General features: G+C 40.9%; 6 protein-coding genes across 7 annotated transcripts; 4 read left to right on the top strand and 2 right to left on the bottom strand.

Annotated features, from left to right (window-relative positions):
• Positions 1–8,997: 8,997 nt before the first annotated feature.
• On the bottom strand, positions 8,998–9,885 carry LOC106081817 (secreted protein C-like). The gene has a single exon (XM_059361575.1). The coding sequence runs from the start codon at positions 9,883–9,885 to the stop codon at positions 8,998–9,000; it is 888 nt and encodes a 295-aa protein (XP_059217558.1).
• A 6,481-nt stretch (positions 9,886–16,366) lies between these two features.
• Positions 16,367–17,308, top strand: LOC106081818 (uncharacterized). The gene is made up of 2 exons (XM_059361574.1): positions 16,367–16,502; positions 16,719–17,308. The coding sequence occupies exons 1-2, from the start codon at positions 16,367–16,369 to the stop codon at positions 17,306–17,308; spliced, it is 726 nt and encodes a 241-aa protein (XP_059217557.1).
• An 18,422-nt stretch (positions 17,309–35,730) lies between these two features.
• LOC106081816 (uncharacterized) lies at positions 35,731–36,504 on the top strand. Its single transcript, XM_013244030.1, has one exon. It carries the CDS (start codon positions 35,731–35,733, stop codon positions 36,502–36,504), a length of 774 nt encoding a protein of 257 aa, XP_013099484.1.
• Positions 36,505–40,084: 3,580 nt separating this feature from the next.
• LOC106081807 (uncharacterized) lies at positions 40,085–40,840 on the bottom strand. The gene has a single exon (XM_013244019.2). The coding sequence runs from the start codon at positions 40,838–40,840 to the stop codon at positions 40,085–40,087; it is 756 nt and encodes a 251-aa protein (XP_013099473.2).
• A 19,173-nt stretch (positions 40,841–60,013) lies between these two features.
• On the top strand, positions 60,014–60,945 carry LOC106081813 (glycine, alanine and asparagine-rich protein-like). 2 transcript variants are annotated; one of them, XM_013244027.2, is made up of 3 exons: positions 60,014–60,028; positions 60,118–60,277; positions 60,377–60,945. In XM_013244027.2, the coding sequence occupies exons 1-3, from the start codon at positions 60,014–60,016 to the stop codon at positions 60,943–60,945; spliced, it is 744 nt and encodes a 247-aa protein (XP_013099481.1). The 2 variants fall into 2 exon arrangements, with proteins under 2 accessions (XP_013099481.1, XP_013099479.1); XM_013244025.2 differs by having other exon boundaries at positions 60,118–60,945.
• An 8,729-nt stretch (positions 60,946–69,674) lies between these two features.
• On the top strand, positions 69,675–70,484 carry LOC106081808 (uncharacterized). Its single transcript, XM_013244020.2, has 2 exons — positions 69,675–69,689; positions 69,756–70,484. The coding sequence occupies exons 1-2, from the start codon at positions 69,675–69,677 to the stop codon at positions 70,482–70,484; spliced, it is 744 nt and encodes a 247-aa protein (XP_013099474.2).
• The last annotated feature ends 1,605 nt before the right edge of the window (positions 70,485–72,089 follow it).

Below are 72,089 nucleotides of genomic sequence, written 5' to 3'. Positions count from 1 at the left end.
TCTAGAGGCTCAAGAAGTTAAGACCCAAGATCGGTTTATAGGACCGATATGGCCCATTTACAATCCCAACCGATCTACTCTAATAAGAAGTTTTTTTTGCTAAATTTCAAGCGGCTAGCTTTACTCCTTCGAAAATTAGCGTGCTTTCGACAAACAGACGGACGGACATGGCTAGATCGACATGAAATATCACGACGATCAAGGATATATATATTGGGTTGCCCAAAAAGTAATTGCGGATTTTTTAAAGGAAAGTAAATGCATTTTTAATAAAACTTAGAATGAACTTTAATCAAATATGTACTTTTTTTACACTTTTTTTCTAAAGCAAGCTAAAAGTAACAGCTGATAACTGACAGAAGAAAGAATCCAATTACAGAGTCACAAGTTGTGAAAAAATTTGTCAACGCCGACTATATGAAAAATCCGCAATTACTTTTTGGGCAACCCAATACTTTATGGGGTATATATATACTGGAGGCCACCGTAGTGCAGAGATTAGCATGTCTGCCTATGACGCTGAACGCCTGGGTTCGAATCCTGGGATGACCATCAAATAATTTTCAACGGTGGTTTTCCCCTCCTAATGCTGGCGACATTTGTGAGGTACAATGCCATATAAAACTTCTCTCCAAAGAGGTTCCGCACTGCGGCTCGCCGTTCGGACTCAGCTATAAAAAAGAGGCCCCTGATCATTGAGCTTAAACTTGAATCGGACTGCACTCATTGATATGTGAGAAGTTTGCCCCTGTTCCTTAGTAGAATGTTCATGGGCAAAATTTGCATTTGCATGGGGTCTCAAACGAATATTTCGAGTAGTTACAAATAGAATGACGAAATGAGTCTACCCCCATTCTATGCTGGAGGGTATAAAAATGCAAACCATTAACAATATATATTTATGACACTTAGTTCACATTTTTAAATGTGCTTTGGAGATTGCATCTAGGGTAAGCAGGTTTAATATTTAGTTCGCCAAAGGTGATAACTTTAGTGGACATCATAATCTCAAATCACTCATAAGCCATTTAAATTCACTTGATCATCAGCTGAAAATTGCCTTTTGGAGGGTCACATTCTAGTCAAGCCATGCCGAGACGACCATAAAACACATGGCCACCTACGCACTTCTTTGCAAGGATCATAAAATGTGAACTTAATTATTTGCAATAAAACTTTTGAAGTTTGTTGAAATCGGATATCATAAGATATTTCAGGATTTAAATAAATCGCAGCATGAGTGAGCTGATTTGGAGATTTCATAACAATAAATAGTCATTAAAATTAAATCTGATTAAAATCGCTTATTGCTGTTCACAACATCGATTTGCCTGTGCTGCTACACTAACTAGCCGCATGGCTTTGGGGCTTAGCTGGGACGGCAGACCGCAAACCTTTTGTTGTTGTTGTTGTTGTTGAATCCCATTAAAATTCATTCTCTTAACCCGATAGTCAGGCCGATACAGAGATGCCAAAGCCACCACGCTGACTCCGTCGAGCCAGACCTTTCGTGAGGGGTTAGTGTTAGTGTTAAGTTATGCAAATCGCATCAAACGTGTTCTGACAATTTTTATTAAAAATTTAATTTTTTTAATGGTCGTCCATAATGGTTGGAATGGTTGTTTTTTCCAGCCGCAGCTTCATTATGATTTCGCAGCAAACGAAATGAAGAGTATCAAAATAGAAATGAAGCGGGTGGAGTGACCTCTAAATTATAACAGCGGAAGTAGCTGACCTAACGAAGTTGATATTTATGTCGAAATATCGCACTGTGAGCATAGAACAGACACAAAAAATAAGGGGAAACTTAACGAAATAACGAAAGCAAAGTTGGTTCTAAAACACAGAGAGCGTTCTTTTTTCCAGTCGGCTTACTTGGCTGTGGGTTCAGATCGATTATATGTTCTAATAATAACAACCGTAATAAAGTTGTTAGTTCATAGCTTTTATTTAGATATTCTTTCGCCGTTGTCGTCTGCTTCTAACTTTGAATTTTTTTTTTTTCAAATGAACCGAATTTGAAAGTGTTTTTTCTAGTTTGTGTTTTGTTTTTTGGTATTTTGCACAAAAAAATAGAAAAAATCTCGATTGTGTTCAGCCGACAAAAAGATTTGTTCTGATAATTGCGAAGGTGACATATATATCGGCAAAGTGTTTTAAATTTGTTTTTTATTTAATTAGTCCGAAACATTTTTCAAATATTCATGAGCTTTTGTGTGTGTTCATTCTAATTGGATTCATATCACACTATGGGGAAGTCTAGTTCATATTTGACACGAAAACAAAATATGATACGTTCTTAATTGGAAATGTTCTAAATTAGATTACATATTCGATACATTTTGAGTTTCTAAGCACATACGTATTTTATGAAAGTTAAGTTCGGCCGGGCCGAACTTTGGATACCCACAACCTCGGGTGTATATGTACACCCCCTTGCATCACAATCCTATGAAAATTAGATTACTTATGCACCCAAATTCGGCACCGACATTGCGTGTTTTTATAACGGTTGAATATGAGCTTCAGTCCCTTAATCGCCATATCGGTCTATATGACAGCTATATCTAAACACAGTCCTTCTTTTACCATATTTGGGTCGGATGGCGGGTGGCCTAAAACTATTCACTGTTACAAATTTCAATGAAATTGGATAAGAAACAAAGCTTTTATAGGCTTCAGACCCTTTATCGGCAGATCGGTCTATATGGCAGCTATATATAAATATAGTCCGATCTGATCCATATTTGGGTCAGATGCTGGTGGGCCTCAAACTACTCACTGTTTAAAATTTCAGCGAAATCGGGTAATAAATAAAGCTGTTATGGGCCTCAGACCCTTAATCGGGAGATCGGTCTATATGGCAGCTATATCTAAATATAGACCGATCTAAACCATATTTGAGTCAGATGTTGGTAGGCCTAAAACTATTCACCTTTTCAAATTTCAGCGAAATCGGATAAAAAATAAAACTTTTATGGGCTTCAGACCCTTTATCGGCAGATCGGTCTATATGGCAGCTATAACTAAATATAGTCCGATCTAAACCATATTTAGGTTCGAAGTTGAGAGGCTTAAAATAACCCACTGTTTCAAATTTCAGCAAAATTGGTCAATAAGTAAAGCTTTTATTGGCTTCAGACCCTTTATCGGTAGATCGGTCTATATGACAGCTATAGCTAAATATAGTCCGATCTGATCCATATTTGGGTCAGAAGTTGGTGGGCCTTAAACTACTGTTTCAAAATGCAGCGAAATCGGGTAATAAATAAAGCTTTCATGGGCCTCAGACCCTTAATCGGGAGATCGGTCTATATGGCAGCTATATCTAACTATAGTCCGATCTGAACCATATTTGGGCCAGATAATGGTGGCTTTGAAACTACTCAGTGTTTCAAATTTCAGTGAAATTGGATAAAAAATAATGCTTTTAGGGGCTTTAGGCCCTTTATTTGGAGATCGGTCTATATGGCAGCTATATCTAAATATAATCCGATCCAAACCATATTTGGGGCGGATGTCGGGAGACCATAAATAACCCAATGTTGCAAATTTCAGCGAAATCTGGTAATAAGGAGGGCTTTTATGGGCCTTAGACCCTTTATTTGGAGATCGGTCTATATGGCAGCTATATCTAAATATAGTCCGATCCAAACCATATTTGGTGCGGATGTCGGGAAACCTAAAATAAGCCACTGTTGCAAATTTCAGCGAAATCGGGTAATAAAGAGGGCTTTTATGGGCTTCAGACCCTTTATCGGGAGAGTGGTCTATTCGGCAGCTATATCTAAATATAGTTCGATCTGATCCATACTTAGATCAGATGTCGGAAGGCGTAAAATAACCCACTGTTTCAAATTTCAGCGAAATCGGGTAATAAATAAAGCTTTTATGGGCTTCAGACCCTTTATCGGGAGATCGGTCTATATGGCAGCTATATCTAAATATAGGCCAATCTGAACCATATTTGGGTCAGATGTCGGGAGACCTAAAACTACAAACTTTTTTCAAATTTCAGCAAAATCCGAGGAAAAATTAAGTTTTTAATGGCATTAGACCCTTTGTCGGCAGATTGGTCTATATAGCAGCTTTAATCCAAATATGGTCCGATTTGGCCCGTTTAAGAACTTAACCAGCGAGCATCAAAAAGACGTATCTGTGCCACATTTCAGTTCAATATCTCAATTTTTAAGGCTGTAGAATGATTACAACAGACGGACGGACAGACGGATAGGCGGACAGACTCACGGACATCGTTAATTCGTCTTAGAATTTTACGACGATCCGAAAAATGTATACTTTGTAGGGTCGAAAATTGATATTTCGATGTGTTGCAAACGGAATGACTAAATGAATATACCCCCTATCCTACGGTGGTGGATATAAAAATAATTTAAATAGCCACATTCAGAGAAATCATTGGTTGGAATTGGATTTTGATGATAATGGTAAATAATTGACCCATCCTATGGGGGTGGGTATAAAAGGTAATATCAGCAACTTTTTTTTATTTCGCCCCGCAAGAATATTCTGAAACTCGTAATAGGAATTTTTTTCGCAAAAAATTTAAAATCACCTAAGAATAGCTACGGTAATGTTATCCACTAGGCGTGTAATGATCTGCGTTTGGTAACCAATGCAGCTGCATATTTAGAGCCCGGGAGTAGGCTCAGAATGGAATCCAAGGACCTAAGAGTTGCGGTGGTGGTATCAATTCGTAGCATGTTGTCTACTACTGAGACCAGGAATGGTGAAGCGGCTGAGCCAGGCTTCACTAGCCGACAAAAAACTGGTCTGAAGGGGCTTTTGGCGAAGACACCTGGTTTGAGTGTTGAGGACAAACTCAAACCGAACGCCGAACTGGCGATACCAAAGGCCAGTCATCAAAAAGGCTGAGGTCACCAGGAGAGCATCCCATGCTCAAAACAACTAAGGCGAACAATAGTTATATGGGTCCAAGAACCTTTGCTAAAGTCGATAAGGACAGCTTAATGATAGTAGCTGTCGACAAGGGAGAAGCACAGAGCTGGAACAATTGGAATGGGATATTCAATAGGCTGACATCTGTATATTCCTATGTCCGACTCGCCTGCGCCTCCATAAGTTTGTGACAATGCAGGCTGGTGTTGGGGACGATACAAATTAATTGCGCCCAAAAAAAAAGATTAGGAGATCTAGCCAGGCGCACAATAAGAGGGAAGATATTCCTTGTAGACCAATGACACGCACTTGGATACCAAGGATTCACTCAGATCCTGAATCCATACTTGGGAGACTAAGGGTCTGTAATCGCAAACAGCTGACGGCGATCGTAGACATGCAGTATTAGTATTAAGCCCCTCAAGAAGTCTGAGCAAGTTGTATCCTACGAATACAACAAGTCGAGCCGGAAGGTATATGGAAGCGGAGTGGTTGACAAGTGTGTTGTTGCACACTTGTCTGAGGAACTATCGAATACATCTCTAAAGTCAGGCGGATTGCAGGAGATTGAAAATCCTCCTGCCACATTCAAAATAGGAAGAGAAGGCGTCGAAACGGGATCCGACAAGCCCTGTGTGGGATGGTCATCCGGTTGAACTGGGCTCAAGGTGTGCGCCAGCGGGGAAGCACGGAACTCAAAAAGTACTTCGACAGCAGCAGCTAGTGAAGCATCTAAAGAGGAATCGTCGACACCGCAAGTGTACAGTGTCCTGAAGAAGAGTGGTTCCACAGCTGCCTCACATGCCCCTGGATGCGTACGAAAGCTCACCTTGACAAGATCTAACGAATCTTGTGGGAATGAAATCCAGACGAACTCAGAAGTCTAACGCAACTCTGTAGGAAATTCAGAATCCGAACTATGGTCCGCTTATTGCAAATGAATCGCCACCATTGTAAGGCTGCGTCGGCGGGAATAAAGGTCCTTCTGATGGTAGGAGAATTTGACGTGGTTCTTATCCAGGAACCTTGAGTGTGTGGTCGAATGGTTCGAAAACTAAGTATTCCTGGATTTAAACTACTCAAGGGTACGGGAAATATATTCTTGCAAAGAGTAGTCTAAATGTTTTTCTTCTTCCATACTGGTTGGTTCCCTTTACATATCACAGAGATGCCGCCTTCAAGCCTTGAATTGGCGTTTGAAGCCACGGAAAAAGAGCCGCATTGTAGAAATTTATACCAATGCACGTTACCAGATATGGGGAAATGGGTCGGGCCCTCTCCCTTACTCTAATTTTCAGAAACGCCAGATCTCGGAGATGAGTGGTGCGATTTAAGCAAAATTGTGTATGCTTTCATATAGTACTATAAAAATGTCGTATCCAAATTTCGGATGGGGTACCTAGGGGGGCCGCCCCACCCTAACACCTACCAAACATATTTTTAAACCAATCACGACAATATGGGACTCAAATGAAAGGTATTTAAGGTAAGAAAACAAATCCGATATTGTCGGACCAAGTGTTTGGGGGACCACCCCAACCTAAAAAACACCCCTAAATCGGCCATATTTACCAACCATGGCAATATGGGACTCAAATGAAAGGTATTTGCGAGTAAAATTCGAATCTCAAAATAAAAATGTCGTATCCAAACTTCGGATGGTGTACCTAGGGGGGCCGCCCCACCCTAAAACCTACCAAACATATTTTTAGAACAATCACGACAATATGGGACCCAAATGAAAGGTATTTAAGATTAGAAAACAAATCTGATATCCGATTGTCGGACCAAGTGTTTGGGGGATCAACCCAAACCCCAAAACACCCCTAAATCGGACATATTTACCGACCATAGCAATAGGGGACTCAAATGAAAGGTCTTTGGAAGTACAGCACGAATCTGATATCAATCTTCGGGAAATGTGTCTATGGGGCCATCCCACTCCCATAACACCACCGAAATAGGAAGTAATTGCTGACCATTGCAATATGGGGCTCAAAAAGGAGGTATTTTAGAGTAGAACACGAATCTGATATAAATTTTCAAAGCCAAGTCACTGAGTGGCCGTCCCATCTCCCAAAACACCTTCCAAACCGGTCATGTTTGCCTACTATGGAAAAATGGAGCTCCAATAAAGAGTATTTAGGAGTAGACCATGAATCTGACCAACTATCTAGGGGACGTCCCACCACCATAACAACCCCCAAGTAGGACGCATTTGCTCACCAAGATAATTTGGGTCTTCAAAACAGTGGAGCTCGATATTTATAGTTTTTAGGGCCCATACCCCAAACCGAACATATTTGCTGGCTTTTTCAATAAGGGGTTTAGGTGAATGGTATTTGAGATTAGAAAACGAATTTGATATCCAATTTTGAGGCCAAGGGAAAAATTGGGTTGAAATATATGAGAATGGAGCACGTTGCTGATATAATTTCAGGGCTTAGTGTTTGGAGGACCACCCCACTCCCCAAAAAAACACCCACAAATTGGGCATATTTTCCGTTCATGTCAATGTGGGGATTAAATGAAAGGATTTGGAGGGTAGAGCAAGAATTAATACCCTCTTTCGGGACCAATTTCGGGGGGTCTACTCCTTTCCCAAAATACTCCACAAACAGCAAATTTTTAATGACCCTCGCAATATGGGGCTCAAATAAAGGTATTTGGGAGTGGAATACGAATTTGATATCCAAATGTAGGACCATGTATTCTAGGCATGACCCTTTTCCCAAAACACCTTCCGTAGGGGCAAAATTTTACGACCATACCAATATGTGGCTCAAATGAAAGGTATTTGAGATTAGAAAACAAATTTGACTACCTATTTTAGGGCCATGTGTTTGGAGGACGCCTCATCCTGTAAACTCCTCTTAAGCCAATGGCAATATGGGGATTAAATAAATGGTATTTGAGAGAAGAGCACGATGCTGATATTTTTTCAGGGCCAAGTATCTAAGGGACCACCTATCCCTCGAAAACACCACTAACTCAGATAAAGGCACCTATATTGTTAAACTGTGAGTCAAGCGATATACTATTTTCGTAGCATGGTATTTCACTGAAAGCTCTTTAATTCTCAAAAACAAATATTCCAAGGAAAATTTTGTTCCATATAAAGTAAAAGAAGGCGCAGCGGAGCGGGCCCGGTCCAGCAAGGTTTGTATAAATTTGTAGCAGAATCCATGGTTGTGGGTTTCCAAGATCCTGGCCAGTCGATCTTAGAGATACCCACAACCTCGGGTATATTTATTAACCACATTTTGTGAAATCGGGTAATAAATGCGCCTTTTATGGGCCGAAGAACTTAAATCGGTACATGCGACAGCTCTATGCAAAGCAATATCCAGATTATACTCCTTGAGCCTCTAGAAGGCGTAATTTTTATCCGATTTGGTTGATATTTGGACAGTGACTGTTTCTATGACCTGTACTTGCCGAATTTGGTCTGATTCGATTCCTAAGCTGATATAGGTCCAATAGCATAGCAATTCTTATCCATGATAGTTTGTTTACCTATAAAAAGACACCGGGCAAAGAACTTGACAAAAGCGATCCATGGTGGAGGGACATTGAGATGTGATCCTGACTTCTCTGACTCTTTATGAAAATTTGCCCCATTCCATGGGTCAAATTTCTCGCATATCAATGAATGCTGTCTGATTCAATTTTAAACTCAACGATTTGGGACCTCCGGCGTGCCGCAGAGCGACACCTCTTTGGGGAGAAGTTTTTAGATGGCAAAATACCTCAGAAAGTCCGAACGGCGTGCCTTTGAGCTGAATTCCTTACAAATGTTCACAGATTAAGAGAGGTGTTAGTCACCGTTAGAAAAAATGTCATTCTCGGGAAATATTTTTTGAATATGGTGTATTTGAATCGTCTTCATTATCCATCCGAATATATTTTAAGCCATTTTTGAATATAGCCGCCATATAAACCAATTCCCCCACAATGCTATCCCTTTGTCCACTATATTAAAAAAATTGCAATGTAAATTTATAATAAAATATAGTATAACAACTTTATTAGCCTATCAATATTTCAACAACAAATAACAATTAAAACAATCCCGTCTTAATGGCGGAAAATGGAAGCAGGCAAATAGCTTGCACCAGGAGCAGAAGCCGATTGGCGAGCAATTGGAGCTTGGGAGGCAAAGTTGAGAACGGGAGCCACACCGCCATTGACGTTTTGGGATTGGCCACCCAAAGCGTCGTATTGGCCTTGAATAGCCTTTTGGGCATTGGCGGCATCTTCTGGGGTACGATATTTGACAAAGTGCACATCGGGTCTGTTTTGAGTGTTGCTACTGCTGCTGATTTGGTTCAACTTTTCGGCCAATGTGGCGAGATCAGGTTGCTTGTTGAGGACATAAACGTCGGTCTTCTGGCTGGCGGAATTCTTGGCCAAGGCTAAGGCGGCATCTTCTAGGCCACTGCTTTCGGGGCCCTTGATGAAGACGACACGAAGAGCTTGTTTAACAGAGTTGGCGAACTGGTTGGTGGCCTGAGGATCATGGAACTCTTCATCATCGGCGGTATAAGTGAAGAATTGTTTCTCCAACTCGCCTTGTGGGGCTACCGATGGTGAGCTACTGGAACCTTGGCCATCGAAGGATGAGGGACCATGACCTGAACCGCCACCAACTGAACCCTGTTGGCCCCCGAAGGAAGAGGGTCCACTGCCGGAGCTAGGACCAAAGGAACCTTGATGTTCTCCTTGAGATGAGGGGGCGAAAGAGCCTCCATGCGATGAAGGGGATCCACCGCCGAATGAACCTTGTTGGCCGCCATAGGATGCTGAGGGTGCTGAGTGGGAGCCACCGCCGAAAGAACTGCCACCACCACTACCACCAGGGGTAAACGATAATCCAGAGCTCGAATGACCCACTGGTTGGTAGTTGTAGCCCAATTTATCGGCGGAGGCAACAGCCACTAAACACAGTACAATGAAGGCACGCATTGCGTTTTATTTTTCTCAGTTGTTATAGATTCGATGAGTTTGTAGTTGACTACAGATATGTTCGCTTAAATATGACCTCTGGTCCACCATGTTGGGGCTTTTATATGAACAAAAAAAATTTGTCAGTCTAATATAAACGTTAAATGAGCAAAATATGAATTTATTCATTTTTGTCTGCAATATTTTTGCAGCTGCTAATAGAATTCATAACCGAATCGCATTTGGCATATTGACACCTTAAAATCAAGAATCACGAAATGCCATAAAAAATAAAATTCCAAAAATATTTCTAATTTAAAAATAAATATTCTTGAAATTTGCGATGAGCTTAAGATTTACATATTTAGATTAAATGGCAGTAAAGATCTCACTTAAATAAAATAAATGAATAATACTCGTATATTCTAGGCGAGACTTTATTTCGCCATATTCACCAAAGGAAATACTGTGAACAAAAATTGTTGCTAAGGCTTATGAAGAATAAAAAATATCAAATTTAATCACATACTCCGTTATGGGACGGACCATAACGGAGTAAGGGGGAATAAAAGGGCAGACGATTTGGCAGGGAAGGCCAGAGGACAAACTTTGTAAACCCGACGCCTTTTGGATCGACGCAGTCCGAGTTAAGGGTGTGGGCGACGCCGTACGCGCATGTAACACTGTGGAACACCGCAAATCCTGGATCGTGAGAGGACGAGGCTATTACTGAAAGGAAGTAAGTAGGAGGTCAGTATAGCTTTTGGTATCATAACGGGACATATAGGACTACGAGCTCACTTATGCAAAATCGGTGCGGCAAGCGATGGCATGTGTAGGGCATGTGGGGAAGATGATGAGACGTTGGAGCATTTCCTCTGCCATTGCCCTGATTTCACTGTTAAAAGACACCGGTACTTAGGAGGGGACATAATACCAGACATGAACCAACTTAGGGGAGTGGTATGGAAAACAATTAAGGATTCTGCACGGAATTCTTAACATTTTTTTTTTTTTTGACATTACTTTTTAGTTTTTAGAGCGCACATCAAGCCAATTACTGGCTTAGGTGTAGCTCCATAGTGTCATGGGGCGTATTAATATCCACACCCTCCTATCAACCTAACCTAACCTAAACAAATGTCTAATCACACATTTCTTTGAGGGAAGTTTTAACATGTCAATGTAAATGCCATATGTCCCCATTTACCTGGTACAGTCACATCCTCCTGCAGAGTCTGAAAAAGAAATATGGAAACAAATACAGATAATGTGCAAGCAAGTATCCGGCAAGGGTGTTACCGAGGATACCACAGAAGCAATCTCTTATTATGTTATAAAATATAAACTGTGTAATTAGAATGAAGTCAAAGTAGGAGTGACATGAGTGGAGATCTACAAGGCATCAGAAGGAACCGATGGGTTGCTAGCTTCACTATTTCAGAACAGAAGCACCACGCTGGCTGGAAGAATGATGATGATTGGAAGCTTAGCATGAAATGTGCTGTACACAAGAATGGGGACAAAGCGATATGTGCCAACTTTAGAAAAATAAGCATAAAATAAGCATACTTACATTACATACCGCATACAAAATACTTTCGAGCAAATTATGTGAGAAATTAAAATCAAAAGCCAAGGATCTTATCATAACATGACCTTATCAATTCGGGTTTAGACCTGGTAAATCCACAATAGTACAGATAATATCACCTCACTAAATCCTAGATAATACCTTACTTAAATTGGCTATGACAGAAAATTTGTCCAATTAGCGGAACATAGAATTGTATTCCAAGCGATCTTCTGCGCTTTTTCCTAAATCTCTGGCACTAAGTTTTGAGGTGACTGCCACCACTCTCTTTTATCCTATTGAGCTCTTGGACGTCCCGGTTTGAGTGTACAACAGTGATCGCCTTCAAAAGACTTCTTTGCTGAGGCTTCTTCAGCCATTCTGATAACATGACCTAACCAACGCAACCGTCGTATTTTAATGCGTTTTACTATGCTGTCGTCGTCATACAGCTCGTGATGCATAGTCTCCATTAAGGCAAACTGGTCCAAATATTTTGCAAAGGATTTTTCTCTCAAACACTCCAAGTACTGCTTCATCTGCTTTCGCAAGTATCCATGCTTTTGAGCCATACAGCAGCAGCGTGCTTAATCCAAAGCATCTGTTAGCCAATATTATCCTTTCAAGACTGTTGTCATATGTTTCGGTTACCACGGTGCCGAGCTATAGAAAGTTGCTAAACATATCAAAGTTGTAGTTTCCAACTTTCGCCATTTTTTCATCTGCCAGGGTTTAGCTTTATGGGAGTTGATATCATCCACTTTGTCCTATCTTCATTTATTGCCAAACCCATTTTCGTTAATTCTCTTTCGATACATTCAAAGGCTGCAATTGATTCTTCCGGTGACCGACCCATAATATCTATAACGTCGGCATAGGCAAGTAGCTTATGTTCTCTTGTGAGTAGTGTGGCATGTTATCCACATCTGCATCTCGTATAATCTTCTCCAGCAGAATATTAAAGAGATCACACGACAGGCTGTCTACCTGTCTGAAACCTCGTTTGGTATTCAACGGTTCAGAGAGGTTCTTTTCGATTCTTACTGAGAAGCGTAAATAAACAAGCGTCATCTTGCAAAGTCGTATCAGTTTTGCAGGGATACCAGACTTAGACATGGCTCGAAATGCTTTTGAAATGGTTAGAGTTGATTTGTCCTTCTCGGATCTATTCTGGGATTTGGCGCAATGTAAATATCTGGTATATGGTTGATTTACCAGGTTTAAAGCGACACTAATAGGACCCAATTATTTCGTAGACTTTGCACTTTAATCTCGCAAACAGTACGCTCGAGAGTATGTTGTATGCGATGGGAAGGAGACTTATTCCACTGTTGTTGGCACATTCCGTCTTTTCCCCTTTCTAATGTACGGGACTTAGTATGCTGAGGTCCCAACCATTGGGTATGCGTTCTTCTAGCCAAATAAATTGCGCAGACGAGCTGCATACGCCTTATCAGCGTGTTGCCTCCGGTCTTAAACAGTTCAGCGGCAACTGATCGGCTCCTGCTGCCTTTTTCAACCGGATTACTTCTACATGGATCTCGTTTTGACATACACATCCATTACTATCATCAGGGTTTGGTTCTGCGAGATACTCTTGACCACCATCATCGGATACCAGCAGCTTGGAAAAGTGCTCCTTCCATATCCTCAGCACACTATCTGTATCAGTTACCAGATTACCTTCTTTGTCTCTAAAGAATGATGTGTCTGTACCAAAGCCGTCCGTTTGATGTTTACTTCTTGGGCAGAAATTTCGGACTTCATTCTGACTCCTGAACATCTCAATTTGCTCACACTCACGTTTTTCCCTTTGTTTCCCTTCAACTTTGCTCCTGATACCTCTCCATCGCCTGGCGCGTGGCTACTGACTGTAATGTTGCCCTGTATGCCGCATTCTGGACTTCAGTACCTTTCTGGCACTCTTGGTCGTACCATGGGTTCCTTGGGGAAGGCTTTTGGTAGCCAAGTACGGATGTTGCGACTCTTTCCAAACAGTGGACAATGGTTTGCCATTGCGCTGCTATACTATCGGGACAGGCAGTGCTTGTAAGGCATAGGTGTAACCGGTGCATGGAGTGGGTACATTTCTGATCTTGCGCTGGCCTCACTTCACTACGGGAGTATAGTCATACTGGCTATGTCGCAAGGTGCTGTGTCAACATAGTGGGAGATTGTCCTTCGTTTTACACCATTCCATGGTGTGACCTATCTCGCCTGCGCATGGCGCTAGTGACCCCTACATGGAATGCATGGGGATAGCAGTCAGGTACTGCCGAAATAGAGCTATATAACGTGTATATACGGCCGATTGATGGTTGTGTCCCGACTAATGGCCAGGCTTACAACCCCGACATAAGTGGGTTGCTATCTGGCCATAATCGTCTGATTCTAGGGGACTTTAATGCGCATCACACCTAATGGCATTCTCCCCTAGGTAACGACCAGCGTGGCATACGTGGCATAGCTTTGGCAGAGCAGATTGAAAGCTTCACGTTTTGCACGGTGAATGAGGATGCCCCCCAGACCACCTCTCCATAATTCTCACCATCGACCGACGACCCGACTTCATAACCTCTGAGCGCCGGACGTTTATCTATCATAAAAAGACTGATTGGACTGGCTTCAGAGAGTATACCAATCGCCGCTTCAGTGAACTACAACCCTCCTCTGATGTGCTTGTGGCCGAAAGGAAATTCCGAGACATCATTAACGCAGCAGCCGCTCGCTTTATACCAGCCGGTCGAATACCCCAAGTGCGGCCCAATTTCCCGTCGCAAGCAGTGGTACTCGCAGACGAGCGTAATGGGATTCGTGGTATGAACCCCGCTAACCCCAGAATCAGCGAGCTGAATCTGGAAATAAACAGGGTAGTCAACGAACATAAGCGGAATTTGTGGCTGGAACACTTGGAGCAATGTATCTTAGGCACCGGTGTAGGCAAACTGTGGTCTACTGTTAAGTCACTCTCGAACCCCGGTAGACGGGATAACAGGACCTCAGCCACTTTTGGCGAAATAACCGTGACTGAGCCGAAGAGATGCGCCATGTTGTTCAAAAGTCAATTTATTGTGCATCCCGATGCCTGGAAAATGGGGAGAGTGATCCCGCTACTGAAGCCTGGAAAAGACCCGAGTTGGGGGAGTCGTACAGACCGATCTCCCTTCTCTCACCAGTGGCAAGGATGCTTGAGGCATTACTCCTCCCGAGTCTCATAGGAGAATTCCCATTCGCCGGGTATCAACATGGATTTCGAAGACTGCACAGCACAACAACAGTTTTGCATGCCATCACCGCACACATTTGCCGTGGCTTCAATCAGCCCAGGCCATGTGATAGGACGGTTCTCGTGGCACTGAACCTACCGAAGGCATTCGACACGGTCAGCCATGCCAAACTATTTGAGGACATCGCCAACACGTCCCTCCAGACAGGCCTGAAACGCTGGGTTGCGAATTATCTGTGTGGTCGCCAGTCATTTGTGGAATTTAGGGATAAGAAGTCGAAACACCGTAGAGTGAAACAGGGAGTTCCCCAAGGTGGTGTGATATCTCCGGCACTGTTCAACCTCTACCTATCCTCCATTCCACCCCGTCTAGACGGCATAGAGATCGTATCATATGGGGACGATTGTACGATCATGGCATCTGCGATAGGTTGTTGACCACGTACAAAGCAATTGGCCGGTCTGTGGTAAGCTATGCAGCGCCATTGTGGTCTCGTCAACTTTATGACACGCAGTGGAATAATATTCAGATCTGTCAGAATGCCGCCCTCCGAACTGCGACGGGTTGTCTACTCAGTTCTCATGTGGACAACCTCCATCAGGAGACAAAGATCCTACCAGAGCGAAGACATAACCACATGTTCTTTCAACGAGATGGCTGAACAGTTCCAAATTCACCTGTGCAGAGTGCTGGGCCACAGAGATATCCCAGGGAATTGTACAGCAGTCGAGCTGGCAAAGCTGAAACTACCTTTACAGGCTTAAGTGTACGTTCATAGTGGCATGAGGCGGATTAGAATCCACACCCTCTCAGTGTGTCCATAGCCAGTGTTTATCCAAAGAGAAAGCTTGCTTAAGAACATGGTCACATTTGTTAAGCCAGAATGTCAAGACGCATTAAGTCAAGCATCAAATTCAGTGCATCAGTGTGGCTGAGTGTAACACAGCAGTTGGATTTTTAGAGTCCTGGCTGCAAGATTACAACACCATATAGCATTAATGGGCTGACAAACAGCATTATACAGCCAGTAATTATTGGTAATACTTGATAATAAGACCACGAGCTCAATTATTACTAAGAAATAGAGAAATTGTATAAATAGGTCCATGGCTAGGATGTTGAAATCTCAATAATGTTCTGACAATTCTTTTAAACATTAAATCTAATCGGCACCAACAAAACTTTCCCCGCCAATAGCTGGTTTTTATACAGTTGGTAGGCACAATGCAAAATATTTCACAAGGCTATTTTTATGCGCTAAAATTCATTGACCCCTCGATGGTGCCTGGTGGTGTTGTCAACGTAATGCAGAGCCATTAAAAATATTCCAAAATTTATATAAATATTAATTTTTAAATTCATATTTGCTTAAAGTTGGCCTGAACTGATTGATACCTGTACTTCAAAATATTCAAATTCCTCAAAGGCTTATAGATTTAGAATATTAAAAAATTCTGCAAACTTCCGATTTCCTATTTCCGTTTTGCTTTGATCTTTTGCAGTAGATTTTATAATTCAGTGGATGAAATGTTTAATATTTTCATAAAAATTCATAATTTTCTAGAGGGAGGTCTTGGAAGCGCCTGCGATGATAGAGATGTTTGTATAAAAACTATCACAGTAGCTAAATATCAGCTCATAGTCAAACGAGAATATCTTTATCGACAACTCGGCAACGAAAATTGCTAACGAAAACTGCAAAATGAGAGCCTTCATAGTCCTTTGTGTTGTGGCTGTGGCTTATGCCGATAAACTTGGCTACAACTACCATCCAGTGGGTCATTCGAGCTCTGGATTATCGTTTGCCCCTGGCAGTGGCTCCCAAAGTGGAGGCGTTGGTTCATCCTATGGCCCTTCGTCGAATGGTGGTCGGCAGTCTTCTTTCGGGGGAGGATCCAACTTTGGTCCCTCGTCTCATGGGGGTCAACAAAGTTCTGGTTCCAGTTTTGCACCTTCATCGTTTGGTGGTCAACAAAGTGGAATTGGCCCTTCATCCTTTGGCGGTCAACAAAGCAGTGGCTCGAATTTTGCTCCCTCCTCATTTGGCGGTTCAGCTGCTGGTAACGGTCCATCATCGTTCGGTGCTGGTTCTAGCAATGGCCCCTCCTCCTTCGACAGCCAAGGGTCCAGCGAGTCACCTTCTTTTGAACCTCAAGGTGAGATCGAGAAACAATTCATTACCTACACAGCTGATGATGAGGAATTCATGGATCCTGAGGCCACCAACCAATTTGCCAATTCTGTGAAGCAAGGTCTGCGTGTTGTATTCGTCAAGGGTCCCGATAATCGTGCCTTGGAAGAAGCTGCTCTGGCTTTGGCCAAATCCGCCGCTGAACAGCACACCGACATCTATGTCCTCAACAAACAGGCCGACCTTGCCGCCTTGGCCAACAAATTGAACTCGGAAAACAGCAGTGCCAACAACAAGCCCGATGTGCACTTTGTCAAGTATCGCACGCCTGAGGATGCTGTCAATGCCCAAAAGGCCATCCAAGGCCAATACGATGCTTTGGGAGGCAAATCAGAGAACATTGATGGTGGTGTGGCTTCTTCTCTCAACTTTGCTTCTCAAGCTCCATTCGCCCGCCAATCGGCTTCGGCACCTGGCGCCAGCTATTTGCCCGCTTCCGTTTTCCGGCACTAAAATTGACTTGTTAGAATCTAACATAGTTGAGTATTGTTATTCTTATTGTTGTTGCTAGTTATTTAGTTATTTAGTGTATAATAAAAATTCTAAATTTGTTTAAATTTGTTAAAAAACCGAAAATGTTTGTGTTTTGCACACCGCAATGCTTATGCAAAATTCATGAATGATATGAAACAACAGACAAACAAAAATTTATAACCGGAACAGGCCAGTTTATGGTTTTGATAAACAGCAACATTTTTTTTAAGAAGTTGACTACCCTTTTGGGTTTTAGAAATGTTGATAGCACCACAATGTCAAGGAAAGAGTATGCATGCCTCTATTATGTGACAAAAGTCTTTAGCCAGGAAACCCTGTTTGCAGGCAATTGTTGTTTTACGTTTTTCGTGTTTTGGTGTAGGCTGTTAAACGGAGTAACCTTACCCGAGTGGTGCACAAGTTAGCATATCCACTTATGACTGTGAAAACCGTTTTCGTCTGAATCCTGGTGAAAGCATAAAAAACATGAAAAACAAGTACAAGTGTGCTAAGTTCGGCAGAGCCGAATCTTACATACCCTCCACCATGGATCTCATTTGTCAAGTTCTTTGAATGACTTTTTCAATATGTATGTGAGCTACATCAAGTTATTGGTAAATATGGACCGTTAGAAGCTGTTAGAAGTCATAGAAAAATACCACATCCAAAATTTCAGGCAAATCGAGTAAAAATTGCGCCCTCCAGTGGCTCAGAGTGTCGAATTGGGAGATCGGTTTATAAGGCAGCCATGTCAGGTTATAAACCGATTTATACCAGACTTAGCATAGTTGTAGGAAGTCATTTCTCAACGATATGCAAAATTTTAGCCAATTCGAATAAGAATCGCTCACTCTAGAAGCTCAAGAAGTCTAATCGGCAGATCGATTTATGTGGCGGCTATATCAGGTTATGGACTGATCCAAATCGGATAAGAATTGTGCCCTCTAGAAGCTCAAAAAGTCAAGACCAAAGATTGGTTTATACGGCAGTTATGTCAGTTTATGAACCGATTTGAACAATACTTAGCACAGTTGTTGAAAGTGATAAAAAAATATAGCGCTCTTTAGAGGCTCAAGAAATCAAGACCCAAGATCGGTTTATATGGCAGCTATATCAAAATATGGACCGATTTGGCCCATTTATTGGGTTGCCCAAAAAGTAATTGCGGATTTTTTAAAAGAAAGTAAATGCATTTTTAATAAAACTTAGAATGAACTTTAATCAAATATACTTTTTTTACACTTTTTTCCTAAAGCAAGCTAAAAGTAACAGCTGATAACTGACAGAAGAAAGAATGCAATTACAGAGTCACAAGCTGTGAAAAAATTTGTCAACACCGACTATATGAAAAATCCGCAATTACTTTTTGGGCAACCCAATACAATCCCAACCGACCTACACTAATAAGAAGTACTTGTGCAAAATTTCAAGCGCCTAGCTTTACTCCTTCGAAAGTTAGCGTGCTTTCGACAGACAGACAGACGGACGGACGGACATGGCTAGATCGACATAAACTGTCATGACGATCAAGACTTTGGGCTCTATGACGAATATTTCGATGTGTTACAATTGGAATGACGAAATTAATAGACCTCCATCCTATGGTGAGGGGTATAAAAATACATTTAAAACTTTGAATGCTCAACACCCTGGACACATATTTTATTGTATAAACAATTTGTCAAAAACGAATAAAAAATGCGCTTTTAAGGAAGTTAGGACGATAATTGGGGAGACTAGTCTATACATAGTTATATTCCAAACAACTTACTGTTCCAAATTTCGTCGATATGGTATCTGTGTGATCGGCTCAAAACCAAAATATGGCCCAATCTAGATCATATTGGATGACGAGAGGTTTAGTGAAATCACAACTGTTTTGAGCTCAAGGCCTTTAACATGATAATAGAGCTTTACATGGGCCCAAGAGATTGGTAAATCGACAGTAGAGGGACACCTCAAAGAGCCACCATAACTTTGGACCATATATAGCCCGGACCATATTAGCTGCAACAGCAGACGAGTCGATGGAATGGACATCCCTCTGAATTGTTTGTCTCTTACTAATGTTAGTTAGAGCACAGGAAAAGCATTACTCTCTACTATGTAGGCCCTAAGGCATCCATACCTACGGGGGATTATTCTGAGAATGCCACCGTTTAGGTAATATCTCTCGGCTTGAAAATAGTTGATTGGATTTTCATGGGTTCTGTGTCGAATGCAGGGCAGTTATTGGGGATGCTAATGTTTAACTTTGAGGGATACGAGATAAGTTTGGTTCACCACCTGGATCTTACACTGGTATAATAGAGTACCTCTGGTTTTCCAGGTAGATTTTTCGCTTCATCTGCAATGGGTGGTGGGCGTCCACCAAGGACTATATTCCGCTCTATACCGCTACGATGCCAATGCGCTCCATTTGTAATGGGAAATTACAAATAAATAAATTAAATAGATCGAATTTGTCGAGTTATTTTCTCGGTATCTCTTTTTAGGCCAAAAAAAGGGTTAAAGAAAATAATTGCTATGCTAGTGGAGCTATATCAAGTTATGGTGCGATTCGGACTATAATCAAAGTGAATATTGGAGGCCATAGCAGAAGTCATTGTGTATAATTTCAGCCAATTCGAATAAGAATTGCGTCCTTTAAGGGCTCAAGAAGTTATATAGGCAGATCGGTTTATAGGGGAGCGGTATAAGGCTATGGAGCGATTCTGACCATATTCGACACGTATGTTAAAGGTCATGAGAGAAGCCGTTGTACAAAATTTCAGCCAAATCAGATAATAATTGCGCTGCTTTTGCAGCAGCACCATGCATATAGTAAAGGCAAATCCACTGAGACAGCCCTTCACACCCTAGTCGGCTACATAGAGGGTTCTTTCGCTGTCAAAGAACATACAACTGAAGCATTTCTTGACATTGAAGGTACTTTCAAAAATCTAAAATTGACGGCAAACATAAAGGTGCTACAGTATCTAGGCATCAACACCACCATAAGATAAAAGATGCATTGCGGCAAGCTTGAGATCTGTAGATTTGCAAAGAAGTTTTAACAGAGGCACACCTCAAGGTAGAGTACTGTCTTTTCTACTTTGGAATATAGCCATTAGTAATTTATTATCGTCTGTGGAAGAAAAAGGCGTAAAAGTGATCGCGTATGCTGATGACGTGGCTATTGCGGTTAGGGGAAACTTACCAGCACTCCAGGAAGCTCGACGTGCCACATCAAAGTGGGCTCTCAATAGTGGTCTCGGCGTAAATCCGTCCAAGACAGACGTAGTTATTTTCAGCAGGAGATACAAGTTACCTACAGTGGCGCCTATCTCCTTGGGAAGAGAGAATATTATATTTACTGAAAGCGCAAAATACCTGGATGTTATGCTGGACTGGAAATTGAACTTAAAGGGTAGGAAAGGCAACTAGTACCCTATACACCAAGAGAGTCATAGGCATAAGTTAGGGGTTTAAACCGCGTGCTCTGCACTAGGTCTATACTGCAGTTGTCAGACCTATAATGCGATATGGTGTTGTGGTCTGGTGGACGGCGCTTCAAAAGTCCACCCTCTGTTCAATACTCAACCGAATCCAAAGTATGGCGTGTTTGTGCATCAAAGCCGCACTAAGGACTACACCATCTGATGCAATGAATTTAATGCTACAATTAATTCCTCTGGACGTTGGGGTTAGACAAATTGCAGCGACTACTGCCGTTAGGCTAAGGTCATGTGGTCATGTGGCGGCTACGGACACTGCTCAAGTTCAATATTGAACTGTTCTGGGTACCGGGACCCACAGATTTCCCCGGGAATTGTAAAGCGGACGGGCTTGCGACTAGGAACTACCTTACACGTTCCAGGGATACTGGACTCTGTGGGTATACCTATAGCGACATGTAAGCTAAGTTTTCTGCAACGAATGATAGATGGTCACAAAGAGGGGGCTGTGAACATTCCAAAACTATGAGGCCTCATCTAGACTTGAGGAGGTCTACTGCTTTGCTGTCATTGGCAAGAACAGATGTCTCAGTCATTGTGTCCGTCATGACAGGTCACTGTCTAATCGGAAAACATGCTGACAGACTGAAGGTTGCCAGCAACGACTTTTGCAGAAGCTGTGAGGACATCCTAGAAAAAGAGACTGTAGAACAACTTCCGTGTGTGTCCCGTACTAGCAGTTAGAAGGAGTTCCACTTTAGGTTCTCATTTCTTTAAGAACATGTCTGATTTAATGGATGTGAACATTCGCAAGTTATTGGGCTTTTTAGAGCGATCTGGATGGTTCAACGGTAAAACTAGAAGGCTTCTTCCTTCTTCTGTTCCTGTGGTATCACAATGGACGAAAACGTCCAAGTGAGTCTAATGCCAGACTGCCACTTAAACCTAACCTAACCTACTTACGCCTCAGTAGATTGGTAGACTGCTGTGGAGAATAAGTGCAACATTAGGACCGTATAACAAGTTCAGAGAACATGTTGTCTTGGCATAGACGAGGCGAAGAGGACCGCGCTCACTTGGGCACTGAAGACTATTCCAGATATCTGACCCACTGACATGCAGATTAAGTGGGAGGCAGCCACTGCGGCTATGAGACTTAAGGGGATGGGAGAATGGAGTGAAGATGGGAGCAGCTCATACAATTGCTGTATAATCGAAGCGACGATAGGAAATCTGGAAGAAAGGGAAGAAGTTTCCGATCGGATACCTGGGACGGCACTTGGCATCGAGTGCGAGGCACTGCTGCCAGCGGCACTGTCTTGGACTAATGGAACCCTAGTCTGGAAGATCATGTTACACGCATGGATTAAAGCTAGGGGACATGGTGGGTCTTGGGGTCTACATTAAGATCCCAGGGACTGAGATCTGCTTTAGACTGCCTAACCATAATACGGTCCTGCAGGCGGAGATCCAAGCGAACGTAGTGCGTGAGGTGGTGTCATACTAACACGAGGACGACGAGTGTGGACATCTTTATGGGTAAGGGTAAGGTCACGAACAGACTTGCAGTGTAAGAAGGAGTCTAGCGCCTTCTCTGAGGATGGCAAAATCCGCATTGTTTGGGTGCCGGGCCATAACAGAGTAAGGAGAAATGAAAGGGCAGACGATTTGGCGGTATAGGCCAGAGGACTGTCGTCAATAAACTTGGTTAACCCGAAGCCTTTCGGGTCGACATAGTTCGAGTTAAGGGAGTAGGCGACCAATGCGCATGCAACTCTGTGGAACAGCGAAACTGTCGGTAGAACGGCGAAAATCCTATTAGGTGATCCGGATTGTGTGAGGACGAGGCTATTACTGAAAGAAAGTAAGAAGGAGGTCAGTACAGTTTGTGATGTCATAACGAGACACATATGATTACAAGCTCACTTATGCAAAATCAACGCGACAAATGAGAGCATGTGTAGGGCATGTGGGGAAGATGATGAGGCGTTGGAGCGTTTCCTATGTCATTGCCTGGCTTTCGTCAACGGACACCAGTACTTAAGTGGGGACACTATACCAGACATAAACCAACTTAGGGGAGTGGTATGGAAAACAATTAGGGATTTTGTAAGTAGCACTGAATTTTTTACTTGAAATTTTCCTTTTAGAGATTACTTTTTAATGTTCAAGCGCACAATAAACCGATTACTGGCTTAGGTGTAGTGGCATGGGCTAATATCTGCACTCTGTTTTCAAACCTAACTAACTTAAAGCAATCTGGATAGTTTAACGGTAGGACCTAGAAGGCATCTTCCTTCCCCAGTTCCTGTGGTAAATCAATAGACGAAAACGTCCGAGTGAGTCTGATGGCAGACTGCCACTTTAACCATTCCTAACCTAACCTTGTATTTTCTTAGATCAGTCTAATAGACGTTCCAAACGTGTTGTGCCCTTGTCGTTTATGCCCTGTTGGAGAGTTTTCAGCAACCCTTTCCTAGACCAACCATTTCTGGGGTCCACCATGGCGGTCGTTTTTTGCCCCTTGGCTTGGCTCCGGCACATGCTGGCATGAGCGAGTCATTAAGAGACTTTGTGATCCGCTTGACCATATATCCTCCGCAGTTTCCACTTCCTTCTGGAGGGGTTAGTCGTGCATAATATGTGCTGAAATTTATCCCAATCCACATTTCTTTTGCTTAGCCGAGAGACCACTTCTGCAGTATTTTCTCCAAGGCTGAAACTAATATAACGATGATCACAGAAACTGTGGTCATCCAACACTTCACAGTCACATATTTTTCCATTGATATTCTCTAATACAAAGGTAGTATCTAGTATCTCCTGCCTATTCTTGTTAATAAAGGTCGTTAAATTTCCTTTATTACAAATCACCAGATTGCAACTTATAAAATATTCGATAGGCAGCTCACCCCTTTCGTTGATATCCGAACTTCCCCATATCTTGCCATATACGCCAGCATCACTTGAGACTCATTTGCAGAAGCGGCTTCAACCAGCAACTGAAGGCATGATGGTGGCACCTGTGAGTCGTGTGCCAAACAACAAACCAGTAATGAGACTTATTTACTTGTGGAGGGTATAAACACGCCAATACACTAAACAAGTTATGGAAAACAGAAAACTATAGGAAAGTACCAGTGTACCTGTCCCACGGTGGCAAGGAGAAGACGTTTTACTTCAAGTTTTTATTTCGTTGGCCCCAGCCCCAAAACCCGCTGAAATAGGTTTATTTGACGATCATAACAATATGGGACCCATATTCGTAGGTATTAAAAATTGGGTCCAAGTACCCAGGAATTCGCCCTAGCACCGAAATGTCTAAAAACAGAAAAATTCGTCGTCCATATCAATATCGGGCTTAAATGAAAGATATTCGGGAGTAGATTACGAATCTGGCATATAAAATCAGACCGAAGTGTAGGGGGTCACCCCACCCCCTAAAAACTCCCCAAATGGGCATATGACCCATCTTGACTACATGAGACTCGATGTGTTTGTTTGTTCCGTAAAATCAAAAAAAGGAAACATCTTATATAAAAAATTCAAGTTGTGTTTGTTTGTTTGTCTGTCGGTTTGTTTGTATGTTCCGTATAGACTCAAAAACGGCTGAACCGATTACATTGAAATTTTCACAGATTGTGTAGGTTGGTCTGGAAGGAAACAGAGGCTATATAATTTTTTGATATCGGGTGGGGGGTGGACCCTCCCCCTTATCCCAAAAGTACTACCCAAAAATAAAAGTGGAGCGATCGGGACAATATGGGATTCAAATAAAAGGTATTCAAGAGTAGAGTACGAGGGGGCCGCCCCAGCCCCAAAAAATAGGTTTATTTGACGATCATGACAATATGGGACTCAAATGAAAGGTTTCCGGCAGTATATTACAAATATGACATAAAAAATTAGGTTCAAGTAATGGGAGGTCGCCTAACCGCAAATACCCCCAAATGGGTGTATCAGCCGACCATGGTTATATATTTAGGATTCAAATGAAAGATATTTGGTAGTAGATTAGAAATATTACATTAAAATTTGCGTTCAAGTCAAGGTGGCTCTTTTCCTCCTACAAATACGTCGAATAGATTAATTGGCCCATTATGGCAATATAGGACTCAAATGAAAGGTATTTGAGAGTAGAAAACGAATTTGATATCCAATTTTGGTGGTACGCCCTAAATCATTCCTTATGGAGCTCAAATCAACGGTATTTGGGAGTAAAGAACGAATTTGATATCTATTTTCACTTACCGGTGGCCTCCCCAGCCCCAAAAAAACACCCTCCAAACGGTTCTTACTTACCCACCACGACAAAATGAGGTTCAAAGTGAACGGATTTGGGAGTGGACATGAATTTGATATCCATATTTGAGTCGAAATGTGTCTACTAAAAACCAGTCCTAATTTCAAAAATACCAGATCTCGGAGATTGGTAATGCGATTAGTTCGAAATTTTTTGCACTCTAACAGTCACCTAAAAAAAAACATGGTTTCTATTGTTGGGAACGGGTGCCGCGGGGACAGCCCAAAACCAGCCAAATAGATATATAGACCAATCACGACGATAAAGAGCTATGTGTTTGGGAAGCCGTCCCACCCTAAAATACCTCCCAATTATATTAAAGCTATTTGGGGTGCAAATTTATTGATTTACGGAAAATTTATATTTATTTTCGGGACTAAGACCCTGGGGTCCACCCCACCTTCAAACACAGCTTATTTATCGATCATACCTTTATGGGACTCATACGAAATGTTTCTGAAAGTAGAGCACGAACCTTATATCTACTTTGATGGCCAAGTAGCCACCCCCGAAATATCCCCTAAACCCGAAATATTTGCCAGTGATATGGGGCTTAAAGAGAGGTATTTGGGAGTAGAGTAAAAATTTGTTCAGCGTCATAGGCGGACATAGGCAACAGTAGCACGATATCCACATTCAGGGCGAAGTGTCCCCACCCTAAATAGATATAAGAGAGTTAAAGAAGGCGCAGCGGAGCGGGCCCTGTCCAGCTAGTTAGTTTATACAAAAAAGCTCATTACCTGCAGTCTTAGGTAAATCGGAAAAAATCTGATGTTGTAGAACAATATTTTGATGTATCGCAAATAAAGTGTTGGAGGATATACATACCTATGTTATCTATTTGGAATGCATTTCATATAATTTTTTCCTCAAAACCCGTATAACTTAATACTATTTTAAACATCTGAATGAGTTTTCTAAAACTCTTTGCCATGTCTTATTGATTAAGACGTTCCGTATAGCTTTTAGTTTTTTTTTTTACAAATAAAATGGTAAATTTATCACTTCTTGTTTTCTGAAGTGACAACTGTAATTATATTGCAATGTTATTGTTGTCGATGTATCCTAATGTCCAATTATTGTCAGAATGTGATAAAATACCTGAAAATTGCTTTTTAACGGAATTCTTTCGGAGATAATCACGACGAGATGATTCATTTCTACTTTGTAGATATTTTGGCAGTGTCTTTTTTGTCTAAGGTCAGGCAGCTATTGTTATGGAATGGAGAATGAGAAAGAATTTGATTGAATTAATGACATCGTCGGGCAAATCTTTCATTCTGAATACAATGAAGAAAACTCAAGACAAAAGAACACCAGTAACATGAAAAGAACATTTGTTAGCTTAGGTCAGTTTGAATGAACAATTGCCCCATTGATGATTTGCAGAAGAAAAATGAAGAGCAAATAGAAGTAAGGACAAAAAAAAAACGATTGTTCTAATCAATGAACTCAAACAAAACTCAAAATATGCAACAAAATCTCCAGCATAGACGGTGTGTCATTTCATTGTACGAAAATATATATTGGCGTCATACAATTTTTGAATTTATGGAATAGTTTTCTTAAACATCAATAATGGACTCATATTACCAGTTTCCGCAACATATGAAGGTGTATCATTGTGTGTCGATATTGACGATATGTCTGAAGGAATTTTATCGCTTTAAATTCTAATTATGAATCATCTTTTAATGGAAACTAGTTGTGTCAGTTAAGCCAGTTATTCTTTAGAACTCAAACATCGATGACGTTTATAAAGAAAAATATAAAGATTTTTAGCTTAACCTAACCAAACCATAATGGATGAATTATAAATTTAACAAAATTTTTATGCCGAACTTTGTGGGATGGGTGGTTTACTAAATTCATGGATTCCTTTGAAATTCATAGAAATACTTATTTCTGATAGTTGCACAAATCGTTTGATCGTTGTTCAAATCGATTTAGTGATGAACATACATATGAATGCATGTTCGTCTATTTAGCAATCCAGTTCCTTACTCTATCTTAGAGTCCTCATTGAAGAACGAGGTCAAATCGTCCTCAATCTAGCCATTTAGCAATTCCGTTCCTGACTCTATCTTAGAGTCATCATTGTAGAACGAGGTCTCATCGTCCTCAATCACACCTTCCGTTCCGAAAGCGAATCCTGAGGGTACAGTCTGGAATCGGTCTGGGTTCCAAGCTGTCTGAGACTTTCCTCAGTCCACCCTCCACATCTGTGGTATCCATAGTGGGACATTGGCCGAAGCCGCCATCTTTCGGTTACCGAACTCCCTCAGCACAAATTTGGCGGCAAAGACCTAAAGTGACTGCATAGTAAGTTTCGCTTTCAAACCTGCGCGCGGTGTGGATCTCGGTGCTCCCGATATCCAACGTAATTCAGTCCTATCTAGTACGAGCCCCTATGAACAATCTTTCACTATACCAATACCCCAGTGATCTTTTCCATTTTTTGCCCACGACAATTCCTTTGGGTTATGTTAAGAGGGTGCGGATATATTGGGTTGCCCAAAAAGTAATTGCGGATTTTTCATATAGTCGGCGTTGACAAATTTTTTTACAGCTTGTGACTCTGTAATTGCATTCTTTCTTCTGTCTGTTATCAGCTGTTACTTTTAGCTTGCTTTAGAAAAAAAGTGTAAAAAAAGTATATTTGATTAAAGTTCATTCAAAGTTTTATTAAAAATGCATTTATTTTCTTTTAAAAAATCCGCAATTACTTTTTGGGCAACCCAATAAATCCACCCCATGCTACTATGGGCATACATCTAAGTCAGTAAGCGGCTTGTTGTGCGCTCTAAATACGAAAAATGTAACCTTGAAAAAGAAAATTTAAGTTGGGACTTCCGTGCTACTTACAAAATCTTTAAAGTTTTCCATGTCATGCCCCTAAGTTGGTTCATCTCTGGCATTGTGTCACCACCTAAGTGCCGGTATCTGTTAGCCCCGAAAGCCGGGCAATGACATAGGAAATTCGGGCTGGTAAACAACATTCGATATTTTTAATAACGAATTAAGTGTGAGGCAGCCACTGCGGCTATGAGACTTAAGGCGATGGGAGAATGGATTGAGGATGGGAGCACCTCATACCATCGCGGTATAAGCGAGGCGACGATAAGAAATCTAGAAGGAAGGGAAGAGGTTTCCGATCGGATACCTGAGATGAACCTTGGGGTCGAGTGCGAGACACTGCTGATAGCGGCTTGGATTGACGGAACCCTAGCATTGCCATCTGGAAGATTATATTACGCGAATGGATCAAAGCTAGAGGACAAAGTGGGCCTGGGGGTCTATATTGAGAACTCAGGAACTGAGATATCTTTCCGAATATCTGACCATAATACACAACCGTACAGGACAGGCGGAAATCCACGCGATCACGGATTGTGTGAGGTGGTATGGTGTTGACGCGAGGACGTCGAGTGTGAACATCTTTACGGACAGTTAACTAGCCATCAGGGCAATAACAATCAGGATGAATTGGTCACGAACAGTCTTGCAGTGTAAGAAAGAGATTAACGTCTTTTCTGAGGTAGCACGTTTGGTTGCCGGACCATAGCACAGTAACTGGGAATGAGAAAACAAACGATTTGGCATTGAAGGGCAGAGAACTGCAGTCAATAAACTTGCTTAACCCGAAGCGTTTCGGGTTGACGCAGTCCAAGTTTAGGGTGTGGGCGACGAATGTGCATGTAACCATGTGGAACAATGAAACGGTAGGGCGGCGAAAATGCAATGGGGAGATCCAGATCGTGCGGAGACGAGTCTATTACTGAAAGGAAGGAAGTCAGTACAGCTTTCGTTATCATAACAGGATACATAAGACTACGACCTCAATTATATAAATTTGGTGCGGCAAGTGATAGCATCTGTAGGGAATACGGGGAAGATGATGAGACGTTGTTGCATTTCCTATTTTGTTGTCCGGCTTTCGTGGCTTACAGATACAGTCATTTAGTTGGGGTCACAAAAACAGACATTAGCCAACTTAGGGGCGTAATATGGAGAACAAATAAGGATTTTGTAAGAAGCACAGAATTCTTTACTTATATTTTCTTTTTCGAGGCTACTTTTAGAGCGCACGACAACCCGATTACTGGCTTAGGTGTATGTCCATGGTGGTATGGGGCGGATTAAGATCCGCACCCTCTTTTTAACCTTACCTAACCTAATAATAATCATCATGTAAACTGTGCTAATAACACTGTGGAACAGTTTCGGGGTTTTGCCCTTAGGTGTGGGATATTCAAACTGTGTGTCAGAAAGGCAAAGCCCAAAAAGGGATTAAAAATCTCAGACCAAGCATTTGAAAGACGCTTTATTTATTTTTAAGCAATCTCTCAAATATAGTTCGGGTTAAGCTAATTGACATTTTTTAACAGGTATCCGGGTAGGTAGTGGATATACATAGCTCGGTCCGGTCGTTTTTACTCGTTTTTCATGTTTTCTTTGAAAATATGCATATTTTTTATACCCACCACCAAAGCATATGGGGTATATTTATTTAGTTATTCGGTTTCTAACACATCGAAATATCCATTTCCAATCCTACAAAGTACATATATTTCGGATCGTTGTAAAATTCTAATGCGATTTAATGCTGTCGGTGTGTCTGTGCATATATTGGGTTGCCCAAAAAGTAATTGCGGATTTTTTAAAAGAAAGTAAATGCATTTTTAATAAAACTTAGAATGAACTTTAATCAAATATACTTTTTTACACTTTTTTTCTAAAGCAAGCTAAAAGTAACAGCTGATAACTGACAGAAGAAAGAATGCAATTACAGAGTCACAAGCTGTGAAAAAAATCCGCAATTACTATTTGGGCAACCCAATATATACCGCTCGATTTTTACTTAAATTGTTGCAGTTGCCAAAATTCTTAACTGATTTGCACGAAATTTGCTATGGAGTAGTCTTTTACCCATCTGAGAACCTCTGTAAAATGTTATCCAAAATCGGATCAGATTTAGATATAGCTCCCATATTAAAAAAAAAAAACAATATTAACCGCCTCAGAGCACCTCATACCATCGCTTATACCGCGATGGTATGAGGTGCTCTCATCCTCAATCCATTCTCCCATCGTCTTAAGTCTCATAGCCGTAGTGGCTGCCTCACACTTAATCTGCCTCACACTTAATTCGTTATTAAAAATATCGAATGTTGCGATATTTTCGATTGTTTACCAGCCCGAATTTCCTATATCATTGCCCGGCTTTCGGGGCTAACAGATACCGGCACTTAGGTGGTGACACAATGCCAGAGATGAACCAACTTAGGGGCATGACATGGAAAACTTTAAAGATTTTGTAAGTAGCACGGAATTCCCAGCTTAAATTTTCTTTTTCAAGGTTATATTTTTAGTATTTAGAGCGCACAACAAGCCGCTTACTGACTTAGGTGGTTGCCCATAGTAACATGGGGTGGATTTATTGGGTTGCCCAAAAAGTAATTGCGGATTTTTTAAAAGAAAGTAAATGCATTTTTAATAAAACTTAGAATGAACTTTAATCAAATATACTTTTTTACACTTTTTTTTCTAAAGCAAGCTAAAAGTAACAGCTGATAACTGACAGAAGAAAGAATGCAATTACAGAGACACAAGCTGTGAAAAAATTTGTCAACGCCGACTATATGAAAAATCCGCAATTACTTTTTGGGCAATATATCTAAACCGAGTTAGATGAAATATACCAGAGGTGGTTGGGTAATAGACCACTCCAAATTTCGTGCAAATCGTTTAAAAATTGGAGCAACTACGACAATTTAATTGAAAATTGGTTATATATTGTATATGGGAACTTTATCTAAATCTGAACCGATTTTCAAAATTCTTAGCTTTTGTCCCTAGGCTAAAAAAATGATGTGTCTAAAAATAGAGAAAGAATGCAAGAAATCCACCACCAACGACTGACTCAATGTCTTAGGCTGCAGTGTTGTTGTTGTTATTTTCGTAGGGACAGTCAATACGAGCCAGTGATGATTACAACAACAACACTATGCAGCAGAAACAGGTGTTGAAAATGGGAGCGAGAATTATGATATGTTGATGCATTGGTAGGCTGATTGAAGTAAGTATTCGTATTAGGGTGGAACTAAGTAATTGTTTATTAGCGTGGACCGGCAAAATAGTAGTAAATATATGATGGTTTTTGTAGATTAAAAAATTTAATCTACAAAAACCATCATATATTTACTATATTACTATAACCATCATATATTTGTATAAAAATACAAAGTAATAAAGAATGATTAACTAAAATTGAAAAGAAAAGATACAAAGTGGGAACAATATCTAATTCTGAACCAATTTCGGTGGACCTCGGCAATGTTTTCAGATGAGTTATCAGAACTGATTTCGACCAAGCATCTCAGATATTGTGGAAGTCGTCGAGGAAAGCGTTGTACAAAGTTTTGGGAATATTTGTCAATGAATGCGCTTGATTCGATTGAAAATCGGGCGTTATATATATACGAGAGCCATATCTAAATATAAACTGATTTCTATGAAATCAGTAAAATCGAGAGTCAAAAGAAAATCCTTCCTGCCAAATTTCGAGAGAAACGGTTAAAAAATGACAATTTTATTGCATTATTACTGCAAATCGGACGAACATATATATGGGAGCTATATCTTAATCTGAACAGATTTTTTCCAATTTCAAGAGGTTTCGTTTCTAGGCCGAAAAACATGCCTAAAGACGATCGGATAAAAACTGCGACCTGTAGTTTGTACACAAATAAACATAGACAGACGAATGGACAGACGGACATAGTTAAATCGAAAGTGATTCTAAGTCGATCCGTATACTTATCAATGGGTCCATCTCTCTTCCTTCTGGGTGTTACAAACAAATTAACTAAGTAACTTAGTTTCCTCTGTACGCAGGTTAAGTTCTTGAATGGGCCACATCGGACTATATTTTGATATAGCTGCCATAAAGACCGGTCTGTCTATTTAGAGTCTTAAGCCTGTAACAGGCGCATTTATTTCCCTGACAGACGGACATATTTAAATCGAATCAGAAAGTGATTCTTAGTCGATCCGTATACTTATCAATGAATCTATCTCTCTTCCTTCTGGGTGTTACAAACAAATTCACTAAGTTATAATACCCGGTACCACAGTAGTGGTGTAGGGTAAACAAATTGAGATATTGAATTGAAGTTTTGCACAGACTGGTATTTCTTCTATACGCAGGTTAAGTTCTTGAATGGGCACATCGGACTATATTTTGATATAGCTGCCATAAGGACCGATCTGTCTATTTATGATCTTAACCCTATAACAGGCGCATTTATTTCCCAAATTCTCTGAAATTTGGCATAGTAAGTTGTTTTAGGCCCGCCGATACCCAAACCAAAAATGGTCCAGATCGGAACATATTTGGATATAGCTGCCATATGGATCGATCTGCTGATTTTGGTTCTTAGAACTATAACAGGCACATTTATTACCAGACTTCGCTAAAATTTGGAACAGTGAGTTGTATTAAGACTCCCAACATCTGCCCCAAATATAGTCCAGATCGGGCTATATTTAGATGTAGCTGCCATAGGGACCGATCTTCAGCTTTAGGGTATAAATACCATAAAATGCGCATTTATTCTCCGATTTTGCTGAAATTCCGAACTGTGATTTTCAATAGGGGCCTTGACATCAGATCCGAATATGGTGTATATCGGACAATACTTACATATAGCTGCCGTATAGATCGATATGCCGATTTAGGGGTTTAAGCCTATAACAGGCTCATTTATTACCCGATTTTGCTGAAACTCAGATCAGTAAGTTTTTTTCGGCTCGTAGACGTCCGAACCAAAAATGGTTCAGATCGCAAAATATTTGGATATAGATCTGATATATACCGATCTGCCGATTTAAGGTTTTAGGCCTATAGTAGGTTTAGTTTATTACCCAACCTCGCTGAAATTTGGAACAGTGAGTTGTATTAAGACACCCACCATCTGTCAAGTAAATGGTCCAGACCGGGATATATTTAGATATAGCTGTCATAGAGACCAATCTTAGGCTTTAGGGCCTAAAGACCATAAAGCCGCATTTATTCTACGACTTTGCAGAAATTTAAAATAGTGAGATGTTTTAAGGCTCCCGTCATCTAACCCAAGTATGGTCCAGATCGGACCATATTTAGATATAGCTGTCAAATGGATCGATTATCCGAACTAAGGCTTAATCACAAGAACAGTGCAGTTATTACCCGATATCGCTGAAATTTCGAACAATTTCTTGTATAGAGCTTCTCGGCACCTAAAACAAATATGATTATGATCGGACTATATTTAGATTTTAATATGGATATAGTTTTGATTTTTATACTCACCACCATAGGATGGGGGTATACTAATTTCGTCATTCTGTTTTTAACTACTCGAAATATTCGTCTGAGACCCCATAAAGTATATATATTCTTGATCGTTGTGACATTTTATGTCGATCTAGCCATGTCCGTCCGTCCGTCTGTTTGTCGAAAGCACGCTAACTTTCGAAGGAGTAAAGCTAGCCGCTTGAAATTTTGCACAAATTCTTCATATTAGTGTAGGTCGGTTGGTATTGTAAATGGGCCATATCGGTCCATGTTTTGATATAGCTGCCATATAAACCGATCTTGGGTCTTGACTTCTTGAGCCTCTAGAGTGCGCAATTCTTATCTGATAGGAAGGAAATTTTGCGCGACGTGTTTTCTTATGATATTCACTAACTGTGCCAAGTATGGTTCAAATCGGTCAATAACCTGATATAGCTGTCATATAAACCGATCTTGGGTCTTGACTTCTTGAGCCTCTAGAGTGCGCAATTCTTATCCGATTAGGTTCAAATCGGTCAATAACCTTATTTAGCTGTCTTATAAACCGGTCTTGGGTCTTTGATTTGAAATATCTTATCCGATATGAAATTTTGCGCAAAGTATTTTGTTATGATATCCAACTACTGTGCCAGGTATGGTTCAAATCGGTCCCTAACCTGATATTGCTGCCATATAAACCGATCTGGGGACTTGACTTCTTGAGCTTCTAGAGGGCGCAATTCCTATAGGATTTGGCTGAAATTTTGCATGGGATTTGGCTGAAATTTTTCATGACGTGTATTATTATGACTTTCAACAACTATGCCAAACAAGGTTCAAATCTGTTCATAACCTGTTATAGCTGCCATATAAACCGATCTGGGATCTTGACTTCTTGAGCCTCAAGAGGTCGCAATTACTATCCGATTTGCCTGAAATTTTATACAACGGATCCTCTTATGATCATCAACATAGGTGTTTATTATGGTCTGAATCGGTCTATAGCCTCATACAGCTCCCATATAAATCGAACTCTCTATTTTACTTCTATTCTACACAGGTCTATTTTACACAGGTCTCCAACATATAATTTATTTGTGGTCCGAACCGGACCAAATCTTGATATCGCTCTAATAGCAGAGCAAATCTTTTCTTTTATCCCTTTTTTGCCTAGGAAGAGTTGCCGGGAACAGAATTCGACAAATGCAATCAATGGTGGAGGGTATATAAGATTCGGCCCGGCCGAACTTAGCACGCTTTTACTTGTTCATAATAAATATATCCATGGTGGTGAATAGCAAAATTTCGGCCTGGCCGTATTAATTTGTTAATTTTTAACTATTAAAACTTAAATTTCGACACTTCAAAGCCTTTGTTATAGTTTTTACGGTTTAGCATAGAAGAAATGAATGATTTTTTAATTAATCGCTACCCATATGAAATGTTGAAATTGTAATTTGATTAGGAAATACAAACATTGCAGTTTTTATTAACTCTAATGATAGGGGTTGACGTTAAACATATTTAGTTAATTTTTTTGGTTATGTTTAATTGTGGCTATTTAGCACTTCTACTCTTCAAGATATGAACGCCTAGAATGACACTGTGTATGGGGTAGAAAACGTTATATGCTCGTCGGTGCTTTGTGATGTTTCTTCCCAATTACCCGCATTTGCATGAACTTCCTCATGTCTACAAATACGAAAAATTCTCACAATTTGGCAATTTCCGAACAAAGTTAATAAAAGCCATAAAAACAAAAAAAATCATCACTCTGTATATCCATTCATTGCTCAGGCCGTTTTTGGCTAAATGCATTATTATACATATATGCAAAGCTCTCAGTTGTCCAAATACACCCAACGTATAGAGGTAGGTATCTCTAATCCAATTTTGCATAATTCTATTTTGCCATGATTCAGTGGATTCTAATTAAGACACCAAATGGCACTTAGCCAACCACACACAACACCTCACCACCAGAAAGGTGCAGATTTATTTGAATTTGTACAAACGTTGGCACAACAATTAATAAATGAATAAAAATATGCTGCCTATTCACCTCTTGGCACTCACAACAGCGAAATATGAATTTACAATCGGCAAAAACTATTTGCGACTGCGAATGAACAGCGATTTTTGTGACAGCTCTCTGACAGTATTTTGAACTTTAATTGGGGGGCTTAGGAGATTTTCCTTATTTGAAATTCGAACCTCATCAATTTTAAAATATTCGTATAAAAACTGTCGAACACCCCCGTCATCAGAACAGAACAGTAGCATACATTCCCTCACGCACATAGCAGAGTAAAATCTAAGTCTTAACTTAGAACGAAACCAAAGAATGCGTGCTTTTTTAGTCCTGTGCTTAGTGGCCGTGGCAAGTGCCGATAAATTGGGCTACAACTACCAGCCAGTGGCTCATTCGGATTCTGGATTATCGTTTGCCCCTGGCAGTGATGCTTCGCATGGCGGTGGTGGTGTTGCTTCTCACGGCAGTGTTGGCGCTCCCTCTCTAAACAGTGCTCCTTCATATGACTCCGGCCGTAACTCGTACGATTCTGGCATCAGCTCATATGATGCCCAAGGTTCGAATGGTTCACCCTCCCTTGGAGCCCAAGGCGAACTTCAAAAGGAATTCATTACTTTCTCTGCCGACGAAGAAGAGTTCAATGATCCCGAAGCCACCAATCAATTCGCTAATGCTGTCAAGCAAGGTTTACGCGTTGTTTTTATCAAGGGTCCCGACAACAACGGTCTCGAAGATGCTGCCTTGGCTTTGGCCAAACAGGCTGCCAATCAACAGACTGCCATCTATGTCCTTAACAAGCAAACTGATCTTTCCGATTTGGCCAACAAATTGAATGCCGTCAGTGATAACAGCAACAACAAGCCCGAAGTTCACTTTGTCAAATATCGCAGCGCCGAAGATGCCGACAATGCCCAAAGAGCTATCCAGGGTCAATATGATGCTTTGGGAGGTCAATCGCAAAATATCAATGGCGGTGTTGCCCCCGTACTAAACTTTGCCTCCCAGGCTCCACTTGCTGCTCGCTCGGCTTCTGCTCCTGGTGCAAGCTACCTGCCCTCATCTGTTTTCCGTCGTTTCCGTGCGTAAGGAATTTTATCACAGAATAATGTTATGTTGTTGTTATTTATGAACCATAGGCTAATAAAATTGTTGACTATTTCTTAAAGTAGCATTTATTAATCGGTGGGTTTTAAAAAATGGGTCATATTGGTCCATGTTTTGATACTGCTTCTATACACACCAATATCCCGATTTGACTTTTTGATCCTCCAGAGGGCGCAATTATTATCCGATTTGGCGGAAAATTTGTACTGTGACGTGACACAGAAATGAATAGAAGTCCAGCACAACTCACTGTGCCAAATTTAATGGAAATCGTACGAAAAATTGCCAATTATTGCCTCAAGACTTTATCGGTCTATATAGCGCCTATATATAAAACTAAAATTCGATTTTATGAGATCAGAAGATCAGGTTTGTATACAAAGAATACCAAAACATCAAAATTTTTTTAAATATGATTTTGTACCCAAGATATCTGCAAAATTATAAATACCCAACTTTTGGGTATAAAGACTCTCTACTCAACAACAACATGTTCGTTATAGTCCACCTTCAGTGTCTCGCTCTTCAGCAGTCTTGAAATACAACCTCATGTAAGTTCAGTGCTCATGAGTTCAGTAAAAACAGTCACCAATGAATGGTTTTGTGCAGGACTTTGTTGCCCATATATCTATCCATTTTTCATATGAAAATTTCCGTACGCATTCCACGAAGTGTAGTGCAGAAACCTTACTATAGTCAGGTATAAGATTTTCCACCACTGTTGCGCGTTAGCATCGAAGTCGAATTGGGAGGTCAGTTGATATGGGAGCTATATCTAAATCTGAGCCGATATGGCCCATTTGCAATCCCCAACAACCTACATCAATAATAAGTATCTGGTTCACTTTTATTTTTGAGTGGTGCATTTGAGGTAAGGGGAAGGTTCCGCCCCTTTTCAACAACAACAAATTACATAGTCTATTGCTCCTTCCAGGCCGTATTCGTAATCTACTTCCAAATACTTTTCATTTGAGTCCCATATTCTCATTATCGTCCAATAATGCTATTAGATTTTAATACTTAATTCAAATTTGTATACCCTCCATCATAGGATGGGAGTATACTAATTTCGTCATTCTGTTGATAACTCCTCGAAATATTCGTCTAAGACCCGATAAAGTATATATATTCTTGATCGACATGACATTTTAGGTCGAACTAGGCATGTCCGTCCGTCTGTCCGCCTGTATTTCGAAAGCACGCTAACTTCCGAAGGAATAAAGATAGCCACTTGGAATTTTGCACAAATACTTCCTATTAATGTAGGTCGGTTGAGATTGTAAATGGGCTATATCGGTCCACGTTTTGATATAGCTACCATATAAACCGATCTGGGGTCTTGACTTCTTGAGCCGCTAGAGGGCACAATTCTTATCCGATTTGGCTGAAATTTGACCTCCTACAACTGTGCTGAGTATGGTTGAAATCTGTCTATAACCTGATATAGCTTCCATATAAACCGATCTGGGGTCTTGACTTCTTGAGCCTTTACTGGGAGCAATTCCTATCCGATTTGGCTGAAATATTGCATGACGTATTTTGTTATGACTTCCAACAACTGTATTAAGAATGGTTCAAATCGGTCCATAACTTGATAGAGCTGCCATATAAACCGATCTGGGGTCTTGACTTCTTCGATTTTTCGATTTAGCTGATTTGCATAAGGTGTTTTGTTATAACTTTCAACAACTGTACGAAGAATAGTTAAAATCGGTCCATAACCTGATAGAGCTGCCATATAAACCGATATGGGATCTGACTTCTTGAGCCTCTAGAGGGCGCAAGTATTATCGGATTTGTCTGAAATTTTGTGCAACCGCTTCTCTCATGACCTTTAACATACGTGTCGAATATGGCATGAATCGGTTTATAGCCTAATATAGCTCCTCTATAAACCGATCTCCCTATTTTACTTCTTCAGTGCGTAATTCTTACTAGATTTGGCTGAAATTTTACACAATGACTTCTACTGTGGTCTCCAATATTCAGTTCAATTATGGTCCGGAATGAACCATAACTTGATATTGTTCCAATAACATAGAAATTCTTTTCTTTAATTCTTTGTTTGCCTAAAAAGAGATACCGTGGCAAGAGCTCGACAAATGCGATCCATGATGGAGGGCATATAAGTTCGGCACGGCCAAACTTAGCACGCTTTTACTTGTTGATTTCAAATTCGTATTCTACTTCCGAACACCTTCCATTTAAGTTCCATACTGTCCCAATAGATTCAGTTTAATTTTTGGGTGGACCTTTTGTTATAAGGGTCCAAATAAGAGTCCACCCCTTTACATACAAACAAATTATGTAGCCTATTGCTACTTCTAGACTATATACGTAGTCTACTCCTGAGTAACTTTCATTTGAGCCCCATATTCTCATTATCGTCCAATATGCCTAGGTACCCGTACCCAATTTTTATAACCTACACCACCACTGTGGTACAGGATATTATAGATTTGTGCATTTGTTTGCAACGCTAAGAAGGAGAAGAGCTAGACCCATTGATAAGTATACCGATCGTCTGTCCTTCTGTGAGTCCATGTATTATTGTAATCAAAGTGCAGGTCGTATTTGTTGTCCAATTATCACGACATTTTGCACATATCACTTTTTTGGTCCAAGGACGAACGTTATTGATTTTGATAAAAATCGGTTCAGATTTAGATATAGCTCCCGTATATATGTATCGCCCGACTTGCACCTAAATGGCCGTAGTAGCTACAATTTTCAACCGCACAAAACTTGGCACGGGCTGCTTTGTTACTGATCTGAACATATTTGCAAAATTTCATTGAAATCGGTTCAGATTTAGATATAGCTCCCATATATATGTATCGCCCGATTTGCACTTAAATGGCCGTGGTAGCTAAAATTTTTGACCGATCTGCACAAAACATGGCAAGGACTGTTTTATTACTAAATTCAACATATTTGCAAAATTTCATCAAAATCGGTTCAGATTTAGATATAGCTCCCATATATATGTATCGCCCGATTTGCACTTAAATGGCCGTAGAAACAACTAATATCAACCAATCTGCACAAAATTTGGCAGGGATTGTTTTGGTACCGGTTTTAACATATCTGTAAAATTCCATCAAAATCGATTCAGATTAAGAGGCTCCCATATATATGTATCGCCTAATTTGCACTTATATGGCCGTAGTAGGTAGGTTTAGGGTATTATATGGTCGGTGCCCTACTTTTGCCTTTACTTACTGGTTAATACTAAATTCGTATTCTTCTCCCGAATGCCTTTGATTTGAGTCTCATATTGTCCCAGTAGGTACACTTTAATTATTAGGTGGTGTTTTTTTAGTAGGGGAAGTGTCCGCCCCACTTCCGATATCAACAAATTTTATAGCATTTTCCTCTTTCCAGACCAAAGGACCAAAATGTCTAATCCACTTCACGAGTTTTCAGGCGTTAGACAACAGTTCAGATAATTTTACATTTCTACTCCTATCAAATGAAAGAAACTTTTTTTAAGTAAAAACAATTTATTGCACTAAATAACTAATAACAAATTTGTGAAATACTATTTTTCTCTCACTTAAACTTACGAACGGTATCGACGGAAAATGGAAGCAGGCAAATAGCTAGAAGGAGGAGCAGTAGTGGAAGCGGCAGTTGGCACAGAAGCTTGAGAGGCAAAGTTGATAACAGGTGCTACACCGCCATCGACGCTTTGGGATTTACCTGCCAAGGTGTCATATTGACCTTGAATGGCTTTTTGGGCATTATCGGCATCCTCAGCAGTGCGGTATTTGACAAAATGAACTTCGGGCTTATTGTTGCCATTACTGCTGACAGCATTCAATTTGTTGGCCAATTCGGCGAGATCCACTTGTTTGTTGAGCACATAGATGGCAGTCTCTTGGTTAGAGGCTTGTTTGGCCAAAGCCAAGGCAGCATCTTCCAAACCGTTGCTCTCGGGGCCCTTGATGAATACAACTCGTAGACTTTGCTTTAGATTACTGGCAATTTGTTCATCGGCATTGGGTTCATTGAAATCTTCATCGTTGGCAGAGAAGGTGAAGAATTCCTTTTGGAAATCACCATCAACATCATCTAAATTTGAGCCAGAATCTTTGAGGCCAGAGCTAGTGTCGAGCGAACCAAAACCATTGCCGAAAGAGGGAGCTTGACCAGAGGCACCCAAACTGCTGGCACCGCCAAGAGATCCTTGTAGAGAACCACCAGCACCAGGAGCAAACGATAATCCAGAATTCGAATGACCCACTGGTTGGTAGTTATAGCCCAATTGGTCGGCACATGCAACAGCCACAAAATACAGAAAAATAAAGGCACGCATTTTAAAACTTTGATTTGTTTTCCAAATTTTAGTTTTCGATTGGAAGAATGTTTGCTGCTGTATGATCTCTTCCGAGCTACTCAACTCTTTTATATATTAAAGAGGATTATTTTTTATTTTATCAAATTAAAGTAAAAATTTCCGACGCTTACGAGGGGATTAAAATTTTAATAGCGTTATGCCTTATTAAGTTCATATGCACGTAGATATGCCCTCATCATTGGTTGATGCGTTTTGTTGATTCATAATTCTGTGCTCACACAAGCGACTACTTTTCATTCGCATAATGGCTGTTACTATGTCACATAAGTTACAAGAATAAAATGATGTGGAATTAACTAAACAACATATTAATGTTTTTAATAGATCTACCAAGAAACCGCCTCTTAATGTCATATTGGTATGTGAAAACCACTTAGTGGAATCCCGATGGAATTTTGGCTTTGTAGAAGCAATCTTACGTAGAAGGCTAAAACTTAAGGCATTATTGCTGTTGATCCAAACCATAATCATGTTAAATGGGGGAACTGATATTGTATAAGACTTGGATGGGGTCCAATTTAATTTGTTGGTCAAACAAGGGCTTTGACTTAATAAAATAAAGCTAATGTCTTTATAAAAGCCCCAAACTTTTACCCTGCTCCCTGCTCATTCCATTTTATACCAAAGACAATAGATGGAAAAGAAAAGGACAATCACTAGCCTGTTTATTGGCTAAGCTATTTATTGAAGAAGTGCTAGAAGTAACAAGTAAAAGCGTGCTATGTTCGGACGTGCTGAATCTTATATACCCTCCACCGTGGATCGCATTTGTCGAGTTCTTTTCCCGGCATCTCTTCTTAGGCAAAAAAAGGATAAAAGAAAAGATTTGCTCTGCTATTAGAGCGATACCAAGATATGGTCCGGTTCGGACCACAATTAAATTATATGTTGGAGACCTGTGTAAAATGTCAGCCAATTCGAATAAGAATTGCGCCCTTTTGGGGGCTCAAGAAGTAAAATAGAGAGATCGATTCAAAAATCAACAACTTTTTATCTGTTGATCTGAGCGCATTTTTGTAGACAAGGACATAGGCTTTTATGATGGTATTGTTCCTGAAAGCTTATGTCCTCTTCTACAGATAAGTAGAACATTTTTTACCGCTCAAAGGAACAGGTAAAACATTGTGGACTTGCTTCCAATTTTTTCCCCAGATTGACCCACTGTGCGACGTTCGACTGATCTGTGGAGGTTTCTGATAAAGCCTCTTAGTTTAGATATTGAGCAGAATACCGATATCTCAAGGCTACCGTTTTTCTAGGCCACTAGTGCATGCTTGCAAATCCAATAACGATAAGCCATCCCTTACTTAGGCTGGAGAAATAGTAGCTGGCCAGGCTAAACCAATCACCACATATTTATACCCACCACCGAAGGATGAGGGTATATTCATTCTGTCATTCCGTTTGCAACAAATCGAAATGTCCATTTCCGATCTTATAAAGTATATATATTCTTGATCATCGTGAAAATCTAAGACGATCTAGCCATGCCCGTCGGTTTGTCTATTGAAATCACGCTAAAGTCTTCAAAAATTGAGATATTAAACTGAAACTTTGCACAGATTCCTTTTTTTATGTCTTTTTTTTTTTTTGTCGGACTATATTTTGATATAGCCCCCATAAAGACCGATAAGCCGATTTAGGGTCTTAGGCCAATAAAAGCCACATTTATTATCCGATTTTGCTGAAATTTGGGACAGTGAATTCTGTTAGGCCACTCGGCATGTTTCTTGAATTTGGCTCAGATAGGTTCAGATTTGGATATAGCTGCCATATAGACCGATTTCTCGATTTCAGGTTTTGAGCCCATAAAAGGCGCATTTATTGTCCGATTTCGCCTAAATTTGGGACAATGAAATGTGTTAGGCCCTTCAATATCCTTCTTCAATTTGGCTCAGATCGGTTCAGATTTGCATATAGCTGCCATATAGACCGATCTCTCGATTTAAGGGTTTCAACCCATAAAAGGCGCATTTCTTGTCCGATATCGCCGAAATTTGGGACTGTGAGTTTTGTTAAGCCCCTCGACATCCTTCTGCAATATGGCCCATATCAGACCAGATTTGAATACAGCTGCCATATAGACCGATCTCTCGATTTAAGGTCTTGGGCCCATAAAAAGCTCATTTATTGTCCGATTTCGCCGAAATTTGGGACCGTGAGTTTCGTTAGGCTCTTCGACAACTTTCTGCAATTTAGCCCAGATTGGTCGAAATTTGCAGATAGCTGCCATATAAACCGACCGATCTCTCGATTTAAGGTTTTGGGCCCATAAAAGGTGCATTTAATGTCCGTTGTCGCCGAAATTTGGCACAATGAGTTGTGTTAGGTCCTTCGACATCTCTCTTTAATTTAACTTAGGTCAGTTCAGATTTGGATATAGCTGCCGTAGAGAGGGATCTCTCGATTTAAAGTCTTAGCCCATTGAACGCAAATTTATAATCCGATTTCGCTGAAATTTGTCACAGTGACTTATGTTAGGCTATTCCACAACCGCTTCGTATATGGTTCAGATCGGTCTATATTTGGATAAGGCTAAAAAAATACCAATATTGTGTTCAACAAAATTGAACAATCACATTACCACTCAATATTTTATTCGAATTTGGTCCAAATCGCCCCATATTTCGATGTCCCTGCTATGGGATGCATATTTCATCGGATTATGCATATTTCATCGGATTATGACGAAAGGTGATTTACATATATACCTGAGGTGGTGGGCGTTCAAAGTTGGGCCTGGCCGAACTTAACGCCTTTTTACTTGTTTATCTTGGCAATCACACAATCGCATTGCATTTCCAAGAGAACTAAGGCTAACAATATCTCTGTGGATCCAAGATCCATAGCTTACTTACCCAAAAATGTATCTGGGTGATTTCTTGTATCGGGGTCTATTGAAACTATTTTTTACCCACCAAGGAAACAGGTATAGCTACGCACTTAAAAAGGTTCTTGCAATTTAGTCAAATCTAGGAGTATATCACTGTGGTACAATTTTAAGGTCAATATCGTAGTAGTTGGAAATTTCAAGTTGGGATATGACATTAGGTCAAAAGAGCCAAAACCCCAAGGTGGATAAAGTTCTCAAGCAAAGCCAATCTTAACCGAAGACGAAGAGTCCAATTATTTTGCAATACATCCGAGATATGTCAGAGACGGGTGGTACGATTTATACGAATTTTTATTTATTCGCTCCATTGTAAGCCCAAATCACAAAACAGATATTTCAGTTAGGTAAGGTTAAAAAGAGTGTGCGGATGTTAAATCATCTCATGCCACTATGGACATAGACCTTAGCCAGTAATCCGCTTGTTACGTGCTCTAAATACTAAAAATCTTAGTTAGGAATTCTGTGCTACTTACAAAATCTCTAATTATTTTCCATACCACGCCCCTAAGTTGGTTAACGTGTCTCCACCAAAGTGCTGATGGCTGCTAGACGCTAAAACCGGGTAATGTTCCAAAGTCTCATCATCTTCCCCACATGCCCTACACATTCTATTACTTGCAGCACCTATTTGCATAAGTGAGCTTATAGTTCTATGTGTCCCGTAATGATACCGAAAGCCATAATCACTTCCTTTTTTCCTTTCAGGTATAGAATCGTCTTATCACTATCCGGATCGTGAGCAGATATCATTTACATCATCCTACTAACCATATCGCTGTTCCGCGTTCGTAGCCCACGCCCTCAATGGGGATGCGTCAAACCCAAGGCCTTCGGGTTAACCAAGTTTATTGAGCGCATTCATTGGCAAATCGTCCGCACTTTCATTCCCACTTCCCCCGCTATGGCCCGGAACCCAAACGATGCGGATCGTTTTATCTTCAGAGAAGGTGTTGAGCTCCTTCTTACATTCCAAAACTGTTCGTGACCTTATCGACCTGGTTGTTATTGCCCTGATGGACAGTTTACTGTCCATAAAGATGTTTACACTCAAAGCTCTCGCGTTAGGATCACACCACCTCATATCATGTGACACTTCCAATTCAGTTTACTATCCAAGATCACTCATAAGTATTTACCCTTGTCAGATACCGAAATCGTACCACCAGATAGAGGAAGTGTACCACCAGATAGAGGAAGTGTGGTACATCCATGATGTCCAGTTTAATGTCCGTAAAGATGTTTACACTCGAAGTTGTCGCGTTAGGACCACACCACCTCACACCATGTGACACTTACAAAGCAGTAGACCTCTTCAAGTCTATATTAGGCACATAGTTTTGGAATGCTCATAGCCCCCTCTTTGTGACCATTTTTCATTCGTTGTGCTTCGGGGCTGGTCTTGAAAACTTAGCTTATATGTCGCTAGAGGCATACTCACAGATTCCAGTATCCCTGGAATGCGTAGGGTAGATCCTAGTCTCGCAAGCTCATTCGCTTTACAATTCCCTGGGATATATCTGTGGCCCGGCACCCAGAACAAGTGAATTTTGAACTGTTCAGCTATCTCGTTGAGAGATCCGCAAGAGTCGAGGGCGGTTTTTGTGTTCAGTAATACGTTCTCCAGGGATTTAATGGCTGCCTGGCTGTCTGAGAAGATATTTATGCCAATCGTCGTAATTACATTATATAATTGCAAGGATCTCTGCTTGATACACACTTCAGTGGTCGGGTAACCTCTTCGATATGACCAGTTCTAGATCTTTAGAGTACACCTCAAAGCCCACCTGGTCGTTTAGTTTGGAACCATCCGTATAGAAGTTTATGTAACTTCTGTTACCGTAGTTCCAATCGGATCTATCAGGTGGTACAGTAATTTTTATCAAAAAGCTGCTCAGGTAGAGTGTAATCCACACTGCCTGGAATATCGGATATCAATTATAACACAGTGTCCGTGGCCGCCACATGACCAATGAGAAAGCTCCCTTAACATCACGGCAGTGGTCGCTGCAATTTGGGTAGCCACAATGTTCAGAAGATGTACCATTAAATTCAGTGCATTAGATGGTGTCGTTCTCAGTGAGGCTGTGATGCACAAAGAAGCCTTTGGATCCGATTAATTATCCACCAGATACTTAGCACCATATAGCATAATAGGTCTGACAACAGATGTATCTACCCAATGCATGGCTCTAAATCCCCAACTTTTGCCAATGGCTCTCTTACAGGTGTATAGGGCAAGAGTGGCCTTTCTTGCCCTTTCCAAAATGTTGGATTAGAAGTTCAGTTTATTGTCCAGCAAAACACACACAGGTATTTTGCGCTTTCTGTAAATGAAACATTCTCTCCACCCAAGGAGACAGGTTCCACTGTAGGCAACTTGAATCTCCTGCTGGAAAGAACTACTTCTGTAGTTATATCTCTTAGAGTGCTGGGAAACTTTCCCCTAACCGCAATTGCCACGTCATCATATGCGGCCAATTTTACGGCTTTTTCTTCCATAGACAATAATATATTACTAATGGCTATATTCCAAAGTAGAGGAGACAGTACACCTCCTGGATGTGTTCCTCTGCTGACCCATCTTTTTGGATCCACAGACTCCAAGCCTGCCGTAATGCATTTTTTAGTAAGCAAAGTTATTAATAAAATTTCTTACGGTAGAGTTGGTGCCTAGAAACTCCAACTCCTTCATGATTGACGTCGGTTTATATGGGGGACATATCTAAATCAGAACGGATAAGGCCCCTTTTGCAATCCCCAACGACCTACATCGATATTAAGTATCTGTACAAACGACTTGCCTTACGCGTTCGACCGTATCGTGATTTCGACAGACGAACGGACGGACATGGCTAGATCTATTCAGAACGACGAGACGATCAAGAATATACATACTTTATCGGGTCTTAGACGAATACTTCGAGGTGTTACAAACGGAATGACAAGATTAGTATACACCCATCTTATGGTGGTGGGTATAAAAATATATGGGGAAGAACAGTACCAGCAAAAACCAAATATACCACGAAGAATTGAGAAATTTAACAATGGAAATTAACTTTGTAAAGCGTCATAGGCAGAGATACTAACCTCTGCGCCGCGACGGTCCATATCGGAATAAATTTAGATATTGCTGTCATACCCATTTAGGGTCTTAAAAGGTGTATTTATTTTCACTGAAATTCGGAGCACAAATGACTGAACCGTATATTGCCCCGATCGGATTTTATTAAGATATAGCTACCATATATACTGATTTAGGGTCTTAAGGCCATAAAAGTCGCAATTTTTATACTAGCCGTAGGTCCGCAGACTTTTTAACAGAGCACGTCGTAAAAAAGCGGAAGTTTATTGGGATGCGCATTAAACACGGCTCAAAGAATACAATAAGATTACCAGAGCGGAAAAACTTGCCTCCTGGAAGCTTTTCTGCGAACAGGTCAATAGTGTTAATCACGCCGCCAAGATAAAAAAGTTTCTCCCAAAAACCCATGTCCAAACTGAAACTTTAGTAGACGACATGGGAGTGAGAGCAGAGACAATGGAGTACATGTTGAGGATTTTAATGAAAACCCATTTTCCACCGGATACGAAGGGACTCACGGCGACACCGGAATCTTGGAATAATGACGTTGACCGAAGATTTATAATTACGGAACTTATGGTGAAGGAATCCTTGAGGAGCTTCAAACCATTTTAGTCACCCCGACCTGATGGCATTACTGCAGAAAGAGGTAGACTATCTGGCGCCTCGTCTGGCCAAAACTTTCACAGCGTACCTAGGACTTTCATATACTTCGAAAGCCTGGCAGGAGGCAAGGAGCCAAGCACGGCATGGCAAGTTATGCGACACCAAAGGCCTACAGACCCATAAGCCTTACGTCCTTTCTACTCAAAACCATGGAATGTATTGTGGACACCATGATTAAGAGTATGACATCCAGCGAACTGCATAAATACAAACAACATGCCTATGTCAAGGGAAGTTCGGTGGAGACTGCCCTGCACGAGGTTATGCATCAAATAGAAGAATCCTTCGATGCCAAAACGTACTCACTGGCGGTATGCCATGGTATGATGGTATGACATCGAGAGGGTTATTAACAATGTGCGGAGCGACACACTGATCCAATCCGGTCCTTAGAGACTGGATAAACCATATGCTAAGGAACAGGTGGTTAAATTGTGTGTACCATGGCATAAATATAAGGGAGAAAGTGGCACAGGGCACCCCACAGGGGGGCATTTTATCGCCAAATGGGGGCATTTTATCGCCACTCCTACGGGTGACCACCATAAATTACCTATTACGGATGCTGACTAAGGAGGGATTTGCACCGATGTCATAATACTTCTAAGGAGTAAGGAACCAAACGAGCTATGCAGAAGAGCCGATAGGGTCTTGCATCTGGCATATGACTGGGCTAGACCCAGAGGTCTCAATGTTAACCCAGAGAAGACTGAAATATGCCTGTTCACGAGAAAGACGAAGGTAGGCCCATTTAACGCACCACGTTTCCTCAATAAGACGATTTCGATATCTGACAAGGTCAAATACTTAGGTGTGATCTTGGACAGGAAACTGAATTGGAAGTGTCACATTCAGGAGCGTACTGATAAAACTCACAGATGTTGGGCACTATGTAGACAGCCGTAGGCTCGAAATGAGTCCTGAATCCGAGGATAGTCCGCTGGCTCTACAGGAGCGTGATTAGACCAATACTTACTTAAGCCTCAGTAGTTTGGTGGACTGCTATGGAGAAAAAGTGCAACATAAGGACTATACAATGGGTTCAGAGAACATGTTGTCTTGGCATTGGCGGAGCGATGAGGTCCACGCCCACTACGGCACTGGGGACTATACTAGATATCCGACCCATTGACATACAGATTAAGTGTGAGGCAGCCACTGAGGCTATGAGACTTAAGGCGATGGGAAAATGGATTGAGGATAGGGGCAGCTTATACCATCGCCGTATAATCGAGGCGATGATAGAAAACCTGGAAGGAAGGGAAGAGGTTTCCGATCGGATACTTGAGATGAACCTTGAAGTCGAGTGCGAGGCACTGCTGCCATCGGCACAGTCTTGGATTGACGGAACCCTAGTATGCTAGAGGACAGAGTGGGCCTGGGGGTTTACATTGAGAACCCAGAGACTGAGATCTGTTTTAGACTGCCTGACCATAATACGGTCCTGCAGGCGGAGATCTGGGCGATCACGGAATGCGTGAAGTGGTGTGTTGCTAACGCGAGGACGTCAATTGTGAACATCTTTACCGACAGTAAAATTGCCATAAGGGCAATAACAACCGATACGGTAAGGTCACGAACAGTGCTGTGTAAGAAGGAGATTAACGCCTTCTCTGAGTATGGGAAATCCTCATTGTTTGAGTGCCGGGCCATAACGGAGTAAGGGGAATGACAGGGCAGACGATTTGGCGGTGAAGGCCAGAGAATTGCCGTCAATAAACTTGGTTAACCCGAAGCCTTTCGGGTCAACGCAGTCTGAGTTAAGGGAGTGGGCGACGAATGCGCATGCAACATTGTGGAACAGCGAAAAGGTCGGTAGGACGGCGAAAATCCAGATGTGCGAAAATCCAGATCGTGAGAAGACGAGGCTATTAAAGGAAAGGAATTAAGAAGGAGGTCAGTATAGCTATTGGTATCATAACGGGACACACAGGACTACGAGCTCACTTATGTAAAATCAGTGCCGCAAGTGATAGCATGTGTTGGGCTTGCGGGGAAGATGATGAGACGATGGAGCATTTCCTTTGTCATTGCACGGCTTTCGCGTACAACAGATACAGATACAATATCAGACATGAATCAACTTAGGGGAATAGTATGGAAAACAATTAAGGGTTTTGTAAGTAGCACGGAAGTCCTAACTTAAAATTTTCTTTTTAGAGGTTACTTTATAGTTTTTAAAGCGCACAAAAAACCGATTTCTGGCTTAGGTATATGTCCATAGTGGCATGGGGCGGATTAATATCTACACCCTCTTTTCGACCTAACCTAACCTAACCTGTATACCAGCCCCCTCAATATCCGTGCCTTATTTGGTCCAAATCGGACCATATTCAGATATAGCTGTGGCAGCTTTATCTACTATAACTCGATCTTCTGACTACGGGTCTGAAGCCCATGAACAATCTCCTCAAAATCTGAATTGAATATTTGGATTAAACTGTCATATCGCTTCATCTTGCGATTTAGTGTCTTGAGCCCATAAAAGGCGCATTTATTACTCGGATTCGCTCCCGGTTAATTTTAATGTTTTATGGCCACCAAGATGCGTCTTCAACCTATTTAGGCAAAATTTGTTAAATTATCTGGTTTTAGCACCCTTGACATCCTTTCCTGGTAGGGCCTAGATAGGATTATATTTTGATGTAGCTGTTTACCAATCCCCCGCATATATTTCTTGGGGTTACAAATCTTGTCAAAATGCGGCTAAGATGTATATCCTAGTGGTGGAACTTTTATTATAAGGATGTCAATTTGAATTTATTATCGCTTTTCATGCTTTTTTTATTTATAATCGCTAATAAGCATCTTGAGCTATCACATAACTTAAAAACTTTAATGATGACAACCAAGTTCTTTCCTTCGATTTCCAAAGTTCTATTTCAATACTAAGTGAATTCTTAATGTTTAGAGGACACTGCTTGAATGAAGTGGAAGGTGTTCGAATGGTAACTCATTATGGTATCACATCATATTTCAAAATCCATATCCATTCATTAAAAAAAAAACTGATGATTTGCTGAAATTCGTTAAATGATATGATTTCACAACACCATCATTGACACATTCTATTTTTAAGGTTTTAAAAAATTAAAACCAAAAAAAAAAAAAACTAAATAAAACAAACAAACCGAAGAAAAAATCTACAACAAAAAGTCATTAGTAAAATAATTTAATAATCACTCAAAATTGTTTCTGTTTTTTTTTTTTTTTTGAATTTTTCAATACTTGGCTCTCAATAATTTCTCATTCAAGATCATCATGATGGTGCAGCACTTAAGCTGCGGCTTAATTTATGTGGTTTGGGGTTTTTTTTTTGCGGCTCTGGTATCCAAGTAAGACGGTGGTAGGGAAATTTCCAAATACAAAGTAGCGCGTTCAATATTTTGCTTATCAGCGGTTTTTTTCTACTCTTTTCGGTTTCCGAGGTTCCCTTGCCGGCTTTAGTGTGTGTTGACATATGCGGAACACTCGTTGTTAAAAGCCTTTGAGCTTTGATCGTTCCAAAACAAAAAGAGCTAATTAATGACTATTCAACTTGACCGCAGCGTCGGAGGCTGCGGTGGCGACAACGACAACGGCAACGGCGGTGAATGTGCCAAACCAGTAAACGGCGCTAACGATAACGAAAGTGAAAAACAATCTTGTCTCCTAACCTGGTCCCAATGAAGCAGCAGAAGCCGGCAATCATCTCGCCAAATGCTGGTCTTGCATAATATTCACAGACGGCGCCAATCAACAAAATTCAAATGTAGAATTCTTGATCACATAATTTTTGTGAAAAGTTCAACAAACTCTTACTAACCCACATACATCGAATAACAGAAGAAAAAAAAAATGAAATAGAAATAAAAATAAAATAAAAAAACAGATGTTGCTACATCTTGTGCAGAGTTGGCTAAGAACCAAAATCGCTAGCAAAAAAAAAAAAAAAAAAATTTAATTGGATTTTTTTTCTACGATTTGAGCTAGAAACCCACAATTTAACGAAACTGAGATGCGGGACAAAAACGTGATCATAAAATACACATTCCTCAAAAACAATTATGACAACTTTACAACTAAATACTGGGCTTATCAAAAATTAATATGCAAAAATGCCCAGTTGAAGCGTATCGTCCCCTAACATCAAAGCCCCACAAATACAAAAACAGACATGGAGCCAGTCGTAGGGTAGGGTAGGGTGTAATGCCAACAAGGGCTACAAGACGGCCACCATTACCAGCTTAACCACCTGGGCCCGAAAGAATGCCAGCAAAGGTGATTATAGGCCATTCAAAGATTTGTAGGTGGTTTTCCATATTGGCCGGTACGGCGTTTTTTGATTATTTTAGCCATAGCGAATAAAATCTCATATTTTTAATAAATAATTCGACTGAATGATCATACGTGGTGGGCATCTGGAAAAATATTTTTTTTTATTTTTGTATAAATAAAAGACCATGTTTTTCAGATTGACATCAACAGAATTTGTTTGGAATTGAAGAAGCAAGAATCTTGAGAATCTCAATAGAAAGAAACATGCGTGCTTTTATTGTAAGTCTCCTCAACATGCTGGATATCTAAGACAAGCCAACGAGCCTTAACTTTTTATTTGTTATTATTATGGTGCAGGTTTTGTCTTTGGTGGCCTTTGCCTGTGCCGATAAATTGGGCTACAACTATCAGCCCGTTGGTCATTCCGACAGTGGATTATCCTTTGCCCCAGGTTCGGGAACTGAATCTGGTGCTGGTTTTGCTGCTGGACCCAGCAGCTTAGGTGGTGGATTTGGTGCCGCTGCCGGTCCCTCCAGTCTTGGAGGCGGATTTGCTGGTTCAGCTGGTCCCAGCAGTCTAGGAGGTGGTTTTGCTGGTTCAGCTGGTCCCAGCAGTCTAGGAGGTGGCAACTCTGGTGCTGCCTTTGACGCTCCTGCCCCCGCTGCCGAATTTGAAAAGGAATTCTTCACTTTCTCCGCTGACGAAAGTGAATTCGCCGATCCCCATGCCGCCGAAAAAGCTGCCAGCAGTGTGAAACAAGGTCTACGTGTTGTCTTCATCAAGGGTCCCGAAAACAAGGGTCTCGAAGATGCTGCCCTTGCCTTGGCCAAATCCGCTTCCAGCCAACAGACTGCCATCTATGTGCTCAACAAACAAACCGATATCGGAGATTTGGCCAACAAACTCAATGCCATCAACAGTGCCAGCAGCACCAAACCCGAAGTGCACTTTGTCAAATACCGCACCCCTGAAGATGCTGCCAACGCCCAACGTGCCATCCAAGGCCAATACGATTCATTGGGAGGCAAATCCCAATCTGTCAATGGTGGTGTTGCTCCCGTTCTTAACTTTGCTTCTCAAGCTCCCGCCCGTGCTGGTCCAGCTCCCCAGGCTCCACAGAACTCTTACTTGCCCTCTTCGTTGTTCCGTTACCGTCTGCGTCACTAAAAATGAGTAGCTAAAAATTTGTTATTGAGTCCTAGTTGACTTGTTGTTTTTTTGTTGAGCTTTAGTTGTTATATTGTTAATAATAATAATTTTTGAAAAAAAAAAAATACTTGTGTTTATTGTGTGTGGAAAAGAGCTAGGCCATGGTTATTCCAGTTACCTTGTGAGGACGTAATCAGTGTGTAGTTTATACGACGGTTATATGCAAATAGGAATCTCCTACTTCCTCCTGATTCGAGACATTCATTCATTTTGGCCAAATGTTTTACATCAATCACCGTTAATCAAATTACCTCGAATTCGGAAGAAACATATGCCTTCTATGGGCTTGAGACCATAAATCGGGAGATACGTCTTTATGCAATTTTGCCCATGAACATTCCACTAAGGAACATGGGCAAACTTCTCATATATCAATGAGTGCAGTCGGATTTAAGTTTAAGCTCAATGATAAGGGGCCTCCGTGCGACAGTGCGACACCTCTTTGGAGAGAAGTTTTTACATGGCATAGTACCTCACAAATGTTGCCAGCACTAAAAGGGAAAAAACCACCGCTACAAAGTTTCTCTGATGGTCTCGCCAGGATTCGAACCCAGGCGTTCAGCGTCATAGGCGGTGATTTCCAATCTAGAGAACCCACCACCATGAATTCAGCCAAAAATTTACACCTACGGAGCTTATCTGAAGGACATAATTTTACTTTATGTATCCCATTGATCCTAAAGCCAAAAATTTAAGCTTCTAAGAGCAGTTGAAAGTTATTCGTAAGATGGGTGTGTATGGGAGCTTTATGAGATTATAGACTGATTTGGGCAAAGTTCGCCAGGGATGTTGGTAGTCATAACATAACACTATATGCACACTTTCAGCCCAATCGCATAAAACTTTTCCGCTTCTAGGGACTCAAGATGTCAATTTGGGAGATCGGTTTATATGGAAGCTATATCAGGTTAAACATAGCTGTCACGATTGTTGGAAGTCATAACAGAAGACTGCATGCAAAATTTGAGCCAATTGGGATAATAATGGCAGCTTCTAGGGGCTCATGAAGTTAATTCGAAGGAACAATACATATGGTAGCTATATCCGAATTTGAGCCGATATTTTCGCAGGCCAACGGAGAGGGGTATGGACATGGCTAGTTGGCCTTAAAATGTCGATACGATCAAGAATATATATATACAAATCAATATTTTGAGTTGCTAAAACCGGAATAACCAAATTCGGATACGCCTATCCTATGGTGGTCGGCTTAAAAACGAAGAAAGACGGTAGAATAAACAAGTAAAAGCGTGCTAAGTTCGGCCGGGCCGAATCTTATATACCCTCCACCATGGATCGCATTTGTCGAGTTCTTTTCCCGGCATCTCTTCTTAGGCAGAAAAGGATATAAGAAAAGAGTTGCTCTGCTATTAAAACGATATCAAGATATGGTCCGGTTCGGACCACAATTAAATTATATGTTGGAGACCTGTGTAAAATTTCAGCCAATTCGTATAAGAATTGCGCCCATTGGGGCTCACGAAGTAAAATAGACAGAACGATTTATATGGGATCTGTATCGGGCTACAGACCGATTCAGAACATAATCAACACGTTTGTTGATGGTCATGAGAGGATCCGTCGTACAAAGTTTCAGGCATATCGGATAATAATTGCGACCTCTAGGGATCAAGAAGTCAAGATCCCAGATCGGTTTATATGGCAGCTATATCAGGTTATGAACCGATTTGAACCTTATTTGACACAGTTGTTGAAAGTAAAAATAAAATACGTCATGCAAAATTTCAGCCAAATCGGATAGGAATTGCGCCCTCTAGAAGCTCAAGAAGTCAAATCCCCAGATCTGTTTATATGACAGCTATATCAGGTTATGAACCGATTTCAACCATACTTGGCACAGTTGTTGGATATCATGACGAAATACTTCGTGCAAAAATTCATTCAAATCGGATAAGAATTGTGCCCTCTAGAGGCTCAAGAAGTCAAGACCCAAGATCGGTTTATATGGCAGCTATATCCGGTTATGAACCGATTTAAGCCATACTGTTGAGTATCACAACAAAACACGTCGTGCGAAATTCCATTCCAATCGGATAAGAATTGCCCACTCTAGTGACTCGAGAAGTCAAGACCTAAGATCGATTTATATGGGAGCTATATCAGGTTATGGACCGATTTTAACCATACTTGGCACAGTTGTTGGATATAATAACAAAACACGTCGTGCAAAATTTCATTTCAATCGGATAAGAATTGCGCCCTCTAGAGGCTCAAGAAGTCAAGACCCAAGATCGGTTTATATGGCAGCTATATCAGGTTATGGACCGATTTGAACCATACTTGGCACAGTTGTTGGATATCATAACAAAACACGTAGTGCAAAATTTCATTCTGATCGGATAAGAATTGCGCACGCTAGAGGCTCAAGAAGTCAAGACCCAAGATCGGTTTATATGGCAGCTATATCCGGTTATGAACCGATTTAAACCATACTTGGCACAGTTGTTGAGTATCATAACAAAACACGTCGTGCGAAATTCCATTCCAATCGGATAAGAATTGCACACTCTAGAGGCTCAAGAAGTCAAGACCCAAGATCGATTTATATGGCAGCTATATCAGGTTATGGACCGATTTGAACTATACTTGGCACAGTAGTTGGATATCATAGCAAAACACGTCGTGCAAAATTTCATTCCAATCGGATAAGAATTGCGCACTCTAGAGGCTCAAGAAGTCAAGACCCAAGATCGGTTTATATGGCAGCTATATCAAAACATGGACCGATATGGCCCATTTACAATACCAACTGACCTACACTAATAAGAAGTATTTGTGCAAAATTTCAAGCGGCTAGCTTTACTCCTTCGGAAGTTAGCGTGCTTTCGACAGACAGACGGACGGACGGACATGGCTAGATCGACATAAAATGTCACGACGATCAAGAATATATATACTTTATGGGGTCTCAGACGAATATTTCGAGTAGTTACAAACAGAATGACGAAATTAGTATACCCCCCATCTTATGGTGGAGGGTATAAAAATAAATCAACGCACATTACAAAACGAAGTGAACCAGTCGAAGAGGATATCAATCTTTATGCGATAAAATATTACAAACTTATTTTCACTAGCTTTTTTCCTATTCCATAGTTCGTCGTCATAGAGCTCATCGTTTTTAGGACACCGCATTGTTCCAATCTGGACCATATTTGGAAAGAATTTCAAGTGCGCAATTGAAGGGCAATTGAAAAGAGGGTGCAAATATTAAACCGCCCCATGCTATGGATATACACTTAAGCCAGTAATCGGCTTGTTGTGCGCTCTAAAAACTATAAAGTAACCTCTAAAGAGAAAATGTTAAGTTAGGAATTATGTGGTACTTACAAAATCCTTAATTGTTTTCAATATCACTCTCCTAAGTTGATCCCTGTCTGGTATTTTGTCCCTATCTAAGTACCGGTGTCTTGTGCCGCGAAATCCGGGCAATGATAAAGGAAATGCTCCAACTTTTCATCATCTTCCCTACACATGGTAACACTAGCGGCACCGATATTGCACAATTGAACTCGTAATCCTCTGTGTCCCGTTATGATACCAAAAGATGACCTTCTTCTTGGTTCCATTCAGTAATAGTCTCGTTCTCTCACGATCCGTATAATAGGTATAGGTGAAAAGGCTAACAACCGAGGTTTATAGTGGGTACTCTTTAACCTTACTCTAGTAATGATTAGAGACTACCCGACTATTAAAAGAAGGGGCAACGGAGCGGGCCCGGGTCAGCTAGTATATATATATATATATATATCAGCTCTATTCTCATCTCAAAATTGAATATCAAATTCGTTTTCTAATCTCATTTTTAACTCGTTCTTGCAAAAGTCTGCAAATATGTCCGGTTTGGGGTATTGCCCCTAAAAACTTTAACTTCAGATACGTTTAACTTGAAAATATATATCGGATTCGTTTTTTACTCTAAAAACACTCATATTGCAAATATTTTCTATTTGGGTGGTGTTGTGGGGGTGGGGTGGCCCCATAGACACTTTTCCCGAATATCGATATCAGATTCGTGCTCTACTCCCAAATATCTTTCATTTGAGCCCCATATTGCTATGGTTGTAAATTTGTCCCCTTGGGGTATGTTTTTGGGGAGAGGCGGCCCCCCAAACACTTGGTCCCATATTTGGATATCCAATTCAAATTCACACTAAAATACCTTTTATTTAAGCACTATATTGCCGCGGTCAGTAAATAAGTCCTATTTGGGGAAGGGGTGGACCCCCGGACAAGTGGTCCCACATTTGGAGATTAGATTCGTATTCTACTCGCAAATTCCTTTCATTTGAGTCCCATATTGTCGTGATTGGTCTAAATATATGTTTGGTAGGTTTTAGGGTGGGGCGGCCCCCCTAGGCACCCTATCCGAAATTTCGTTACTAAATTTTTATTTTTAGGGTACGAATATTTCGCTTAAATCGCACAACCCATCTCCATGATCTGGGGTTTCTAAAAATTAGAGTAAGGGGGAGGGTCTTCAGATATCAAAAATATAGTATCCTATTTTCATCGCGTGATCATTATGCACCATCTGTAAAAATTTCAAGAAAATCGGTTCAGCCGTTTCTAAATATATATATATGATCGTACGATCGTACTGTCAAAGACCCTTCAAGTTATCCCAGTTATTTATACCAACTTTCATATTTAAAATTAGGCCCAAGGATTTTTGGAGCCTTCCCATCCCCAAGAACGCCCACAAAGGGTATATATCCATCGACACAAAATGAATATTAAACTAGAGGCTCAAGAAGTCAAGATCTCAGATCGTTTTATATGTCAGCTATATCAGGTTATGGACAGATTTGAACCATACTTGGCATATTTATTGGATATCATAACAAAACACGTCGTGCAAAATTTCATTCCAATCGGTTAAGAATTGCGCCCTCTAGAGACTAAAGAAGTCAAGACCCAAGATCGGTTGATTTGGCAGCTATATCAGGTTATGGACAGATTTGAACCATACTTGGCACATTTATTGGATATCATAACAAAACACGTCGTGCAAAATTTCATTCTAATCGGATAAGAACTGCGCACTCTAGAGGCTCAAGAAGTCAAGACCCCAGATCGGTTTATATGGCAGCTATATCAAAACATGGACCGATATGGCCCATTTACAATACCAATACGACCTACACTAATAAGAAGTATTTGTGCAAAATTTCAAGCGTCTAGCTTTACTCCTTCGGAAGTTAGCGTGCTTTCGACATACAGACGGACGGACGGACGGACATGGCTAGATCGACATAAAATGTCGCGACGATCAAGAATATATATACTTTATGGGGTCTCAGACGAATATTTCGAGTAGTTACAAACAGAATGACGAAATTAGTGTACCCCCCATCTTATGGTGGAGGGTATAATGAAATGTCTTAGGGAGAAGACTATGAATCTGGTATAAATAATTGAGACAAATTGTCTAGGGAGCCTCCGGCCCCAAAAAACCAAGAACATGTAGGACATTCAGGACAATATGGGACGTGAATGAAGGGTCTTCGACAGTAGAGTACGAATTAGATATTAATATTAGAGACCAAGGATCTGGGTCATGTCCCGCCCTTCAACAGGATATGCATATTTCCACAATAAGTGTCTCAAATAAAAGAGGGACCGATCACTGTACAAAGATTTTAAAAAACAAAACCATCAAACTGACATGTAGGCCCTTCAGGACAAAAAGGATTTTTGAACTGTTGTGACCCATGTGGTAGCTTACTAACATGGACTCATAGCCCGAAGCGCACTGGGCCATGTGGTAGCTTTGTGACATGATTTCTAAAGTAGATGACAAATACACTAAACAAATCAATCAGTGTCAATCTAACATGGACTCAGAGTCCGAAGCGCACCGGGCCAGCTGGTCTGTGATAAAATCAAGAAAATCAGATCAACCCTTTTCTAGTTTAGATGGACATACAGACTTTATTGGCATAAAAATTTTTACCAATGTCTAAGTCACAAGGAAAGTTATTTCAAAATTTATTGCCGTAGAACATTTCCTCGAAATGAGTTTTGTAACAAAAACACTTAAATTTTTTAGAAAAAATCGTTAAGATATAAATTTATTTTCAAGGCGTAGCATTTCGCCTTGGGAAATCACAATTTCACAATATATTCTAAAAAAAAAACATTTTACCAAACTAAGGTAGAGACATCCTTAAATTAAGATTTCTTATTTCATCAGAATATTTTTTTTTTTCAATTTGTTTTCAAATTTGCCCACCATCGATATTTTGTGGTTATTTAAAAAACAAAAACTAATATTTATCAAAAATTTTAACCACATCTGCCATGGTCATTGCCGGTGCTTATGTATGTGGGTTAATGCTGTAACTTGACACTTGTAAACAACTAACATACTGACATAGTAACATAATTTTGTATCCAAATATTTTTTGTTACAGCAAATGTCTTACGTTGGGTGCTCGCTCTCAAACAGCCTTCCAAAGTGTTCAGCATAACCAGAACAAAAAATGTTTTGCCGTTTCAAGTATTTTAATGTGAATTCTGAATATGGATACAACAAAACAAAAACTAAAAAGCGTTTTACATATTTTTGCCAATGCACGGACGGACAGATCGCTGGATAGATGGATGGATGGATGGATGGTTGGATGGTTGGTGAAGATCTATTGGAGATCTCAATTAAACCTCTTGGAAACTTGTTAGTGTTAGCTGACGAGTGTAACCCCGGGTAGTATGTTGTCTTGCCGAATACTCTCTGACGCAACAACATCCAAACATGGTGTTACTCTTAACTTGTTTTAATGGATTCTCGGCACAGCGTTAGAAAACGGAAACAACAACAAGACGCCGACACAGCGATTACAAACTCAAGAACGACTACCGGCTGGGTGAAAATCATTAACCATTGTTGCTGACAATAGAATTCTGAGTATAAATAAAAGAGGTCGTGACACAGTTTGGAACAAACAGAAACACATTAGAGTTCAAATAGAAAGAAGCTTTAGAATACTGCGAGAGAAAAATGCGTTCTTTCATTGTAAGTTTAGCGCCTGTGGATACCTATATGGCAACAACGACTAACTTGGATATGATCTTCCTTTTGTCTCTTCCTCTATATTTTTGAAGGTTTTGTGCTTGGTCGCAGTTGCCTGTGCCGACAAGTTGGGTTACAACTACCAACCCGTTGGTCACTCGGATAGTGGATTATCCTTCGCACCAGGTGGTGCTGCCGGTGGTAGCGGTTTCGGTGGTGGAAACACTGGTGGCTTCGGTGGTGGCAGCTCCGGTGGCAGTTTGGGTGGTGGCAGTTTGGGTGGTGGCAGTTTGGGTGGTGGTAGTTTAGGTGGTGGCAGTTTGGGCGGTGGCAATTCCGCTGGTTTCGGAGGCGTCAGCTCTGGTGGTCTGGGAGGTGGCAATTCTGGTGCTTCTTTTGATGCTCCTGCCCCCGCTGCTGAATTTGAAAAGGAGTTCTACACCTTCACCGCTGACGAAAGTGAATTCGCCGATCCCCATGCCGCCGAGAAAGCTGCCAGCAGTGTGAAACAAGCTCTTCGTGTTGTCTTCATCAAGGGTCCCGAAAACAAGGGTCTCGAAGATGCCGCTCTCGCCTTGGCCAAATCCGCTTCCAGCCAAAAAACCGCCATCTATGTGCTCAACAAGCAAACCGATATCGGAGATTTGGCCAACAAACTCAACGCCATCAACAGTGCCAGCAGCAACAAACCCGAAGTGCACTTTGTCAAATACCGCACCCCTGAAGATGCTGCCAATGCCCAACGTGCCATCCAAGGCCAATACGATTCATTGGGAGGCAAATCCCAATCTGTCAATGGTGGTGTTGCTCCCGTTCTTAACTTTGCTTCTCAAGCTCCCGCCCGTGCTGGTCCAGCTCCCCAGGCCCCACAGAACTCTTACTTGCCCTCTTCGTTGTTCCGTTACCGTTTGCGCCACTAAAACTGAGTAGCCATAATTAGTGCCTGAGTCCTAATTGACTTGTTGTTTTTGTTGAGCTTTAGTTGTAATAATTGTTAATAATAATAATTTTTTAAAAAGAAATTTCTTGTAATTTTTTTGTGTGTAGACGCCAACTGCGATAGGTTTCGTGAAGGTCGCCGGAATTTATATATGTTGATTGTGCGATACATATATATGCGACCTTAATTTACTTTATTTGCCCATTACAGAACATTTATTCCTCTAGTCGAACGTAGAACCGATTTCCAAGCGCCTCGAACTTCTGCCCTCTTTCTCCAATCCCGTTACCCAGTTTCGAGATATCTTTCTTTTTTTCCACTTGGCCAATCTATCGCAGATTTTGTCTTTCCTTCTTTTTTGAAATTATGGTCGCTTTCAAAAGATTTTTTCGCTGAATCTTCTTCGCTCCTTTTAACGACATGACCTCGCCAAAGCAGCCGTTTTTTTTTCGATGCATTTAACTATGCCATCGTCGCACAGAGTGATGAGAAAAAAATAAGTGGAAATAAGTCTGTCATTTGGGAACGGATAGAGATATCTTCATGAAATTATATGGTTATAGCTGAGGTGTTATTGGTTAAAGTTGGTCACCTCGGCCCTACAAAATTGTGTTGCGTCTGTCAAAAGCGCATTTATGGTCCAAAATAATATTCTGCCCTTAGGAGAACTCACAGAAGAACCCCAAGAGGTAAAACACTTCCAAAAGTTCCATTCTCGTAAATGTTCCAAAGAATCCCAGAATGGGGATATTTTTATACGCTCCACCATAGGATGGGGGTATACTAATTTCGTCATTCTGTTTGTAACACCTCGAAATATGCGTCTAAGACCCCATAAAGTATATATATTCTTGATCGTCGTGAAATTTTAAGTCGAACTAGACATGTCCGTCCGTCTGTTCATCTGTCCGTCTGTCTGTTTGTCTGTCCGTCCGTCTGTGTGTCGAAAGCACGCTAACTTTTGAAGGAGTAGAGCTAGCCGCTTGAAATTTTGCACAAATACTTTCTATTGGTGTAGGTCGGTTGGGATTGTAAATGGGCCATATCGGTCCATGTTTTGATATAGTTGCCATATAAACCGATTTTAGGTCTTGACTTCTTGAGCCTCTAGAGGGCGTAATTCTCATCCGATTTGACTGAAATTTTGCACATAGTGTTATGATATCACTTCTACAACTGTGCTAAGTATGGTTTAAATCGGTCCATAACCTGGTATAGCTACCGCATAAACCGATCTTGGGTCTTGACTTCTTGAGCTTTTAGAAGGCGGAACTCTTATCCGATTTGACGGAAATTTTGCACATAGTGTTTTGATATCACTTCAAACAACTGTGCGAAGTATGTTTCAAATCGGTCGATAACCTGATATAGCTGCCATATAAACCGATCTTGGATCTTGACTTCTTGAGCATCTAGAGGGCGCAATTCTCATCCAATTTGACTGAAATTTTGCTCATAGTGTTTTGATATCACTTCCAACAACTGTGCTAAGTATGGTATAAATCGGTCCATAGCCTGATATAGCTGCTATATAAAACAATGTTGGGTTTTGATTTCTTGAGCTTTTCGAAGGCGCAATTACTATCCGATTTGGCTGTAATTTTGCACGTGGTATTTTGGTATCACTTCCAAGAACTGTGCGAAGTATGGTCCAAGTCGGTCCATACCCTATATGAACCGATCTGGGATCTAGAGTTCTTGAGCCTCTAGAGAGCGCAATTGTCATCCGATTTGTTCCCCATTTATATTGGGTTGCCCAAAAAGTAATTGTCGGTAATATAGTAGTAATATAGTCGGCGTTGACAAATTTTTTCAACGACTTGTGACTCTCTAATTGCATTCTTCCTTCTGTGAGTATCAGCTGTTACTTTTAGCTTGCTTTTTGGTTTGGCGTCAATTTTAATATGGGTACCACATGTATTGAAAGAAATTAATTTAACAAACCGAATCAACGCTTGTGATATGCACCTTAAACGCAATGAATTCGATCCGTTTTTAAAACGAATCATAACTGGAGATGAAAAATGGATTGTTTACAACAACGTTAGTCGAAAACGATCATGGTCCAAGCATGGTGAACCAGCTCAAACCACTTCAAAGGCTGATATCCACCAAACGAAGGTTATGCTGTCTATTTGGTGGGATTGGAAGGGTGTGGTATATTTTGAGCTGCTTCCAAGGAACCAAACGATTAATTCGGTTGTTTACTGTCAACAATTGGACAAATTGAATACAGCCATCAAGGAGAAGCAACCAGAATTGGTCAATCGTAAAGGTGTCATATTCCACCAGGACAACGCTAGACCGCACACATCTTTGGTCACTCGCCAAAAACTGAGTGAGCTTGGCTGGGAACTTTTGATGCATCCACCATATAGCCCTGACCTTGCACCATCAGACTACCATTTATTTCGATCTTTGCAGAACTCCTTAAATGGTAAAACTTTCGGCAATGATGAGGCTATAAAATCGCACTTGGTTCAGTTTTTTGCAGATAAAGGCCAGAAGTTCTATGAGCGTGGAATACTAAATTTGCCAGGAAGATGGCAAAAGGTTATCGAACAAAATGGCAATGATATATTTGATTGAAGTTCATTCTAAGCTTTATTATAAATGCATTTACTTTCTTTTAAAAAATCCGCAATTACTTTTTAGGCAACCCAATAATATCGAGGTGTGCATGGCCTATCCGTTCATGTTTTCATACAGCTCCCATATTACCGATCTCCCTGTAATACTTTTTGAACCTCTAGAGAGTGCAGTTCCTATTCGATTTGGCCGAGATTCGCACAGTGGCTTCTTTTATCACCGCCAACCAACCAAGTCTAAATCGGTCCAAAACCTGATATAGCTCCCATATAAACCGATCGGCAGATTATACTTCTAGAGCCATTACAGAGCCCAATTCTTATCCGATTTGGCTGAAATTTTGCACGATGACTTTTTCCTTTGACCTCCAACAGATGTATTGAGTAGGGTTCCAGTCGTTTCAAAACCTGATGCAGCTCACATATAAACCAATCTTGAGCCCCTAGAGGGCACAATTCTTATCCAAGCATATAAAACAAGTAAAAAGGCATTAAGTTCGACCGGGCCGAACTTTTGATATCCACCACCTCAAGTATATATGTTAACCCCATTTCATCACAACCCGGTGAAAATTGGATAACTTAAGCACCCAAATTCGGCACGGACATTGAGTGGTCTAAAATATATACCACTATTCAATTTTGTAGAACAACATACTGGACTTTTTGGCAGATATATCCAATTATAAACCGATCTGAACCACTCATTGCTATACTGACCTCCTTCTTGCTTCCTTTCAGTAATAGCCTCATCTTCTCACGATCTGGACCCCCCTTCGTCTTCTGACGCATCTTGATTTTCGCCGTCCTACCGACCGTTTCGATATCCACACGATAAGGTCGGATATCGTGAGGCTCAGAAAAACTCACTGTCCCAAATTTCAGCGAAATTGGTTAATAAATAAAGCTTTTGTGGGCTTCAGTCCTCTTATCGGGAGGAAATCGGGTAATAAATAAAGCTTTTATGGGCATCAGACCATTTATCGGGAGATCGGTCTATATGGCAGCTATATCTAAATGTAGTCCGATCTGAACCACACTTAGTTCGGGAATGAGGAGGCTTAAAACTGCGCACTATTCCAAATTTCAGGGAAATTGGGTAATAAATAAAGTTTTTATGGGCTTCAGACCCTTTATCGAGAGATCTGTCTATATGGCAGCTATATCTAAATATAAACCGATCTAATCCATATTTGGGTCAGATTTCGGGAGGCTTTTAATAACCCACTGTTGCAAATTTCAGCGAAATCGGGTAATAAATAAAGCTTTTATAGTCTTCAGACCCTTCATCGGGAGATCGGTCTATGTGGTAGCTATATCTAAATATAGTCCGATCTGAACCATATTTGGGTATGTTGTCGGGAAGCCTTAAACTACTCACTGTTTCATATTTCAGCAAACTTGGATGAAAAGTAAAGTTTTTATGGGCATTAGACCCTTTATCGGAAAATCGGTCTATATAGCAGTTATATCCAAATATGGTCCGATTTGGCCTGATCAAGAACTTAATCAGCGTGCATCAAAAAGATGTATCTGTGCCAACGACTGACGACTTTAGGGTTTAGGTTAGGTTAGGTTGAAAAAAGGGTGCAGATATCAATCCGCCCCATGACACTATGGACATACACCTAAGTCAGTAATCGGCTTGTTGTGCGCACTAAAAACCATAAAACCTCTAAAAAGAAAATTTTAAGTTAGGAATTCCGTGCTGCTTACAAAATCCCTTAATGTTTTCAATACCACTTCCCTAAGTTGGTTCATGTCTGATATTGTGTCTCCTCCTAAGTGCCGGTATCTGTTAGACGCGAAAGCCATGCAATGACAAAGGAAATTCTCCAACGTCTCACCATCTTCCCCGCATGCCCTACACATGCTATCACTTGCGGCACCGATTTTACATAAGTGAGCACGTAGGCCTATGTGTCCCGTTATGATACCAATTGCTATACGGACCTCCTTCTTGCTTCCTTTCAGTAATAACCTCGTCTTCTCACGATCTGGATCCCCTTCGTCTTGCATGTTCCACAATGTTGCATGCGCATTCGTCGCCCACTTCCTAACTCGGACTGCGTCGACCCGAAAGGCTTCGGGTTAACTAAGTTTATTGACGGCAGTTCTCTGGCCTTCACCGCCAAATCGTCTGCCCTTTCACTTCCCCTTACTCCGTTATGAACCGGCACCCAAACGATGCGGATTTTCCCATCCTCAGAGAAAGCGTTAATCTCCTTTGTTAAACTGCAAGACTGTTCGTGACCTAACCGTCCTGGTTGTTATTGCCCTTATGGCAATTTTACTATCGGTAAAGATGTTCACACTCGACGTCCTCGCGTTAGCACCACACCACTTAACGCTTTCCGTTATCGTCCAGATCTCCGCCTGCAGGACCGTATTATGGTCAGGCAGTCTAAAACAGATCTCAGTCACTGGGTTATCAATGTAAACCCCCAGGCCCACTCTGTCCTCTAGCTTTGATCCATCCGTGTAATATGATCTCCCTAATGGCATTACTAGGGTTACGTCAATCCAAGACTGTGCCGATGGCAGCAGTGCCTCGCACTCAATTGAACCTGTTGTATGGCCCTTATGTTGCACTTTTTCTCCATAGCAGTCCACCAAACTACTGAGGAGTAAGTAAGTATTGGTCTAATCACGCTCCTGTAGAGCCAGTGGACTATCCTCGGATTCAGACCCCATTTCGAGCCTACGGCCAGTCTACATAGTGCCCAACACCTGTGAGCCTTCTCCGTACGCTCCTGAATGTGACACTTCCAATTCAGTTTTCTGTCCAAGATCACACCTAAGTATTTGACCTTGTCAGATATCGAAATCGTCTTATTGAGGAAATGTGGTGCGTTAAATTCGCCCACCTTCGTCTTCCTCGTGAACAGGCATATTTAAGTCTTCTCTGGGTTAACATTGAGACATCTAGGTCTATCCCAGTCATATGATATATGCAAGACCCTTTCGGCCCTTCTGCATAGCTTGTTCGGATCCTTACCCCTTAAAAGTATTATAACATCGTCTGCGTAGCAGACGGGTTCAAATCCCTCCTCAGTCAGCATCCGTAATAGGTCATTTATGGTGGTCATCCATAGGAGTGGCGATAAAATGTCCCACTGTGTCGCGCCCTGTGCCACTTTCTCTCTTATATTTATGCCATGGGACACACAATTTATCCACATGTTCTTTAACAAATGGTGTATCCGGTCTCTTACGACCGGGTCCACCCTGTACTGGTCTAAGGCACAGTCTTGGATTGACAGAACCCTAGTATTGCCATCTGGAAAATCATGTTACACGGATGGATCAAAGCTAGTCAGTCCGCACATTGTTAAAAGCCCCCTCAATGTCAATGCATACCGCCAGTGTGTACGTTTTGGCATCGAAGCATTCTTCTATTGTATGCACAATCTCGTGCTGGGCAGTCTCCACCGACCTTCCCATGACATAGGCATACTGTTTGTATTTGGGCAGTTCGATGGATGTCCTACTCTTTATCATGGTGTCCACAATACTTTTCATGGTTTTGAGTAGAAAGGACTTAAGGCTAATGGGTCTGTAGGCCTTTGGTGTCGCATAACATGCATTGCCGGGCTTGGGTATATACACCACCCTTGCCTCCTGCCAAGCTTTCGGAGTATATGCAAGTCCCAGGCAAGCTGTAGCTAGACGAGGCGCCAGATAGTTTGCCTCTTTCTGTAGTAACGCCGGAAATATTGCATCAGGTCCGGGTGACTTAAATGGTTTGAAGCTCCTCAAGGATTCCTTAACCATAAATTGCGTTATTGTAAACCTTCGATCAACGTCATTATTCTAAGATTCCGGTATCTCCGTGAGTTCCGTCGTATCCTGCGAAAAATGGGTTTTCATCAAAAGCCTCAACATGTCCTTCGTTGTCTCTGCTCTCACTCCCATGTCGTCTACTAAAGTTTCAGTTTGGACATGGGTTTTCGAGAGAAACTTTTTTGTCTTGGCGGCGTCATTAACGCTATCGACCTGTTCGCAGAAAAGCTTTCAGGAGGCACGTTTTGCCGCTCTGGTAATCTTATTTTAGTCCTTGAGCCGTGTGTAATACACATCCCAATAAATTTCCGCTTTTTTACGATGTGCTCTGTTAAAACGTCTGCGGACCTCTTTCCCAATATTGCGAATCTTCCCGGTCATCCAGGATTTTTCTTTGCCTGATTTCCTTTCCCGAATAGCACAACTATCTTCGAAGGACCCCACCAGTGCAGTCGTAATCCTGTTGACATTTTCGTCAATGTCTTCTTAGGGTCTTAAGCTCGTAAGAGGTGCATTACCCGATTTCGCTGAAATTCTAAACAGTGAGTTGGATTGGTCCACCTGATATCAAAACCAAGTATGAGCACATTACGATATAGCTGCCATATAGACCGCTCTGCCGTTTTAGGGCCTTAAGCATATAAAAGGCGCATTTATTACCCAATATTATAGAAATACGGAATAGTGAGTTGCATTAGTACACCCAATATCCGAGCGGAGCATGATCCAGATCGGGTCACATTTAGATATAGCTGCCATATAGACCGATCAGCGGATTGAGGGTCGTGTGCATTAATAACCCGATTGCACTGACTCTGTTAACTGGATTGAGCAACCCTATATCTCAACCGAGTATGGCATTAGACCTTATTTGGATATAACTGCTGTATAGTCCGATCTGCCAAATTAGCGTCTTAAGCTCATAAAATCCTCATTTCCGATTTCCATTTCTCTGGAAATTTAAGCCATATAACTTGTACAATGTATGGCTTTTCGGTACCTAAGCCAAATATGATCTAGAACGACCCAGTACGGATATATTGTGTTGCCCAAAAAGTAATTGCGGATTTTTTAAAAGAAAGTAAATGCGTTTTTAATAGAACTTAGAATGAACTTTAATCAAATATACTTTTTACACTTTTTTTCTAAAGCAAGCTAAAAGTAACAGCTGATAACTGACAGAAGAAAGAATGCAATTACAGAGTCACAAGCTGTGAAAAAATTTGTCAACGCCGGCTATATGAAAAATCCGCAATTACTTTTTGGGCAACCTAATAGTAGAGTTATAATAAAATAGGATTATAATTATACCCATGTTGATGGGTATTCAAAGTTCGGCACGGCCGAATTTAATGCATGCAAGTGTTTATATTCCATATGGCTAATTTTTATTTAAAGCAAATGGTAACACCCAGATACGACAACAAAACATATCAAAAACAGACTTCGAGCCGAAAACGAGTGCTTATGGTCAGATAGTAGCTAAATTGAGTTGACAATGAATACAATCAATGGGGTAATGAGATCTATTTCAATAAATATCTACAAAAAACAATATTGGTCACACTAATCGCATTAGGTGTATTAAACAAATGTATAACAAAACAACGAAAATGAAGAGCTTAAAATAAACCTTGATTTTGAGAGCTTCCAAATATGTTGGTTGCTCCTATTGTGGTGGCTATTAAATGCGACAAACGATCGTTTGGATAGAAAATTCACACTTTGCAAAATTGCCAAACTCCTAACGCCTCATCGAGGTAAGGAGAAACAAAAAAGGAACCAACGAAAAACGAACGCAGCAGTCAAAACATATCATTTCATATATGGTCATTTAGAGATTAGCAGGGCTAAACGAGATTGACAAATTAAGCCAAAATAGCTAAATTGAAAAAAAAAACAATAAGCAAAAAAACGTAAATAAATCTGCAGCACAAGACCAACCGAATCTATGATTATCTCTTTTGCTAAAACGATGGATTCCATCATAATTATGTTTTTACTGTCATAATTACCAATGGCTTACAGTCAAGCCATGCACTCCCCCTGCAAGCCAATCATCGAACGTTTTGCGATGGCCCCAACAAACAAAGTAAATTATAAGCTGGCCATAATCACCTACCACCGAGTTAAGACTCTGACTAGGTTAAAACAATGAGAGAAAAAAAAATGAACGAAGACCATAAACGTTACAGCAAAATGCCAATGGAAGTCATTAACGCCACCAGCCATCAAAAATCATGGCAAATATATATAAAGATGAACCATTCAAGTTTGACATATTCATAAATCGTTAAGACTTCGTTTGGTAATAACTACAACTCAATTGAACTTCATAATGCGTTCCTTCATTGTAAGTCGATGCCAAAGTGGAGCAGCAGGATTTCAACTAATCTCTATACACATTTCTCTTTTGCAGGTCTTGTGCTTGCTGGCTGTGGCTTGTGCCGAAGAGGGTTACAACTATCCACCTGCTGGTCATTCCGGCGGTGCTGCAGCAGCTGCTTCCTATGCCCCTGCTGCTGGTCATTCTGGTGGTGCTGGAGCAGCTCCCTATGCTCCAGCCTCAGGCCCAGCTGGTGTCTCTGGCTATGCTGGCAACAATGGCGGTGTCAACTATAATGCTCCCTCTTCTTCGTACTCCGCTCCAGCTGAGGTACAAAAAGAATTCTACACCTTCACTGCTCCCGAGAATGAGTTCGATGATGCCAATGCTGCCCAACGTCTGGCCGGTAGCATAAAGCAAGGACTCCGTGTCATCTTCATCAAGGGTCCCGAAAACAAAGGTCTCGAAGATGCCGCCTTGGCTTTGGCCAAACAAGCTGCCCAACAAAAGACAGCCATCTATGTGCTCAACAAACAAGCTGACATCGGAGACTTGGCCAACAAACTTAACTCCATCAGCAGCAGTGGCAACAACAAACCCGAAGTTCACTTTGTCAAGTATCGCACTGCTGCTGATGCTGTCAATGCCCAGCGTACCATTCAAGATCAATACAATTCCTTGGGTGGCAATTCGCACAATATCAATGGTGGTGTGGCTCCTGTCCTCAACTTTGCTTCTCAAGCTCCAGTCCGTGCTGGCGCTGCTCCGCAAGCACCTCAAAACACCTATTTGCCATCGACGGTATTACGCTCTCGTTCCTAAGTGGCCCATTTCGCTGAAGACCCCCCAAGAACCGAAAAGAACAGACTGACTCATTGATCGAATTGCATTTTATCCATCTTAGTTTTAAAAATTTTTATGAATAAATTTTTTTTGTTTGCTTTTTAACTATCCTATAAAATATGAAAGTGTTTACTTACTATCCAAGAGAATAATGTGAAAGTGAGGAATTCTTCACATTTGAAGGCAAGAAAGCATCCAATTATAAATTTTTGACTCCATAAAGATTACTTAGATTAGGACGGTTTTGGCCCTACCATAACTTGAAAAAATATAGATGAGAGGTTTAAGAAAAAGTGTGACTCTCCATATTAAACCTACAGAAAAGATAAGGAGGTGAAGAGATAGAAGAAGAAATTAGAGAGCAAGCCACTTTAGCCTCCTAGTGTTGGCGACATTTGTGAGGTTATGGACCATATAAAACTTCTCTACTAAATAGTATCTGCAGAACTGTTTGGACTCCCCAATAAAAAGGAGTAAGAAGGTACCTTATATTTGAACTCCATCTTGAATTGGATAGCACTTATTCATATGAGAGAAATATCCCAGCTGATCATGAAGAAATTTATATTTGTAGGGGTCAATAGTCACTTCAACGTATGTGCATCCCTGGAGGAGCACCGATCCATACCCACATATGTTTATACTGGATGTTCACTGGACAAACATCGCGTTTCTATAGGAAACCATTACAACTTGTCTTAGTAACTGAGAAACATGCTCAATACCCCTCAGATTGGTGATATACGCTTCTCCAAGATGAAAAGTATGAGACCCTGTAGACCCGCATATTAAAAAAGCAAGTACTTGATCATTTCCTTCCCATCTTTATCAAGAAAACTTCTGCACTAATCATTAAACGGGATTCCCTTTTTGCGCTGTCATATGGCCCATCGCACAAAGCCCTGTCATAAATCCTGTAAAAGTGCTTAGTGACCCCTTATCAAAAGCCAGCAAATCTTTAGTCTTTCTTCAATCAGAAGTAGATTCCAAGTTCGCTCTCAACTTCACACTGGCCATCCTCGCTACCATGTTCAGTAGTTCGTCAAATGGCACAATTAAAGGACCTTGAACAAGCATACGAAGTTGCGGATATAAATCCGCTCCACCAAGGAAACCACTGTAGCGCAGAGATAAGCATGTCCGCCTATGGCGATGAACGTCTGGGTTGGAAATCTAGCAAGAACATCTGAAAATTTTTCACCGGTGATTACCCCCTCCTAATGCCGGCGACATTTGCGAAGTGCAATGCCATGAATAGAATCCATGTAAAAACTTCTCCCCAAAGAATTGTCGCACTGCGGTACGCCGTTCAAACTCGGCTATAAAAAGGAGGTTCCTTTTCATGGAGCTTAAATTTGAATCGGACAGCACACATTGATATGTGAGAAGTTTGCCCCGGTTCCTAAATGGAATGTTCAGGAGCAGATTTGCATTTTGCTTCTTCTTACTTCCTTTCAGTAATAGTCTCACCTTTTCACGACCCGCATCTCCCCAAAGGATTTTTGTTGTCCTACCGACCGTTTCACTGTTCCATAGTGTTACATGAGAGTTCGTCGCCCATGCCCTTAACAAACAGCATTCCTC

This window comes from Stomoxys calcitrans, chromosome 2, assembly GCF_963082655.1.
Source record: "Stomoxys calcitrans chromosome 2, idStoCalc2.1, whole genome shotgun sequence".
NCBI lineage: Eukaryota > Metazoa > Arthropoda > Insecta > Diptera > Muscidae > Stomoxys > Stomoxys calcitrans.
Note: the sequence above shows the minus strand (reverse complement) of the source record. Positions and strands in the feature narration are given on the sequence as shown.

What these genes read in the sequence shown, in the direction of transcription:
- LOC106081816 (XM_013244030.1), top strand. Translation starts at nt 35,731, where the DNA reads ATGCGTGCTTTTTTAGTCCTGTGCTTAGTGGCCGTGGCAAGTGCCGAT.
- LOC106081817 (XM_059361575.1), bottom strand. Translation starts at nt 9,885, where the DNA reads ATGCGTGCCTTCATTGTACTGTGTTTAGTGGCTGTTGCCTCCGCCGAT.
- LOC106081807 (XM_013244019.2), bottom strand. Translation starts at nt 40,840, where the DNA reads ATGCGTGCCTTTATTTTTCTGTATTTTGTGGCTGTTGCATGTGCCGAC.
- LOC106081818 (XM_059361574.1), top strand. Translation starts at nt 16,367, where the DNA reads ATGAGAGCCTTCATAGTCCTTTGTGTTGTGGCTGTGGCTTATGCCGAT. An exon ending in CTCCCAAAGTGGAGGCGTTG is followed by an intron (nt 16,503 to 16,718) that starts GTTCATCCTATG and finishes TTGGCGGTTCAG; the next exon opens with CTGCTGGTAACGGTCCATCA.